The 72,089-nt window shown below is 41.4% G+C and overlaps 1 protein-coding gene across 1 annotated transcript; it reads right to left on the reverse strand.

Moving 5' to 3' along the window:
* Window positions 1-24,680: 24,680 nt before the first annotated feature.
* LOC142141288 (tubulin alpha chain) lies at window positions 24,681-30,588 on the reverse strand. The gene is made up of 4 exons (XM_075199625.1): window positions 30,456-30,588; window positions 26,555-26,777; window positions 26,122-26,270; window positions 24,681-26,017 (listed from the first exon to the last, which is right to left on the reverse strand). Exons 1-4 carry the CDS (start codon window positions 30,456-30,458, stop codon window positions 25,043-25,045), a joined length of 1,350 nt encoding a protein of 449 aa, XP_075055726.1. The 5' UTR covers window positions 30,459-30,588; the 3' UTR covers window positions 24,681-25,042.
* Window positions 30,589-72,089: the final 41,501 nt, after the last annotated feature.

Genomic DNA, 72,089 nt, shown 5'->3' on the forward strand with positions numbered 1-72,089 from the left:
GATTGTAAGCTCTCCTGCATGCTCTTCTCTTATGCACAGCATAACGTTTATGCTTTGTACAGTGTGCTTGCCATTAATCTTTGTCATATTGTGAACTTCAACACTGAACGGCATATTTTCTTGACACCTTCAAAATATATAACATTAATTAACAATTACAGTCATGGAAACCATGGTGTATGGTGTCTGCTGTAGTATAAATGCAGTTTGCTAATTACTTTTGAATTAGCAACAGGTGTCAGATTAACCCCAGATCTCAGACAGGATTTTATCAATGCTTATTATGGCAACTTGCCTTAGACATGAACAAATATTTATGGGTGAAATTTTCACACCTCGCTTTAATCTCACATGGGACATCATTTAACGCGCGATATCACATGAAGTCTGCGGAACTTTATCACTATGGTTAGAAGACCACTAAAACGTGCTTCTATTTGAATTGCTCCCCAAATGTAAAATTCACTGATTTATTAAAACATGTCAAACAAAACAATAGCCTTGGAAAAAAACACTAAGGGGGATTTCAATTGGCTGTGTTACTGTAAAAAGTAACGCGGTCTGTGCACTATTACAGTTATTACGGTAATAAGGCGCTTAAATACCGTTATTACGGTAGTTTCAACACTGGCGTTTTGCTCACAGCTCCCTGAGCTGGGTTAAATTTACCATAATAATGGTAGTAGGATTAACACTCTATAAATCTGGGGGAAATTGAATTCCCCCCTAAGGGTTAACTATTATTTAGGAAGTTGCAACATTGTTGCAAAAAATTTAATATTTTAGCAGTAGTTTTTATGTGAGTAGGGCATGGAGGGGGATGTGAAAGATCAAACTACTATCTTTTGAAACTGAATTGACATGTTAGGCTGCGTACACACTATAGAAAATTTCTCCCGATGCGATATCCATAACAAATTTACCAACGATTAAAAAAAAAAAAAAAGTCCCGATCAGCATGCCGATTCATGTGTACACACTGAACACGTTTTACACAATTTAACCTTAGATCTGTGCTCTTCATCTGTCATCCCCATTGGCTGAAAAGATTGTGATTCTGTAAAACTCTATGGAGATCCCAATCATGAGTGCATACACACTGCAGAATTGGAATAATATTGCTCCATCATTGAACGAGATTTTTAGTTTGGTTTAAAAAGCAAATTAAACTATATAATGTGCTTTGGAATGATAATCGTTTATCGTTATAGCGTACGCACTAATGCAATATCGAGCTGAAAGGTCGCTTATTGTTTCATTGGACTGATAATCGCCTGAAAACACTATAGTGTGTACCCAGCCTTACTTGGAATCACCAGGTCACAAGTGGATAGTTTCCAAACAATGGAGGTAATTTACAAGGTGCAAATAGTCTGCAGCAGAGTGAAAAAACAGCTTTGGATCTGCCCTACTTATTGATTTGCACAAGTGCACCCAGATCCTTGCGGAGCTGCATTGGGTTTACAAAGCAAGGTGGCAGCATTTGCGGAGAAGCAGAAATTTGCATAGCTAGAAGCGAGGAGTCTGGTATAATGAAATCGCCTCTAGTAAAGTACAGGGTTGGTCATGCCTACTCTAGCGGTGTGGCATGGAAACCTTATCTAGAAATCCAGTGTTTGCCTTTGACAATCTATGAACAGTAATTATATGCCCCACAGCACAAAACAATAGCTTTACAATTTTATTTCATACATGGACAAGTAGCCACTAGAGGGCGCACAGGAATATACTGAAAATCTTGTATTCTGCATGGGCGAAACTACAGCTTTGAGAACAGTCTGTGTATATAAGATGCACTCTCTTTTAGAAAATGGTTCTACAAGTTTGAAATGATATAGAAAAATTGTTCAGAAACAAATGCTGGGCTATTACAGATCACTGCGATATTAGCTCTATGTTCCTCCATAGTAAGTACATACTAGTCATCTTACAATATAACATTGCAAAGTGATTATTATTGTCAGTAATGTTCATAAAGGGATAGCAAAAAAAAAAAAGTTATGCAGAGTTTTCTTACTTGTGCATTTGTGCCTAGTTCATATCAGGTTGCAAACCCATTTCTCTACCTTTAAAAAGACCAGTGCTCCCAAAAGGAATTCCAGTTCCCAGTACAGCAACATCTTGGAGCCCATTCCATAGCCAATGAATGAAAAGTTTTCTCTGTACCCTGCTTTAAGGGTATGGCACATTCCTGAGCACCATTATTTCAAATGATTTCCTTAGCACAGTGCTTTCATAAATGTCTGGAAATATGAGCATCATCATTAGAAACATCTGGTAACGATTGAAATCAATCCCAACTACATCACCCATAGTTTCCTGTAGCCTGATATCTGCCTTCTTCTGATCACCTACTATAGACATTTTATTTATGTAGTAACAAGTACAAATAATTACTTTTTAATATCAACCAATGTAACTATTTTATAAACTATATGTTTATCGCATTGAAATCAATTGGCAGATTTTAAAATCTGCAGTAGTCCAAATATATTGTAATAAATCCACTGCAAGAATACATTTCAAAGTTTACTTCTTAGAGGCTGGTTAAGAAGAAACACACGGTCCATCTAGACACACAGAAATTAGAAGGGAAAGATTAAGGGGATAAAGATAGCATTTAGAACATACTTAAACCCATTCACGTGTGATTCTGTGACACCTCCATTCAGCACCAGAGCAGCACCCGTCAGTCATGTGACACTGTGGAGTCAGTCATGTGACACTGTAGTTTTACACCTTCATAATCAGACCAGTTATTACAATTCACCTTTCGTCATAAAAGTTTTAAAAAAATAAGCTGTAATTATTTTTTTCTTGAATTAATGGACACATTTAATGCATGCCTCTGACTCTTCAACTTGTACAAATTAATTTCCTAGCACCAAGAAAACACCTCATATGCATCCTGGGAAAGGTCAATACAATATCCTCACAAACAGAATATAATCATCATTTGCTAGCATCTTTTATACTACCCCACCCACCTGGCATGATAAAACTATACTATACCTACCCATGCGTGATCTGACACTGTTTTATTACAAATGGACCCAACCTGTTTACACAGTAATACTACTCACCAGCTGCATGTGTAGGAACCTCCCATGTGAATTCAGTGTGATTCACCAGGACACCTGCCTGTACATTTATAAGCCGTGGAAAAGGGCAACTGCAGTATCTAAACAGTTTCATACTTCTGCAATGTTTTCTCAGTTTATATGCAAACAGGGTAATGGAAGTAATCTGTGTATGATATGTAGAAAGGGTCTAGGCCCCTCACAACACAGATTACCCACCCTAATTTTCACTTCAATGAGCCTCAGAGGCTCAGTGGGGTCCAGATTCCTAACCATTGGGAGGAAGGTTATCTTCCGGGTTTACCACCAGGCCATAACATCTGTATCTTACTCAGCAGGCCTGATCGCGATGCATACAGCACACATCGCTCTGACAATCAGCCTCATGTGACTGATTCTACAAAATATAATATTAAATATCCCTGTAGCCTACAGAATTAAATCTAAACTCCTCATCCTCACCTACAAAGCTTTAAACCAATCCTCTCCCCTACATCTCCAGCCTCATCTCTACCTACAGTCCTTCCTGCCCCCTTCGCTCTGCCAATGACTACAGCCTCACTTCTTCAGTTATTATCTCTTCCTACTCCTGCCTCCAGGACTTCATCTGGGCTGCTCCCCAGTTGTGGAATGATCTCCAATCAGGTTAGCCTCTACTTTCTAAGGGCCTGATTCATTACTGATCTTATCTGCCGTTTTTTGCGGATAATACTAAAATCGACCAACACCAAAACATATACCAGCGTCCTCTTAGAGTGAACCCACAGAAACATGGGGATATACAAAGTCCACACAGATACGGGCATGATTTAGGATTCGAACTCATGACCCTACTGTTGGCAACCTAAAGTGTTAATGAGCATAATTAAATGAACAATTGCACACACCTTTTTAATTACCGACATGAAAGATCATGTTTCATTTTTAAGAAATTAAAATAAGACTGTCTACGCAAATGCGTCTCAGAATAAATCGCAGTAAGAAATAAACACAAACATATTTTAATCAGCATAAAATTAAACAACAGGGGCCTGATTCATTAATGATCTTATCTGCCGTTTTTTGCTTATCTTAAGCAAATCCACTCTGTGCATGCTCAGAAAAGGGAGATAAGAAGCAAAATCCACTGATTAAGTGAAGAATTTCTTAAGTTAAGATGAACATCCAAATTAACTTCACTCTTATCTCCCCGGTTCTTCTTAAAATAAGCATCTTAACTTTTGCACAAGATAAGATCACTAATGAATCAGGCCCCAGATACCTGTAAACAGCGTAGCCTAGACCCAGCATCAGATCTTTAAATAAGAAGCGGATCTTAAGAAGTGGATCATTTTAAGATGAACTGACTGCTTAAGATCCATTGCATCTCATTTCCATTGTGTAAATGACTTAAGATGGTCGTTTTCTTAACTTCTGTTCCTTGTTGAATCGCTACTTTCTTATCTCTCCCTTTGTTCTTAGAAACGCATCGCAACTTCCACACAAGATAAGATCACTAATGAATTAGGCCCTTCAAGAGTGGCCTTAAGACTGATTTCTTTATTCAAGCCTACAAACCCTCCTCCAGACTCCTTGTCACGGCTATTACCCCCACTTCCCCAATCGATACGACCCTATTTGTATCTTCCCCTTCCCTTTAGCATGTAAGCTCTCATGAGCAGGGTCCTCTTTCCTCGTGTTCTCCTTCTACTATTCCATCACTCTCTGTACTGCTAGGCCTGCTTCACTGTTTTCTTGAGCTCAGGCCTATTTCACGTTGAACATTTCCATCACTCTCTCGATTACCCATAAATAATCTGATCTGCATCATCATGTTATCTGTGCATTTTTTAACCACACTGTGCCATGCCCCCCCCATTTTTTAACCCCACTGTGTCATGCCACCCCCCCGTTTTTAACCCCACTGTGCCATGCTGCCCTGTTTTTTAACACCACAGTGCCATGCTGCCCCCCGTTTTTTAACCCCACTGTGCCATGCTGACCCCTGTTTTTTAACCCCACTGTGCCATGCTGCCCCCCGTTTTTTAACCCCTCTGTGTCATGCTGCCCGCCCCCCACATTTTTTAACCCCTCTGTGCCATGCCCCCCCTCGTTTTTTAACCCCTCCGTGCCATGCTGCCCCCCTCGTTTTTTTAACCCCTCTGAGCCATGCTGCCCTCTCGTTTTTTAACCCCTCTGTGCCATGCCCCCCTCGTTTTTTAACCCCTCTGTGCCATGCTGCCCCCCTTGTTTTTTAACCCCTCTGAGCCATGCTGCCCTCCCATTTTTTAACCCCTCTGTGCCATGCCCCCCTTCGTTTTTTAACCCCTCTGTGCCATTCCCCCCTCATTTTTTAACCCCTCCGTGCCATGCCCCCCCCCTCATTTTTTAACCCCTCCATGTCATGCTGACCCCCCTGTTTTTTAACCCCTCTGTGTCCCCCCTCGTATTTTAACCCCGCTGTGTCATGCTGCCCCCCCCCCGTTTTTTAACCCCTGTGTCCCCCCTCGTTTTTTAACCCCTCTGTGTCATGCAGCCCCCCCACCCCCGTTTTTTAACCCCATGTGCCTCCCTCATTTTTTAACCCCTCTGTTCCCCTTCCCCCATTTTCCTCCCTTCACTTACCTTTTCTTCTCTCTTCTTTCTTGGTCTTCTCTGCTGCTCTGTGCTCCAGGCTGACTGAATGCTGGGCGTGACATGATGACGTCACACCCGGCATTCAGACAGTCTGAATGGAGCAGAGAGCAGCAGAGAGGAGGGACGCCGGCGCCGCGATCACGTGAGTATGTTTTGTGTTTTTTTTTAACTACCCTGCTCCCCCCACCAACGACCGAGCAATCCTCCTGTTCAGCAGACATTAACACCATTCTAATAAATGTATTTTATGGAGAGAAAAAGGGGGACATGTGTGAGCAAAGCATGTGGGCAGAGGGGGACATGTGTGTAAGGCACGTGAGCAGAGGGGGACATGTGTGTAAAGCATGTGAGCAGAGGGGTCATGTGTGAGTAAAGCATCTCTAATGAGGATATATTAAATTATTTCTTGCCTTGTGCTTTTCACCTGCTTAGCACGTTCCCAATGATGCACAACAATGTCCCAATTGTATGGCGACACCCCCTTAGATGGCATCGCAGCACATAAGTTTACATACTAGTCAACTATATGCAGGCCCCATAAAGTTGCGGTACTGGGGCCCAAAATTCCTCTTGGCAGCCTTGCTCAGAATACGAGCCTTGATGAAGCAGGCCCATAAATACTTGTGAGTTCAATATTGTATTCTGAGGCACTTTAGTGGTTTAGGAAGGTTTAAGAACCCCATAGAGGTGCAGTGGCGGATCCAGGGGGGGGGCGATCGGGGCATTCGCCCCCCCCCTAGCAGGGGCTTGCTGCCAGCGGCTGCACACTATGTGCAGGTCCGCTCAGCAGTGACAGTGTGCTGCCCGGCTGCTCTGGTTGTGTTTTAAACACAATCACAGCAGCCAGGCAGCACATTGTCACTGCCGAGCAGACCTGCACATAGTGTGCAGCCGCCAGCAGCCTTAAAAGGCAGGAAGGGGGCGGGGCCTAAATCACCCCCATAAATCGCCCGGAGTAGAAAATCTTTCTAGATCCGCCCCTGTAGAGTTGCAAGCAAAAATGAGCGTTACTTTTTACTGTAGTAACAGTAAAAATGCACAGCCAATTGAATCTGCCTCTAAGGATTAGACCTCCACCCTCGATCCACTGCTAGCAGAGGGGAGAGCTTAGAGGAGCAAAGCATCATGTTGTTACCTCTGCTAGTTAGCTGAGGACAATACAGCTTAGATTCTAGACTGGAAGATCGACAGGGAAACAAGGCTGTCAGAAGCAGGCAGGTGGTTTACTGGGAGTTTTAAAATCAGAATTCCCACTGATCAGGGCTCACAAGTGTTTTGAATTGCAGATGGGTCTTAGCTGAGGAAATGGCTCTAAAGCAATATGGCCAGCTGCCCTGGGTGAAGCAATGCCCACCGAATTGTGGCTGAGACACAGGGAAGAGAAAGTGTGATTTTCAATGACTAGGCGCAGGGGGCGGAAGAGCGTTCACAAAGGTTTATGGATATGGCTGGGGCTGGCTTCCTGCAGTGCTGTTCAAATTTAATACAACTGCTACCTGTGTTGTCATCTGCAAGTCTCCCTCCATTCATTTCTAGGTACAGGGGAGGGCATCAGCCGTTAGGTGGTTTTGTGCTAATGCTAAACACTATCATTATTCATTTCCTAATATCCAATATATCTCACCTTAAAAAGATACTTATCGTAATATATTTTTATTAGGAAGCATTTTTTTCCACATCACTGATATGCATATGGCTAGTACTTGCTTCTTTCTTTCATAGCGATAGATCAAGTGAGTATAACAGTTAAGCTTTTGACAAACAGGTTACTGTTGGGGAATTGGTGCTAAATAGGTCATTGTTGGTGCCTTTTCTCTCCTAAGATCTTGGATTACTCATCCCAGACCTTACAATGCTATGATCCTAAACCTACCCAATTTTCAGAATGGTTTCTAACGAGTTCTGTTTGAACTGCATTGTGAGCAAATTCTTACAATATGGTTTTCTGTATGATTCCTTAAATTTACCTTTACGTTGTAAGTAGTTATGGATCTGTGAAAGTCAAATAATTGGATGAAGTCGTTTCAAATTAATAACGCTCAATTTAATTGGCTTTATCTGAAAGTATGCGAATAGCACGCTACAGCGTGGAAGGACGTATTTCGCAATAACACTTGCATTTACACACACACATTCATTTGTAAATAGTTTACCTTAATAAAGTTCCAGCACATAGTCTTTATAATCAAATGTAATTGATTTAATAGTTTAATATAATAATGTTAAAACCATTGTATTGATATCTAAGGTTCAGGATATAGGAAATGTATCATGTTTAGTGTCATTCTAATCCACTTTTTTACCATCAGACATCCGTAACTATCGGCTAAGCGATGGCACCTTGCACATGCAAGTTATGGATGATGAAGGATTAATGGTCAAAATGATATTGTGTTTATAATACTAAAAGACCTGTTTTAACCAGCATTTCGGTGGGAAGACACATAGTCAGCTGTTGGAGAGTTGACCCTCACCCTTGAAGGGCAACGTTTGAATTGACCTATGACCTGCATTATACTGGACTGTCCTAAATCCTCAGCCAATGGAAAAATGCCATGACATCACCACTGTTTTTTATGTACCACAAACTGTATATAAACCAGGCACTGAGACCATAAATCAGTTTACTTTGACCACAGGCTTCAGGATTAAATGACTGTATGCTGGATTGAGTGTGCTGCATATGTATCGACTGTACTTTATTTTATTTAATTGTTATTTGTTACATCTTGCTATTAAATCTCTTTCGTTGGTGCGTTGGTCACTAAAATCGCAGTGGACAATTTTTATTGATAGCGACTAGACGAACATAACAATTTGGGGGCTCTGAGCGGAACTCACGCCACCGAAAGATTCTCAAAACCTACGGATTTCAGTTTCTCAACAAAGGGTGGAAGACGCGTCATAATCTGGTAAGAACGCAAATAGTTCTGTGCCTTTTTATCACTCTGTGCTGCAAAACCGAATATCCACTTTGTGTAATCTAAGGGGTGCTGGTTAAAACCTAGGGACAAGACAGAACAAAAAACTGTTTCTTTTATTGTCATTGTGCAATAATAATGTGATTTGTTTGCATAGTGTACGCATATATATTTCCCTGTATAACTGTTTAAACAGTTGTATTGATAGATAGTCCCGTTGTATTTTATAGTGAATTGCATTGTTAAAACCTCTGAGAAGTGATTACAACCATTTGGGAAAGTATTTTTCTGCGCAGAAAACAAAGGTGTATATGAATTGTGAAGTGTGTGACTGAAAATACAGGTTAAGATAAAGATTTTGTTGAGGTAGTATACAGTGAATTAAGGTAGTATACGGTGAATAAAAGTAGTATACAAGGTATACGGTGAAAACAGGTAGTCCCAATTGCAATCGTTAAGCCTACACATAGCTTAGTATCTGTAGGCTATGCTATCGGACCGCGCGATTGTGCCAACTGTAGACGGTGAGAAGAAATACGCTGGAAAGGCTGGTATTAGTAAATATTTAGTGCTCCCAGTGGCACAGTACTCAACAGGAACCTCTCTGGAAAGGCGGAATATTGTTTTATGCTGTGAAATTTCTGCCAGTACAGTAGAAAGTTCCTGCGTTAGGGACCTCGCTGGGTACGCTGGCAGTGCCGTGTATTGCTTAGTGGTACGCAGCGGAGAAGAAGTGACTGGACGCAGCTTACGGAATTCGTCCACGGCCAATAAAAATCTTTAGCGAGGGTTTTTGTGCTGCGAAACATTGAGGATTCCGTTTCCATATGGGTGCTAAACAAACGTCTGAGATGGTCAAAGAGCTGCTGGTTAAAGAAGGTCCAATAGGTTCGGCAAGATATATTATGCATAGGAAATATGGTGCATACACAATGGCGTACTGTGATAAGTGGGTCAAGATGACCAATGAGAGTGCGAATCCCAAGGTTGGTAGTTTTGATTCAGAGGTATTAAGTACTGATAGAGATAAACTATGTTTGATTAAATCATTAAAACAGAGAATTAAAAACAATGACTGTTTAAAACTGTGGCTACAGGAAGGTTTGCACATGTGTACCGAAAAGTACAGCCGATACCAAAAATTATAAAAATAAAACAAGCAATTTATATCCTATATTGAGCAATTTTAAAGTTAATGTTTCTGAAGAATGTGATGAACCCACTGTTATTTCAGCCATTGCCCATGCAATTAAGATGCAAGAAGTGCCATGCAGACAAGCAAAAGGAGCGGTCTCACCAGCAGGGACAGCGGCTGAAATTGGTGAGAATAGTGTAGAAATCAATAGGCGGGTTCACATTTATTGTACTGAGACAGTAATTCCAGCACATAGTCCAGAATGAAGTGATTTGGTAGGCTTACATCCTGTCCGTAAAATAGCAGTTCCCAAATGGAAAGCGGACAAAGATAGTGTAGTTTCTATAAAACATGTAGTAATGCATTATCCATGGACTAGATCTGAGCTGTATTTAATTATGTCTGATTTCCCAGATCCTAGGAAAGATTTGGCCAAATGTCAGAAATTTGTTAAAGATTTAGTTAATGCACACGAGCCAACTAATAAGGATTGGCAAGTGGTGTTCAGGGCCTGTCTTCCTCTCAATACTGATATACAAAAGTTTATTAAGGATTGTATATTGGAGGAAGATAGGTCCTTAATAGATTATGATAATCAGGAAAAGTTTAAACGCATAATCTCACAGTTGGCCATATACTTTCCAGTAGTAGTGAACTGGAACAAAATTTTCACTATCCAACAAAAGGATAGTGAAAATGCATCAGATTATTTTGCCAGAGCTCTGACAGCAATGACCCAGTACGCAGGGATATTAGACATAAAGGATGACATGCATCACAGGGAGGTAGCTGTTACAGTACTAATGGATGGTCTCAGGGAAAATTTGAATACTAGGATACAAACCTCTTTCCCTAATTGGAGGGGAATCACGGTAGATGCTCTTACAGAGTCTGCTGTGGAATATGACAAAAATATAGGTAAGAAGAAAGAAGTGCAAAGTGATAGGTTAATGATGATAAGTATCCAGGCACTAGAAGACTTGCACACACAACCACAGTATAATAACACTTATTATGGGGAAAGGAAACAACATGAGTTGGGGAAGCAAGGGACTGTGCAAGAGACTGTGAAGAAAGAACTAGAGAGGACACAAAGAGATCTGGGCCACCTAGGAGGGAATTACATAGATACCCACAAAGAAGGCATACACAAGTTTCAGAGGGTTCCCAACAGTTACCTGCACACATCATAGCAGCAAATGCTTTGCGGGAGGGCAATAGCCAACACTGGGGGTTAGGTCATACGTGGTATTCTACAACCAGTTAGGTTAACTGAAAACCATAGGGAAGACCCCACAGTGGCAGTTGATGTATCTGGTGTAACACAAACTTTTCTTGTAGATACAGGGGCGGCCAGGTCAGTGATAACTTCTCCTTTAAGTCTACAGGTTACTAACAAAACTGTTCCATCTACGGGAGTAGCGGGGAGAGTGCTACATTACCTTTTGACTAAGCCTGCAGAGGTTACTATCAGGCCCTGGCACACCAAGCATTCATTTCTCTTGGCTGCAGCGGCTCCTACTAACTCACTGGGCAGGGATTTATTGTGTAAAATGGGATGTGTCATTTACTGCACCCCTGATGGTGTATTTCAAGCCATACCAGGGAAAGTTGCACATGAGGTACAGGACATATTAGACACTCCACAAATGTTAATGCTGCACTCTACTGTTCTAGAACAAAGTCCATCTCAGGTAGAGGAAATGTTATCACAAATACTGGGTTCCCTATGGACCAAAGATGGACAGGACACTGGATTGATGGCAAATATAGCTCCTGTAATGGTAAATCTGAAAAGTGGTAGGCAAGCTCCAAAAATCCCACAGTACCCATTAAAATCGGAAGTGGAATTAGGGGTGTATCCTGTAATTGAAAGGCTGCAGCAACAAGGGATCTTAATTTGTACATCCAGCACAGCCAATAGTCCAATTTTCCCAGTGAAGAAGAATAGGAAGAGGGGCTACAGATTAGTTCAAGAACTAAGGGGAATTAATAAATTTGTTGAGAGCCAATTCCCTGTAGTGTCCAATCCAGCTGTCCAGATTCCACCATCTGCCAGTCATTGTACTGTCATTCATCTTTGTTATGCTTTTTTCTCTGTCCCTCTTCATCCTGACGGTCAATATTTCTTTGCATTCTCCTATAGGGAGCTGCAATATAAATGGACAAGATTTCCCCAGAGGTTCATTGACAGCCCAAGTATCTTATTTTAGACTTTACATGACTGTTTACAATCCTTCCAACCAAGCAATGGGTCTGTTCTAATTCAATATGTAGACAATTTATTGCTGTGCTCTGATTCGTTTTTGCCATATGTGCATGATACTAAACTGTTGTTGCGCCATCTTTCACAAACAGGACACAAGGTTGCAAAGGATAAATTACAGCCATGTCAAACCAAGGTTAAATACTTGCAACACTGTCTCACCCAGGGGCTAAGACACCTGACAGCGGACAGAATTCAAGCAATACAAAACATGACCCTGCTGCAGAATCAACAGTAGATCCCTACCTTCTTGGAGATGTGTGGATATTGTATATCATGGATTTCAGGTTTTTCTATTCTGGCATTACCACTGCAGGAATTAGTCTCATCCTCAAATCCTGAGCGTGTTACACAGAGGAGTCAGAGCAGGCATTCTTTAACCTTAAAGATATTCTGACTAAAGCACCTGCTTTGGGAATACCTGATTATAAAAAGCCTTTTGAGTTATATTGTAGGAAAGCTGATGTTTGTGCAGCAGGATTCTCGACACAGAAACATGGTGACGCTACCGGTAGCATACTACAGTGCATAATTGGACACTGTGGCAAGATCACTCCCAACGTGTTTAAGAAGTGTAATAGCAACTGCTCTTTTGGTAAATAAAAGCGAGAACATAGTATTAGGACATGATTCAACTGTCTATACACCACATGCAGTATATGCTCTGTTAAATTCAGCTCAAACTAGACATGTCTCCTCAGCAAGGTTCACAGAGTGGGAACTAGCTCTGATGGCACCCACAAACATCACCATCAAACGGTGCAATACTTTACATCCAGCTACATACCTACCATATGTGCCTCGAGATGCACAAAGGATGGAAGGAGAGGAGACTCTGGCTGAAGGTGAATTTTGCAGGTATACTGATACACATGATACACATGATTGTATGGAATATCTGACCCAGACTTTCACTGCGATACCTAACATACGTGACACACCCTTAGAAAATGAAGATTTTACGTTTTAAACGGATGGGAGGATGAGAGTAGACAGACAGACAAAGGAGAATTATGTATCGGTTATGCTGTTGTAGATGATGAGGATGTTATAGAGGCTGAACCCCTTGGCCCACTAAATGGCTGAACTCGTGGCACTAAGAGAGCGTGTGAGTTGGCAGAGGGTAAATCAGCAAATATATACACTGACTCTAGGTATGCTTTTGGGGTAGTGCATGATTTCGGGGCCCTTTGAAACTTTATGACAGCGGCAGGCAGACCAGTAGCACACTCACAGCACATAAAAGGACTCTTGACAGCGATACAGTTACCTAAGGCAGTAGCCATCATCAATTGCACGCTGTCCCTCTGCTCTCTGTCACGCTGTCCCCCTCCTCTGCCCTCTGTCCTCCTCCTCTGCCACGATCCCTCTCACTCTGCCCCGCGCCAGGCAGAGAATACTCTGCTATTTGTAATAACATAGTAGAGTGAATAGTAATGGTGTAAGTGGGCATATTAAATAAAGGGTGCCTATTAATGCATTCACAATAATGTAATTAGCACAGAGGAATATCTGCAGTAAAATAGTCCTGATTGCAGTGAGACATCATCATCATAAAACTAAGTTTTATTAGTTATCAGATCAGGAGGAGACATTTTATGTATTGTGTAATAATAGAGATATTGTTAATGATTTAAAAAAATGTCATGAGCCTGGATGGGAAAAAAAATCCCAAATGGTATATATATAATGTGCAGTAAAAATATTGTCGGGGAAACGGGCAAACTTGATTTAAGTAATGAAATTGGAGAAAATAATGATCTGAGAGGGAAGTTCCACATTCTGCAGTACCTATTGATGAAAAAATACATTTATAGAAAGAAAACAGAAACTTACCAATCCGCCGGGCGCCGGGACCCAGCAGCCTCCTCTCTCCCACAGCAGCTTGTCACTGACGTCGATATTTAGTGACAGCTGCGGGAGAGAAGAGGCTGCTGGGTCCCAGTGCCCGGCGGATTGGTAAGTTTCTGTTTTCCTTCTTTTTTCTATGGCTGGCCCACGGCACCCCAGTGACAGCGCCGCGGCACCCCTGGGAGCCGCGGCGCACAGTTTGGGAACTGCCACCCTAGATGATTATCACTCCCTAGTGGGTAAGGTCTTAAACCAAACCGAGTGCTGGGTGTGCTCTCATGTGCCTCACGGACAACATAATGTAGGACTAGTATCATTCCCATTAAACATCTCTGAGGTCATCGAATTACAGGGAGGGAAATATAATATCACTAGGTCCCTTAGTCTAAATCTTCGCCAATACTCCTTAGATCGGTCGTTGTTATGTCTGAATTTTTCACATGTAAAAAGGCTGGAGAATTGGGAAGCTGACCTACCTGATCAGACAATAGCTCACCACACCGGTATTGATGGGAGACTCTCAAAAATACTAATAACCAGAAATAGTGATGGACATCATAGACGAGGGCATATTAACAAACATAAAAGAGTATTAGTTGAGAAAGTTCCTCTTGGTTATTGTCAGAATGTTATCCATGCCGAAACTTGTATTGAACAGATGGAGACAATAGGCATGGGGAGTTTTGTCAAAACTTTATGTAATATTATCAATGATCATACTGTACTTTATGTCCTCCCAGATGATGTGTATTATGTTTGTGGAAGAAAGGCTTTCTCCTGGTTAACTCAGAGTTCCAAGAGTTTATGTTTTCTAGGTAAATTGGTTCCTGAGGTTATGACCTTTATACACGATGAATTATTGATATCCATAGAACTACATCACCCCCATATGTACACACAGAGTATGAACATCATGGCAAAAGAAATATGATTCCCGGTGAAGAGCCTGTAGCTACAAAGTTAATTAGTGAAACTACAGGATATCAAATTATGGTCGCGTTAGATCCCACCAGGATTGCTAGGGGAGCCCTACATTTTAAGTATATACAAGACCTGGCTAAATTGATAGACAATATCACCGAGATGTATGAAGACACTTTCAGGTATACGGGTAAGGAGCTACAGGCTAATAAAAAGGAGTAAGTGCAACATAGGTTGGTGTTAAATTATCTCACATCTATCACTGGTGGATACTGTGTGACTTTAGTCACCTATTTTGGTGTCAAATGTTGCACATACATCCCCAATAATACAGACGACCACAAAGTAGTTATTGACCGGAAAATGGATGAAATCTTACAATTAAAATGGGAATTTTGGAAGAACCATAAATCTTGGCTGTTTGAAATAGGAGAAAGGGTAGCAGGATGGTTTTCATGGTTGAACCCTGCAAAATCGTTCTCAGCTCTAGGGGAATGGGTACAAGAAATGGCTGCTAGTATAGGTAAGCTCCTTATTCTTATATTTAGTGTCATTTTAGTAACTGGCTTATGTGTCAGAAGTGTTCCTACTGCGTTGAAATGTGGAAAGCGTTATACTGAAATACCGAAAATGACACTGTAATGGTGATGAGAAGTACCATGTATCATAGTAAACGAAGAACTGCATTATAATCCTGGATTACAAAGTATAATTAAGTGATAGTTTTGCGCACTTTTGGCCTGTGAAAGTCAAATAATTGGATGAAGTCGTTTCAAATTAATAACCATTAATTTAATTGGCTTTATCTGAAAAGTATGCGAATAGCACGCTACGGCGTATTTTCGCAATAACACTTGACTACATACATTTACACACACACACACACACACATTCATTTATAAATAGTTCAGCTTTATAGAGTACCAGCACATAGTATTTTATAATCAAATGTAATTGATTTAATAGTTTAATATAAAACTATTTCAATTTAAAACCATTTTATTGATATCTAAGGTTCAGGATATAGGAAATGTATCATGTTTAGTGTCATTCTAATCCACTTTTTACCATCAGTGATTGCACTTTGCATATGCAAGTTATGGATGATAAAGGATTAATGGTCAAAATTATATTGTATTTATAATGCTAATAGACCTGTTTGAACCAGCATTTCAGCGGGAAGACACATACAGGGTCGGACTGTGCCACCAGGGGACCGGTCTATCCCCTGGACCCTGATCGCTCCCCTTTCGTTGGTGGGGGGAGTGAGTAATTTAAAAAAAAAAAATTGTAAAAAATACTCTAGTGACCGCGGCGATCCCCGACTCCTCCCTGTTCTGTTCGCACTGAATGTCGGCCGTGACGTCATCACGCCCGGCGTTCAGTGAGGAGCGCCGCAGAGAGGAGTCGGCAAGAAGAGAGAAGACAGAAGAAGAGAAGAAAAAGCCGATAGAAAAGGTAAGTGCAAGAACAGAAGCAAGGGGGGAGTAAAGGCAGCATGGCAGAGAGTAAAGGGGGAGCACTGACAGCATAACAGCGAGTAAAGGGGCAAAGGCAGCATGGCAGAGTGAGAAGGGGCAAAGGCAGCATGGCAGAGAGTGCGAAGGGACAAAGGCAGCATGGCAGAGAGTGAGAAGGGTCAAAGACAGCATAACAGAGAGTGAGAAGGGGCCAAAGCAGCATGGCAGAGTGTGAAGGGGGGCCAAAGCAGCATGGCAGTGTGAAGGGGGGGCCAAAGCAGCATGGTAGAGTGTGAAGGGGGGCCAAAGCAGCATGGCAGAGTGTGAAGGGGGGCCAAAGCAGCATGGCAGAGTGTGAAGGGGGGCCAAAGCAGCATGGCAGAGTGTGTAGGGGGGCCAAAGCAGCATGGATGGCACAGGGTGATGAAGGGGTGCCCAGAGAAGGGGAAGAGCAAAAGCAACATGGCACAGTGTGAAGCGAGTGAAGGGACAAAGACATCATGGCAGAGTGAGAAGGGGCAAAGGCAGCATGGCAGAGAGTGCAAAGGGGCAAAGGCAGCATGGCAGAGAGTGAGAAGGGGCAAAGACAGCATGACAGTGAGAATGGGCAAAGGCAGCATTGCAGAGAGTGCGAAGGGGCAAAGGCAGCATGACAGAGAGTGAGAAGGGCAAAGGCAGCATGACAGAGAGTGAGAAGGGGCAAAGGCAGCATGGCAGAGAGTGAAAAGGGGCCAAAGCAGCATGGCAGAGAGTGAAGGGGGGCCAAAGCAGCATGGCATAGAGTGAAGGGGGGCCAAAGCAGCATGGCATAGAGTGAAGGGGGGCCAAAGCAGCATGGCAGAGTGTGAAGGGGGACCAAAGCAGCATGGCAGAGTGTGAAGGGGGCCAAAGCAGGATGGCAGAATGTTAAGGGGGGCCAAAGCAGCATGGCAGAATGTGAAGGGGGGCCAAAGCAGCATGGCTGGCACAGGGTGATGAAGGGGTGCCCAGAGAAGGGGAAGAGCAAAAGCAGCATGGCACAGTGTGATAAAGGAGGACCAGGAGAAGAGGAGAGCAAAAGCAGCATGGAGGGCGCCGTGTGATCATAAGGAGGCACAGCATGGTGATGAAGGGGCACAGCATGGTGATGAAGGGGCTCAGTAATGTGTGTGTGATGGCACAGCGGGCTTGTGGCAATGTAATGTGTGTGTGGTATGTGGTGGCTAACTAATGGGTGCTATTTTGTTTATGGGGTAGGGCAATTTAACTTTATAGTGGGGACTTTTAATTTAAGATGGGGTGATTTGGGCGCTATTAATTGAATGCGGGACTGAGTTTGAAGAGCATGAGGTCCATTTATTAAATGTGAATATGAATTGTTTAATGGCAGTGACGGTTGCGGGAAATAGGTATATTTATTATACGTAAATGCTATTAATTTATTGCTGGGGCTGTCTGGAGGGAGGAAAATATGTTTATTTATTAAATGGGAATACTATTACTTTAATGTTGGGGCTGGAGGAAGGCCTAAGTATTAATTGTGTGTCCTATTGATTTAATGCCAGGGCTGGTCGATATTTTCTAAATGTACCCATTTTTTTTTTTCAAATAGGGCCCCCAACATTGCAGGATTCAGACAAGCCGCAACTAAAGAAACCAGCAGCCACAGGTGGTGAAAGTGACAAGAACAGGTCAGACAATATGTCAAATGTTCTGAGTCTAGTGGGACAATCCCGATTTTTGGTGACTGTTCTGCCCAATCTAAGGGACAGGTCAAGACTGTGTACTCTTTATATACACACTGCATTCTTTATATACTACACTATGGTGCTAGCTGTCCTTTGTGGGCTGACCACTCCCCCACTAGTGTTTGGTCTCGCCTCTTTGATGGCTAGCCACACCCCCTTTGGTGGGCCCCCCAGCACTGCAGCCCCCCGGATGGGCCCTTCATGGCCCAGTCCGACTCTGGACACGTAGGCAGCTGTTGAAGAGTTGACCCCCAACCTTGGAGGGCATCGTTTGAACCGACCTATGACCTGCATTATACTGGACTGCTCTAAATCCTCAACCAATGGAATAATGCCATGACATCACTACTGTTTTTTATGTACCACAAACTGTATATAACCAGGCACTGAGACCATCATTCAGTCTACTTTGAGCACGGGCTTCAGATTGCATGACTGTATGCTGGATTCATTGCGCTGCGTATGTATCGGCTGTACTTTATTTTACTTAATAGTTATTTGTTACATCTTGCTATTAAATCTCTCTGTGCATTGGAACTACATTGATCGCAGTGGACAATTTTTATTGATAGCGACTAGACGAACATAACAGACCTGTAGAACATAAACTTCAAAAGAGCTGTATAAAACATCTTAGCTCACGCAATTCTCCTTACCTTTTCAAGAGTTCACTTTTATTGACCTTTCTCTTGACACATATAAGTCAAATTGACAGGCACCAAGCATATGCCAAGAAGTCATTTTCATATGAAGTGACAATCTCCATCTTTCCCAACTGCGAGACCTGTTAATTAAAGAAAGGTCAACCTGTAGTGCAAGTCCAACCTCTGCTATGGGAGACAGCGGAGAATTGAGATAAAGTGAAGCCTATGTCCGAGAACAATCTGCCTCTGAAAGGGCACCTGAAGTTGAAAAATGATTACTAATTCTGTGGAGATTAAATGCTTCTCACTCAGGCCTCAGTGTGATAAAACAGAATAGTTACATTCTGATTAAGATGACTAAATATTGAGACGATAATATGTACCTTCAATAAGTAAGTACTGAAAATACCTCAAAGTAGTTTAACTATAAGTTGATTATGCATTATTTATGTGCTGCTATACAAAATATCATATATACATTGTTATATAATAGTATATATTACATTTTGTTGGAGAGAGGGGGGCATTGCCAGAGAGGGATTTTGCCGGCCTCTGAACAGCAGAATCTCCCTTTTTACAAGTGAGCGGCCGCAGTGCCTGCAGCTCGGGCCTCACACTCTTACAGTGGTGCTCAGAGGGGATGGGGGGCACCCAAACTGAATGGATTACCTACAAAGTGTGAGATGAGAGAGACAGAACTGCCACATTCCATCAGCTCTCCTCCCACTCGCTCTGCTACCTCTCAGTTCCACCCTTAAGAGCTGATTTATATTTATTGATAGAAAATAATTATTATTTTAACAAAACTAGGAAAACTAGCACAACACACACTTATGTGCAGAATAATTAAATAACAATAAGGACAAATAAAAAAAGTTATTCTCTCAGTAAAACCAGAAGATAGTTTCAGGTTAATACCCATTTTATGCCCACAGGGAGATTAGCAAGGGGAAGGTGCTGCAGGAGGGAGAAGAGGTATTAGGGGGAATGGAGGGAAGGTGCAGGAAAAGGGGCGCAATACTTTCTTGCTGCAGCACTGATATGCAGTTGGAAATTAATCCTCCCATCATCCCCTTAATCCTTGAAGCCTGCTCCTGTGCCTCAACTCCTTAAAGCACTTCCTTTTCAATATGACGCCACCATGCAGCTGCCTTTCCTCCCTAACAAAGCACTTCCTCCTTCTACTTGTGATAAACGTTACTCTGCTGGTAGAGTACAGGATAGTCCAATGAGGAAAGGACACCTCTTACCCTGATTGTATGAGGATCTATAGTGTCCTATTGTGTGTGTGTAAATATATATAAATATATATATATATATATATATATATATATATATATGTATATATATATATATTCATTAAGTGAACAATCAAGTCGATGTGTTGGAAGCAGGAGAAATGGACAGGCAGTAGAATCTGAGCAGACAAATTTTGATGACTAGACAAGTGGGTCACAGCCCCTTCAAAACAGCAGGCCTTGTGGAGTGTTCCCTTTATGCAGCGATTATTACCTGCCACAAGTGTCCATAGAAGGACAACTGATGAATCGCTGACAGGGTCATAGGCGCCCATAGGTCATTAATGCATTTGGGGAGAGAAAGCTAGCCCGTCTGGTCAATCCCACCGAAGAGCTACTGTAGCACAAATTGCTGATGAAGTTAATGCTATGATAGAAAGGTGTCAGAACACACAGTGCATTGCAGCTTGCTGCATATGGGCCTGTATAGACGCAGACGGGTCTGAGTGCCCATACTGACCTCTGTTCAGTCGAAAGTGCCTAAAATGGGCACATGAGCACCAGAACTGGACCATGGAAGGTGGCCTGGTCTGATGAATAACATTTTCTTTTACATCATGTGGCTGGACAGGTGCATGTGCTTTGCTTACCTGGGGAAGAGATGGCACCAGGATGCACTAAAGGAAGAAGGCAAGCCAGGGGAGGCAGTGTGATGCTCTGGGCAATGTTCTTCTGGGAAACCTTAGGTCCTGGTATTCATGTGGATGTTACTTTGGCACGTACCACCTGCCAAAACTTTCCTACATATCAAGTACGCCTCTTCATGGGAACGGTATTCACTGATAGCAGTGGCCTCTTTCAGCAAGATAATGCGCCCTGCCACACTGCAAAATTTTTCAGGAATAGATTGAGGAACATGACAAAGAGTTCAAGGTCTTAACTTGGCCTCCAAATTCATCAGTTCTCAATCCGATCGAGCATGTGCTGGAAAAACAAGTCTGAGCCATGGAGGCCCCATCTCGCAACTTACAAGACTTATCTACTGCTATCGTCTTGGTGCCAGATATCACAGGACACCTTCAGAGGTATTGTGAAGTCCGTGTCTCAATGGGTCAGAGCTGTTTTGGCAGCACAAGGGGAACTTCCACAATATTAGGCAGTTTTAATGTTGTGGCTGACTGGGACAGATAGGATAGATAGAATAGATACAAAAATCAAGATGGAGAAAGCACTCAATAGAGCAACATACGACAGAACAAACATTCCACTGTTCAGGGTCCATAATAAAAATCCAGCTTTCATGTTCTTAATTCAACAGACCATCGCCAGTGATTTAGTGTGTAATCGTGTGTGTGTGTGTGTGTGTGTGTGTGTGTGTGTATATATATATATATATTTTTTTTATTGAGCATTAGAGATTGAGACAGACATTCCTTTTAGTCAGAGGTGCTGACTTTCAGCAGGGGCCCCTAAATCGCTGGTTCTGGTTTGTTCTATATAGACGATATTCAATCTATACTTGTATATCTTCACCGTAGGAAGGTGGCACTAAGGGATTTAAATGTAAGAAAAGTTCAGAGAAGTAGACAATACAATGTTTCAGGTTTTAATAAACTGGAGTGTGTGCTGTCCAACCCCGGTGAGCCCGATATTCCTGTGACGTCAAGAATGATGAGGCCTGCACATCAATGGCAAACAAATAAATAGGAAGACACCAAGTAAACCGCCTTGATTAAAAACAGTGTGAATGAACCATATCCAAGAGGAAAAGTAAACATCAAGGAATCAAAGGATACACATGAATAAACCTACAGAAAAGAATAAAGAAAGCTTCAGGGAATATGCATGCAATCACATGGTGTGTATAGAGCAGAAATCTACAAATATATGCAGATCATGGGATAAATTTAAATTAATTCTTTATAATGACATAGGAAGCAGTTCAGCCCAAAGTCTCCTTTAATTCCATTGTAGCTACAGCATTCAATTCATGGATCCATGTGGCTTCCGATTTCGGTAACAAATTTGCCCAGTCTCCAACTTGCCCGAGTATGTGGATATGAAACATGATCTAAAATGCTGACGTAGAGGCTGTGTCATCACAAAATGCCTTGTCACAGGTTGATCGCAAGGTTTTCCCTCAAAGGCGGCTCAAATACCCAATCGGTGAAGTGCTGTTCTTATAACTTGAGAAGTCGTCTTTCCCACATAATAGGAATCCGAGGAGGCAGATTATAATGTAAATAACAAACTTATAGTACAAGTCAATGGATAGTTAAAAATATTTTGCCTAAATGAGTTTGTTTAGATGTGGTGCAGCTTACTGTATAAATATATGTATTTGATACAGTTGGCACCTATAGTAAACCTCTTAATCATGACAAGAAATGAGATGTCTTTGTGATGTTAGAATCGGCGATACCTATACATACACGTATGTCATTAAAAGCTTATACCACGTCTATAGTGGGGCATAAGTATATAAATTCTTAAAGCATCAGTGGTAACTGGGCTTTATTTGCCCGTTAAATAAAACTGTTTGTTGTGGAGAAGCCACTGATATATATGTATCTATATTACTCAGTTTCAGATTATGGAATGGATAATACCCATTTTTAGTACCAATAAGAATTTAATGGGGATAACACTGCCCAGGAATTTTTTTTTAATCATTATATTAATTTGGTATTCCATCTCCTTCAGATCACTGGTAATTCTGCATACTTACAACATCTATGTAAAGTGTAAAGCTTTACTCAAAACAGTTGGATGATTTGCTTTGACTAGCAGATTTCTATCTGGGGCAAGTGTTGTAAATTTAGTAAAAGGACACAAGAGGAATAATTAGGACATAAACTAAAGCAGAGATAGACTTACAAACTACATAAAAAGGGACTATTTTCATACTGTATGTTATTGAGAAATATTCAGCTTTGATATGAAGATTTATTTCTATTCATAGCGTCTAAGGTCAGCTATAAATGAACCCTTTAATTACTGAATCTCCAGTCCTCATGTAGATAAGTTACATGACATAGTGCTTGAAATCATAAAGGAATTTTGGATGATAGAAGAATGTAGGATAAATAGGCAAGTGTATGTTGACCACATTTTACTGCAATCTATGTAAAGTACATCCTGTTAGATACTAACTTCAGATAACTATGAGTGTCAAGAGTTGTTTTAAAGCCATAATTTACAAGTTATCCTCCATATGTTTTTAGAATTTCAATGTAGAGGATACCTGCTGCTTAAACATGTCTTTCTCCCACTATGTAATGCGGTCATCTTATTAGTCTTTCCTAGAAGGCTGTTTTATTACATTGTGACTGAACTTGCCCCTTGTTTATACTTTGCATTCCCATGTATGACATTGTTCATCCACATTTATATGGTAACTGTGACAAGTTATGACAATACATTATATGGAGGCTGTGTTGGCTGTGGCATTTCATTAATAAGTGTCATTCATTTATTTACTATTATACTGAAAGCTAATTTTCAAACAGGACCATCAAAACAAGTAGGTGCAGAGTACCCCCAAGGTCTTCAAAACACATTGGTGGAAATACTGATCCATCTTTAAACTTCTGTAGTCCCAATTGTGTTAGGATGAACTAAACTGGTAAAGAATGTGTGATTTTTTTTGGTAAATGCACCAGTTTGATATATTTCCTTTAAGCATGTATGTACTGTATTTGTTTATGGAGCTTTTTATCCTTTTAATAAATTGTAATATGTTAGAATCATTTAGAAATATATTTTTAAAAATATCATTAAATGGACATCTTCAGCAGCTGCATTCTTAACATCTTGATCTGGTAGCGGAGCCATCCAGAGACCCTTTAATCGCCAAAGAAAAAAGTTAAATGTTTATGCACATACTTCTAGTAAATGCAACCACAGTGCTCACATGGTGGGCACCATCTCTCTCTGCAAGGAATTCCTTGTATTCAGTTTACATGACCCTCGTTGTTGAAGCACTCACAATTTCACATACTGGATGGGTGTTCTGTAAAAGTGATTACTTATTCAAAGTTCTGTTGTCAACAAGACTTCTACACTATTACTTTGTGTTTATTGTTTGATGAATGCATAAGAGGAATACAAATGTGGAGCACAAATTGGATAAAATAAAACCAACCCATTTAAAGATCTATAACTTTATTTTCACTTTGTATGTATTGTTGCAGTATAAGGGAGTGCCATTGTTTATATTGGTTTGATTTGTATTATGTAGGGTGTGGTGGCAGCTTTAATATAAATAATGCAGAACTTTTTTCAAGCACTTGAAAAGTTATTGTCTATTGTGTTAATTTACAACATACCACAAGCATTTGGTTGCAGTTCCTCAGGTCAAGGATCCAGCACCAATGGTTAGCCTGACTGTTGCTTCCATTTTCAGACATTTCACCTGGAGTGTATGTGATCTCACTGATCAATTTTAACCACTACACAATGTGTTTCCTATTTTACTCCAACAAGCATCAGCCTATTTATTCTATGTCACTATAGATTCTAAATCAGTTTTATCACATTGCATTAATATCAAATATTTGTTTGATATTCTATTAACAAATGCAGGCTACACCCCACCAAACAAATGTATCCATAATGCTTTGTTAAAGTCCACCTACCCACCAGTTTACAGCTTTAGCAGTGCTTACTGTAAACCATCTTATGGAATAGTTTCCTTTAGTTATAGCAAACTGAAGCTAGTTTTTCCCCAAGCCATATGGAGTATGTGATAAATATAACTACAGTTAATGTAACTGCTCACAGGTGTAATTTAAAAATGCATCCAATATGACACATTTCAGAAACTGGTAGAATTGCTAAATTTAATACAGTAAAAGCATCAAGTCCCCAAATTGCTCAGTACTGTATACATGCTTATTTGAAACATTTGGTCACTACAGTGCTATCCTTTTGCACTGCATTGTCAAGCATAGCTAACAGCATAAATTAAACACTTTGAAAATGGTAACAGACTTAAGCAAACCAACGCCATTTACATTTTAATTCAAATTTTTTATGCTTACTTCATAAAGTCTCACTTGTAACTTGCAGAAATTAAACAGTCTTCACTTATTAGGAACCATATTTAAAATGGCACTTTAAAAAAAATACTAGATGGAAAGTTAGCTAAAGAAAAGCACATTTCAAGTGAGTAGAAATGGTTTTTAATACTCTTCACCTTCATCCTCTGCATCAGCACTATCAGCCCCAACCTCCTCATAATCCTTCTCCAGGGCAGCCATGTCCTCACGGGCCTCGGAGAACTCTCCCTCCTCCATACCCTCACCCACATACCAGTGCACAAAGGCACGCTTAGCATACATAAGGTCAAACTTATGGTCCAGTCGAGCCCAGGCTTCTGCAATGGCAGTGGTGTTGCTTAGCATACACACTGCACGCTGTACCTTGGCCAGATCCCCACCTGGAACCACCGTTGGTGGCTGATAGTTAATGCCAACCTTGAAACCAGTAGGACACCAGTCTACAAACTGGATACTACGCTTGGTCTTGATGGTCGCAATAGCTGCATTAACATCTTTGGGCACCACATCACCACGGTACAACAGGCAGCAAGCCATATATTTACCGTGGCGTGGGTCACATTTCACCATCTGGTTAGCTGGCTCAAAGCAAGCATTTGTAATATCAGCTACTGTCAGCTGTTCATGGTAGGCTTTCTCTGCTGAGATAACTGGGGCGTAGGTGGCAAGAGGGAAGTGAATACGAGGATAGGGCACCAAATTGGTCTGGAACTCTGTCAGATCTACATTCAAGGCTCCATCAAATCTGAGGGAAGCTGTGATAGAAGATACTATCTGACTAATAAGGCGATTCAGGTTAGTGTAGGTTGGGCGCTCAATATCTAGATTTCTACGACAGATATCATAGATTGCCTCATTGTCCACCATGAAAGCGCAATCAGAGTGCTCCAGGGTGGTGTGAGTGGTCAGAATGGAGTTGTAGGGCTCAACAACAGCAGTGGACACTTGGGGAGCTGGGTAAATGGCAAACTCCAGCTTTGACTTCTTTCCATAATCAACAGAGAGACGTTCCATCAACAGAGAGGTGAAACCAGAGCCAGTACCGCCGCCAAAGCTGTGGAAGACCAGGAAACCCTGAAGACCTGTGCACTGGTCAGCCTGTTGAAAAAAAATGACAATTACATTCCATACCTCCACAAAGAGCTATGTGTAGTGTGCTGTTCACTTTGGGCATCTCCCTATCTGAAAAAAAATTAACCTACCAGTTTCCGAATCCTGTCAAGCACTAGATCAATAATTTCCTTGCCAATTGTGTAGTGACCACGGGCGTAGTTGTTGGCAGCATCTTCTTTTCCGGTGATTAGTTGCTCTGGGTGGAATAGCTGACGATATGTACCTGTGCGCACCTCATCTGCAAAATAAAATTAATTTGATTAAAGCTTTTGATGCTTACAAGTCCTCAAGGATAACTATTGTTTATAGCGATCCCAAAAAGAATTCCCTACTATACATCAACTATGGATGTTTTTTCTGTACAGGACAAGAGTAACAAGAACCAGCAGGTACCATAACCTTCTTGTTCCAAAATTATTCATTCGTTCTAAATAAAACAATCCGTAAGCCAGTAGACCAGCAATATAAATAAAAATAGTTTAGGAATTATTTGTAATGATTTTCAGGCTGCTTAGAACTTACCAATGACTGTTGGCTCCAGGTCCACAAACACAGCTCTGGGGACATGTTTGCCAGCCCCAGTCTCGCTGAAGAAGGTGTTGAAGGAATCATCCCCTCCTCCAATGGTTTTGTCACTGGGCATCTGCCCATCAGGCTGGATGCCATGTTCCAGGCAGTACAGCTCCCAGCAGGCATTACCAATCTGCACACCAGCCTGACCAACGTGGATAGAGATACACTCACGCTGAAAAGAGAAAATAAACAGCTTAATACATGTCCTACAGTGCACCTGAAACAGCAATTGATGAAGTGAGAAATTATATGAATTACAAAGAATTTATGTGTTGTATGGTGATCATTGAACCAGTTTCCCAACTTGTACTCAAACATCACATTTCATATACCTGTAAAAATTAATCTTTTCCTCCTACCTACAGAAACAGACTTATCCAGTTTGACAGGCAATACAATATAACAGCAGATTAAACCACTCGCCTACATAGATATTAGTTGTGGTAAAATTACACAGGAATAGAGCTTGTAACAGAACAGTCTGTTTTGCTGAGGTGCAAATAATGGGTGATCTAATTTGAGTTCCATTTTTGCTGTTCCATTCTGCAGTATATCTATCATCCCACACTATTTTTAAATCAACTTTTCGCTAAATGCATAATCTATCAATTCATTCTGCTGTGTGGTTAGAGTCCAGGAACAATTAAGGCCAAATTACACCAGGGTAAAATGCAATCCATGCTATTAAATCCCCAGGAAGACAGGCCTTACAAGTGAAGTCATTGGTTAGTAGCAAATTAATAGTCTGCATAACTGTTCAACACACAAAATTGACACCTCTACGGTTATGGTGACAGGTCAACTTTATCAACAATGCTGAGAACACTCATCAAAAGCGAAACGCTCTTTTGTATGCACTAATGCATTTAAAGGGGATTGTCACCATTTATTGTGATTGGGAGGGTCTGCCAGCAACAAGGGAATATCTGGCAAAAAAGGGGATAAATGGATGTGAACTAACCACAGGCCATTCACAAGGCCCATTCAGACACAGCCCACTACAGCCAAGCCTCCCTGCCAATCACATCAATGCAGTCTAGAACAAACAGCGCATGGATAAATGGTGATTAAACATTTATATTGCCATTAACTTGTTACAAAGTATCTTCTGCTACAAAATGTTTCTGCAACTTCCCAAAACCATTCCCAGTATCATATAAAAAGCTCTATTGATTAATGTTCTGCTCCCGTGTCCCCCTGGCACTCCCAAGCTTGCCTGTCCCTATTGTTCTATGAAGCAGATGCTTAATCATATGCTTCACATACTAATTTGTGTTCCACTCTATAAACCGGCTGAAACCAGCAAATTTCTCTCGACTGACTCACTGAGGAATGCCAGACCGGCAGCAACAGGATTAACCACGCTTTAGTGTAGAGAATGCTTAAGTTATAGCACGTGTCTGAAGTAAGCTTATGACACATCTTTACAATACAATTACATCCCACACACATTGAAATGTATGTTACAGGATATGACTGGTACAGAGATAAAGCAAAGATCTAAATTTAATTTTTAAGAATACAATACACCATCAAATGAGTGAAGCTGGAAAAGGCAAGTCTATTAGAGAACACAACCTGCAAGGCACAGTTCCCCCCCAATACACCTCTGTAGCAGAACCATGAGGGCCCCATGTGGTGCTGAAGGTGCTTTCATATTGGTGCCTGAACAGTCACTTCTCAGTTTAACAGCTGGGAAAAAATGTGAACATGAACTGCAGGCACCAAATGGCTGTCACATAGCTGGTTGATGTGACTTATCCAGTCAGCTTCATCAACAACCTACCATTACCTAGTTTAAATTCAGATCCCCACCATCATTTATCTATATAGCGCCACTAATTCCGTTGCGCTGTACAGAGAACTCATTCACACATCAGTCCTTGCCCCATTGGAGCTTAGTCTAAATTCTCTAACACAAGGGGGAGAGAGACTAGGGTCAATTTAATAGCAGCCAATTAACCTACTAGTATGTTTTTAGAGTGTGGGAGGAAATCTGAGTACCCGGAGGAGACCCACACAAACACAGGGAGAACATACAAATGCCACACAGATAAGGCCATGGTTGGGAATTGAACTCATGACCCCAGTGCTGTGAAGCAGAAGTGCTAACCACTGTGCTGATCTTTGACAGCTGCAGGTGAGCATCTCTTAAACCATAGAAACCAGATTTTATCACAAGTTATTTTTAATAACCTTAAAGTAGTGGGTCCACATGTCTTTACCGGGCCTCAATCTTCTATTCTCACCAAACTACACATAATTGCTGCATCTACTGTGGTGTTTATATCTATATCTCCATATATATATCTCCATATGGAAATGCATCAAGCTTTAAATTCTAAAAAAATATTCTACCTCATAAAACAAAACATCTACAAATTTGAATGGGCTTTCCTCCTTGGAGGGAGCAGTTTACATCTACACACATGTAGATAATGATTATATTTTAATTAGGATAACCACTCCTAAATCTTATTAAGAACTACAACTGAACAGTGCACCAAGGTCAATATGCAGTACTGCGGTTTTATTTTTATACTATAACTAAGGGTGTCAATCGGCTCAGAGTCTGATCAAACCCCATGGGCATTCACCACTCCCAGTTTATCTGCATTATACATGCTCCCAGAGTGAACCAGGAAATGCTGCGGTCTCTGCTCATACACATTGAGTCAGCAGATGATACGTCATGGCCAGTGATCGGGAAACAATGACTTCATCCCAGTGTCCACCACACCTACCATGTGCAGGCAGCATCAATCTGAACCGCTACCCATTATCCTGTACTAGCATCCACCCGATGATCCTGCACTAGCATCCACCCGATGATCCTGCACTAGCATCCACCCGATGATCCTGCACTAGCATCCACCCGATGATCCTGCACTAGCATCCACCCGATGATCCTGCACTAGCATCCACCTGATGTATGTACATCAATCACTGTAAAAAAAAATGGCGACTATATCCAGCATATTTTATGTTATTTGTAACAATGTGTATATACCTCTGCCGTAGAATTTACACTCTAATCCAACAACACCCAATGTCTATAATACATCTGTGGAACAGACCTACCCAAGAACTAAGTAAACGCAGACGCCGGAACTACTTCCAGGCGTTGCGGGTCCAGGACTAGGACCAGTAAATGTACTGCGTCAGAGGACAGGCAGTCCCAGGGATGGGGCGGTGGGGAGGGTCGGGCTGCGGAAGATTCGTCGTTCTTGCAGCAGGGGGAGTGTGAGGGCGGCGGTGCCCACCAGTAGAGGGAGGGGTGGGGAAGGGCTCTCCTTTCCTGTATGACTGTGCGCATTTATCTGTGCAGCGCGGTCACACTGCACATTAATCCTGTATAGAAGTGTTATATGCTACATCTGCCTGTTGGAGCTCCAGCACGGGGCCGTTATATTAGTCTACAGCAATCATCCCGATTCCGGCATTGTTCCGTTGTCTCCCTCACACCCGGAAACCGGTCCACCCATGTGACATCATACTGAGGCCATAAAACTCATCCCTTGCGGCTATGGATTCATCAAATAAAATGATGGTTACAACGCACCAGCACATATGCCGCTCATTGGGGAGCGCCCTGTCTAAACCCCGGGATATCGCCGAAAAATCGGGAGCTCGGGCGTGTGACGCATAAATGGGCTGCATGTGGCGCCCTAGCAGGTGCGGGACTACAGCTCGCTTACTGGAGAATTAGGGAGCTCCGGACAAGCACATGGTGCCTGAGCATCTATGATAGAATGAAAGGCGGCTCCTCTTCCCATACAATGGATGCTCCTCACTGCCCAGCGTTGCTTTGTGACAGATACGTGGTGCGCTCTCCGCTCACATTACTCACCATGATTGCTCGTCTTAAAAGTTCCGCAACAACAAAGGTAAGAAAATAACGTTCGGGGAAGTCTGGATTCTCACCGGTCGACAGCAAGGAGTCTCGGTAAGAACTGCCTTGGAATGCGCGCCGGGCGGGGCCTTTTAACAACTTTGTCCGTGTGACGTCACGCGGGCGGGTCCTCCACACTGGGGGCGGTCGCTCGGTCTGGGTGGGGAGAGGTGATTGGCTTTTTCGAATATTCGAAAGACAACGTAGAACGCCGAGCTGGGCGCAGTGGCGGGCGGAAGTGATGGCTGTAGTGTACGGATCTGCGGCATCACGTGGGCTGGTGGTGGTGTGTGTATGTGTGGCAAGAGGGCGGCTTATCAGTGTTACACAGCTTGCACAGGTCTGGCCTCTTAGTAACTCCAAACATGGTAATGGCGTGATATATCCCTTGTCCTCCGAGTCACTCGCATACAGTGCTGGTCTCTTCTTTACATTATATAATGTATGTATATTAATATGTCACTTTACAGAGAGGCATTGTGTGTGCAACAAGACATCAGGTTATGTTACAGGCTACGTCATGGAGTGCAGTCTAGCTTGACGCAGCTTGTAATTCAAGAAGTGATTATTCGACCATGAATTTCAGTGCTGCATGAAAAACGAGCGCCAAGCAAGCCGCCCATAGGGCTATAGTAGAGTGTTATACAAGTGCTTCTATGCAGTTCTATCGTGTGTTATGGATGGAGTTAGTTTGCTGTTGTGCAGAGAAAGACAATTAGTTTAAGGCTGGTTACCCATTGTCATTAGAAAAAGTGATCTATAATATAAAGTGGTTTGAGCATTAAGAAGCAGGACTAGATCAATTATTTGTAGGAAACCCCTTACTGGAACTTTTAATAATGGGGCTTATTACCAATGGGGCTGATGCAGCTACAGCTCCAGACAACCTCTCACAAATAGGAGCCAAGTGCACACTGGTAGTTTCCAGATGCTCCATTTCACAAACCTTTCTAACATTTTGCTCAAAAAATAAATATATTTCTCCTGTCTATTTTGATTCCAGTTTTATATGCAGACTGCGGTCTATATTGATTGATACCATTTTTATAAGCAGTTTCCTGTGACAGGAGACTGCATGTAATGCTATCCACCTAGTGGTGCATCATCTAATGGAAGAAGAAAGGGGGATGCTATCCATGATGCTGGTTCCACACCCTCTGGCAGTACTGAGCTGCTCACAATAGGGCCTTAAGAATTTTCAGCTATAGGCCCTTTTGACCCCGATAATGTGCTAGTTTTAAAGACCAGTGTAACTAGCACACAGTATTTGATTATTTTGAAACAATATTAACACAGTGGCTAAGTGGTTATCACTTCTGCCTCACAACGCTGTGGTCATGAGTTCAATTCCCAACCATGGCCTTATCTGTGTAGAGTTTGTATGTTCTCCCCGTGTTTGCATGGGTTTCCTCCCACACTCCAAAAACATACTAGTAGGTTAATTGGCTGCTATCAGAATTGACCCTAGTCTTTCTCTATCTGTGTGTGTATGTTACGGAATTTAGACTGTAAGCTCCAATGGGGCAGGGACTGATGTGAATGAGTTCTCTGTACAGTGTTGCGGAATCAGTGGCACTATATAAATAAATGGTGATTGTGATAAGGTTAATATGGATGATTTTGGCAAGGTGGAGAATTTGTATTTTGTATACTGCAACTTGACATTTCTTCTACTGCAATATAACTCTGAAGTGCAAATTATGACCAAAGAGTTGTGATGCATTTTCTTTAACACATTAAAACGTGGGGTTTTTGAGTGTGTTTACATGTATTTACAATGGCAGAATATTAAATAAAAGAATTGCCATTTTGCTTTTACTTTGCTTCAGGGTTGTTGTTCTTCATACTCCATATTCTATATGGTTAAGGTTTTAGTTAAAACAGCAATACAATGTCACTTTTATAGACTACATGTATTTGTGATTATTTTATATGCATTTTTGTAGCTGAATTACACTCCACTTTATAAAACATAGGAAATAATTCTGTCTGAAAAGAATAGAGTTGCTATGAAAAATATTCTCTTTAAAAAGCCAAAAGCACACTTTTTTAAGGGAAAAAAAGGATTTTTTTACATACTACATGAAGTCTTTATTAGACTATAATGTGAAATTTTATCATCGTCCTTTTTGACCTTTTTAAGACCATTTTAAGATTCTTCCACTTTTTATAGAATACAGAATGAAAACTATCCAAAAGGTGATCAATGCAATCAACAATATGTACTGACACGTTTATTATGATTGCAACATTTTTTTTTTCAGGTTACATTGCTTAGAAGTGTTTGTACCATTATTGTGGCTATAACTGTTGCAGTGTGTATGTACCTTTATTGTGGCTATGCTATGCAAAGGTAGTGCATCTAGGGCCCTACGATTTGTGATGGTGACATACATAGATAAATACCTGCTTATGTAACAAGAAATAGTTCAGTATGATTTGGTCTTACTTTGAAACATCACAGTTGGGATCTCCTCAGAGATATCAGCTATATAGGGGAAGACTCATGTAAGCCAAATCATAGTTTTGCCTGTGGATACATCTTCATTGTCTTATCTTTACTCCTCTTGTTCTATATATATATATATATATGTCCGTTCTAGCATGCCTCCATAGGTTGTACAATCTAAGAATTCTTTCAAAACCTTAGCTTAATGACATCATATGTAATTTCACTAAAGTTTCAATGAAAACAGCACTACCACCTACATAAAATATATATTTTTTAAGATGCCCTTCCCCCTAACTGGATCCCCAGGGGCTGCTATGTGCTACTTATCTCAGGGCTCTGCTGGTTCTCTAATATAGAACTGTCAAATCAATATTATCCACCAGCCAATGGGGGTGGGAGTTGTGCAAGATGACCATCACAATCTCATGACACAACCTTATGCTATTGTTGTTATTAACCTTTAATTATAGGGTGCCACATTTTGTCCGCAGCGCCGTACAGGTGGCATACAACAAGACCGTGCATGGTATAACAGTACCATACAGTAAACAAATAACACTGCAACCCTCAGCACAGCTACTGATAGCCTGGATGGGTAATGGGGTGCAAGGGGTATATTCAGTGCAAGCTGAAACCTGTGCCCATTAGTGTGGGCGCAACTAACAGGTTTAGATCCATTGAAAAAAGGTGCAAAGACAATGGAGGAGTGGAGTCAATGGACAGAGAGCCCAAGGAGGAGGTGCACAGTGTGTCTGGTGAGCAACAGTTATAGGTAATGAGAACAGGAGGGAAAAGGGCCCTACTCACTAGAGGTTACAATCTACAGGGAAAGGGGCAGACAAGCAGTTGACGCATGGGGGTGAGCCAGTGTAGGGATATGAGGGCAAGCAGCAAGAATGAGAGAGATGGAGGATGAAAAATGCTACATGGTTAAGCGGAGGACTGGTAGGTGTTTATGAACAGGTGGGTTTTCACTGATCATTTGAAGCTATAAAGACTAGGGGATAGTCTGATAGAACAAGGGAAATCGTTCCAGTGGTGGAGGGCAGCACGGGAGAAATCTTGGATTCGGCAATGAGATGTGGTTACTAGAAGGTAGGAAAGGCAACGGTTATTGGCCAACTTAGGAGGGAGGGAGGGAGTATGTGTAGAGATAGAGAACAAGTTTAAATTGCAAAATAGTGATTCGTTATGTAGCTCTAGCAGGCAGAGCTAAAAGACGCTTGTAGGACTTCATGAGTCAGATGTACTGAGTATGATCTGTATCTCCAGGTTATACTGATGGCTGTATCATGTGACTGAAAAAGGAATTGTGATCCACATAATAGTGTGTTGTATGTCATACAACGAATGTGTACAAATTAATAGATATAATCGTGTCTTGTGCAGTGGGCTAATCCAGTGATCTCTTATCAAAAATTCTGGATTAAAAAATTAATTATTGTCTATAAAAACATTTTATCCCTATATGTACACTATAGGTGATTTCAAAAATAATTTAAGACCAAAATTAATTCGGATTAATGGTTTGGTGAAGTGAGTTTTGATATTTTCTTTTCTTTTTATTTTTTTGCTTTATATATGAATTAATGGTTATACAAAAACATTTTATTATATATTTTAAATCTACGGTGATATTTATTAGATAGGATCTATTTGCGCTTGTTTTTGTTTTTTTGTATAGGGATGAGGTTGGAGATGTAGGGAGAAGTGGAATTAGAAAGGGCCTTGTACATGAGGAGGAGTTTGAAGATGATTCTGTAGTGGAAGGGAAGCCAGTGTAAGTCTTGGCAGACAGGGGAAGCAGGTGTGGAGCAGCAAGAGAGGAAGATAAGTCTAGCTGCAACATTAAGTATAGATTGAAGATGAGTGAGATATCGGAGCAGGGGAGGCCAGTAGGGAGAAGGTTGAGATGAGAAATGACCAGTGAGTGGACAAGTATTTTGGTGGCATCCTGGGAGAGGAAGGATGTGATACGTGCAATGTTGCGGAGCTGGAAGCAACAGGATTGAGCAAGAGATGCATGTGTGTGTGTGTGTATATATATATATATATATATATATATATATCCACCCTCTGGGCTAATTGGAACAGAAGGTCTCGAGATGAGGGATCGTCCTGTCCACTCATATTGCCAAAGTATACTGTCACGGAATTTCAGAGATGGCCGCTAACCGGTATTAGCGCAACCGAACAGGGAGGCGGGGAGTCAAACGTACTCCAGGTATTCACCAGAGAGCCCTGCAAGGGAGTTTGGGCTTAGCTGCAGAGAGGGTACGCAGGTCGCGGTTCTCCAAGACAGTCACCAGTGTAGTGACGGTAGTAGACAGGCGTAGTCAGGCAGTCCAGGTCAAAGCCAAATGAGTGGTGCGGTACACAGAGGTTCCAGAGAGAAGTCAGGTCAAGCCAAATAGTCAAACCAGCCGGGCAGCGAGGTATCAAAACGAAAAACAGGAGAATAGTTACAGGAAGCCGAGTCAGAATCGAAGAACACTGGATCAGAAGTTCAGGAAGCGCTGGAGCAGGTGTGAACCAATACTCTGGCACCCAACATGTGTCAGAGGGTGCTCTATAAACCATAAGGTGCGTCCTGATAGGGTGATAGAGATTTGGTGGTCAGACACGCTGACTGCCGACAAGTGAGCAGAGATAGCTTTCTGCTGCCTAGCAACGGGACGAGACTGAACAGTGCAAGCGTACGAATTGCGTGCAAGGAACAAGGAGCATCCTGCTGCTAGGCAACTGGGCACGGCTGCCGAGAAGGTGCAGGCATCCGTCTCCTGCACCAAGTGTCAGTGCAGAGATGGCCCCCTCCCCTGAAGAAGAAGCGTTGGAAATCTGATTCTTCAAAAACTTTGACAGCAGATGGGGGGCAAGTAGGTCTTTCTTATCCACCTAGGAGCTTTCTTCAGGGCCATAAACCTTCCAGTGGACGAGGAACTGATTCTTACCACAAATGGATCAAGATTTCAAGATGCATTCAATCTCATATTTGTCGTCCAAGGTCGTTTCCATTGGTTAAGACGGAGACTTAAGGAAATATGAAATTAATTATGCACACGGCGTGAAGGAGGTAGATGGAGCTTACAGGTAACCGCATTAATAATATGAGAAATGTGGAAGGGACCAATATATCGGGGAGCGAGTTTCATTGAAGGTAGCTTGAGCCTGAAATTACGCGTGGACAGCCACACCTTGTCCCCAACGTGAAGAATTGAAATCTTTCTACAGTGACGATCAGCAAGTGTTTATGCTGTTCCGAGGACTGTAAGAGTTTAGACCGTACCCGAGTTCAAATCTTCGAAAAGTCACCGACCATCTCTTGAGCTGCAGGTATTGATGCACAGGGAACTTCTGAAAAGGTGGGAAGTATGGGATGTCTGCCAAAGATGGTAAAGAAGGAAGATGTTCCAGATGATTCATGTTGATGGATATTATGTGAAAACTCTGCACAAGGTAGGTTATCAGAGCAATAACAACGGAGGAACGTCTTCAAATCCTGGTTGACCCGCTCAGTTTGACCGTTGGTCTGGGGATGGTATCCCGAGGAGAATTTTAGCTTAATTCTTAGGTTGTTGCAAAAGAATCTTGAAGTTAATTGTACACCTCTGATTAGTGTATTAAGAGTTGTTAATCTATTTAATATATATTTTTTTGTTTTGGCATGCATTCTGAGGGGTCTTTAAATTGCAAATCTGCATGTGCATATCCTGCAGTCTGTTCTGTCTGCCTATATATGGATAGTAAAAGAGCCATAGAGTACTTATACCCATATTCAAATGGATACATTTCTTGAGATCCGCTTGTAATTGAATACCGGTATAAATGCGTGCAAGTTACATGCAATTTATTTTAAGTGCAAGTTACTTTCACATTGTGTTATAAGATGAATCATGCCCTTTATCATCTTATATGATATGCCAGCAAAAATAGTTGACTTCCCAAACCATAGTATCCAATTCTAGCCACATAAGAGTCATTCATAATATGTGTTCACTGTATTGCTGTAGGGTGTTTTCTGTCTCACTGCCCATTATTGGGTCATTTGGTATTGCTGCTTGTTTCCATAGAATGTAGTAACTATTGATTAATTTTTCTCCTAGAGCATCATGTCTGCTCTTGTCAGGCAGCTGTGACCCAGCTAAGAATGTACACTGATCTAAATTAATAAATGTTTTTGGCGTCTACCTTTCGGCCACTAACGGAACAGTAAAACCAATAATGGCTAATTTCTGTTGTTGTTTTTTGCAGTATACCTCATATTGGACAAATAGTATTATTTGAATTAAAACCAATTCTCTTGTTTCAGACAAGAGTCTGTGTTTGTTTTCATCAATTGATCACTGTAAATTAATGATATTAGTCCACAGAGCTGCATGCTCACTGATTGATAAACAGCAAGTGTAGTGCATATTTTGTGAGGTTGGTACACTGTCAGGTTATTGATGAGTTGTACACACATACATGCTGTGTACAGCTCCGGGGATGAAACAAAGAAAAAGCTACTAAATTCAAGCTTTCCAACATTCAAGCCGCGTGGTATTCCCTACCATTAGCAGGCCTAAGAGTTATTTGAAATACATGTACCAGTTGGTCAGTGAAGAGGTGTCCATGGTGAAATCCTGTCCTTTGAGTACTTAATCACTAGTGGGTAAAGAAATTAATTTAATAGTGCAAAAAATAATCAAAATGTATGATATCCGTAAACTTTCTACTGCTTCTGATATAGTTGACGACCCTCTTCTAGACGTACGTCACTCCCTTAGCCTTTGCAACACTTTTCTGTCTTGGTTTACCTCTTGCCTTTCTAAATGCTCTTTCAGTCTCTACTTTTGGTACATCCTCCTCTGGATATAAAGTCTATGTTGCTTATATTAAACATCCATATTTGATGTAATTATGTATTCCTTCCAGAACACAATTCAAGTTGTTTACCCTCAATTATAATGCCTCTTCCTTATACCTTCGGACCTTGTCAAGAAATACCCCCTACCACCACCTCACACTCCGTCTTCAGGACTTTGCATCCGCTGATCCTTACATTTGGAACTCCCTGCTCTGCCCAATCAGACTCTCCCCCAACCTCAAATCTTTCTAACACTCCCTTTTCACACTTCCATCCCAATCCTAAAACCATTCCCTGCTCATGCTTCACCTGCCCTTTTCACTCCACCTCTATCGTCTCTATTTACTACCCTAATCCTATTAATGTTAACTCTCAACAAGTTGGGCACCCTCTGCCTTCTATCTCCACATCCTTTTTGTAACATCTCCTTTGTTCTAGTTGTGTCTTCTTGTAAGTATGCAGTGTCTTGTAATTTTAATGATTCTATTGTTTCTCTTGTCCTTTACTTATCTGTATTTTTTGTGGATTGGGCGGTGCTGCAGATTTTGTGACGTCATATAAATAAATTATGATGATGAAGTATTAGGTTGTATGCTCATCATCATCATCATTTATTTATTTATATAGCGCCACTAATTCCTCAACGCTGTACAGAGATCTCACTCACATCAGTCCCTGCCCCATTGCAACTTACAGTCTAAATTCCCTAACATACACACACACAGACTAGAGTCAATTTGATAGCAGCCAATTAACCTACTAGGATGTTTTTAGAGTGTGGGAGGAAACCAGATCACCCAGAGGAAACCCACGCAAACACAGGGAGACATGCAAACTTCACACAGTTAAGGCCATGGTCAGGAATTGAACTCATGACCCCAGTGCTGTGAGGCAGTAGTGCTAACCACTAAGCCAAGGTGCTGCCCACTGTACACTGCCAGACTATGCCCCTTTCTCACTCTGATTGTCACCAAAGCCCTTGTTCAATCTCATCTCTGGCCTTGATTACTACAACCTCCTCCAATCTGGCATTTATCCCACCCATATATCCCCACTACAATCCATCCAATGCAACAGAAGACTGATCTCCTCTCGCCACTCCTTATTTGCTGCACCACTCTACAAATCCTTTTTACCAACTCACCATAACCTCCATAATCCAATTCAAGCTACTCATACCACTTTCATACTGCCGCCCCTGCAATATCCCGGGTTTTTGAAGCTGGGTTTTTGCAGGGGCTCGGAGCGTCCCAGCTCAGAAACACCATTCATACTGCACCTTGGACCCGGGAATTTCCTGGGTTGACCCCATTCATACTGCACAAGTCTGTGCCCTGGCAATTTGTGGGAGTCATCACCAGAGCACTTTTCATTGGCTGAAAGCTGGAATATGGAAAAAAAGAAGAAAAAAAATCTCAATCTCTCTTTCTGTGTGTCTGTGTGTCTCTCACTGTGTGTCTCTCTCTGTGTCTCTCTCTGTGTCTCTCTCTGTGTCTCTGTGTGTCTCTCTCTCTGTGTCTCTCACTGTGTGTCTCTCTCTGTGTCTCTCACTGTATGTCTCTCACTGTGTGTCTCTCTCTGTGTCTCTCTCTGTGTCTCTCTCTCTGTGTCTCTCTCTCTCTGTCTCTCACTGTGTGTCTCTCTGTCTCTCTCTCTCTCTCTCTGTCTCTCTCTCCCCCTCCCCCCCTCCCCTATGCAAAAACCCTCTCTCCCCTATGCAACTATGCAAAAACCCGGGTTTTTTCCATTCATAGTGCAGGCAACCCGGGTCCGACCCGGGAATTACCCCTCGATATATCCCGGGTTGAAGACCCGGGTTTTTAGACCCGGGATTTTTCACTTGTACCATTCATACTGCACCAAGACCCGGGTCGTTTGAGCTCGACCCAGGAAAAACCCGGGATTTTGGCGCAGTATGAATGGGGTATCACATGCAAAGCCCTCACCAATACTTCCCTGGCTGACATTGTCACATAATATACTCCCCCATGCCCCCTTAGATCTGTTTCTGACATGCACATTGCCTCTTCTATTATAAACACCTCTCGCTCCTGCCCCCAAGGCTTTTCCTAGGCTGCTCTCCATTTATGGAACTCACTATCCCCCCTGACCAGACTTTCCCCCAATCTTCAATATTTTAAATGCTCTCTGCAAACCCACCTCTTTACTATAGTCTATCTGATACTACTCCCTCAGGGTGTTATGCCAGCTACAGTCAAATTAGCTCCTATTGTCTCATCTTTGCCCTCTCTCTCTCTCTCTCTCTCTCTCTCTCTCTCTCTCTCTCTCTCTCTCTCTCTCTCTCTCTCTAGAGCAGTGGTAGGCAACCTGATATACTTCAGGGGCTGTATTGGTGCTTTCTAACCTTCAAAAGGGCCACACATTCCTCTTGAAACAAAACATTTAATCACAGAAAGAGATACCTATCTGTAATAACATATCAGCAGGCAATTTAAACAAGTGTTAAAAGCTTTAACAACAAATCTAACAATATAGCAGGAAGCTAGCGGCTCGAGGTGAAGGCTCAAAGGGCCTCCTGTTGCCCACCACTGCTCTGTACTGTAGGCTTTCACTTACAATGAAAGCTGTAAAAATGTGCTTACTTTGTATTCTTCATCTAGTGTTTACTTTGTGTGTGTGAATCCTCTGTGTTACCACCACAAGAGAGATGTTACCATATGCATCCTGTATGTGTACTTGTCCAAAAGAATATGCCCATTGTTTCCCTGTACCATCTTCTGTGGAACATACAGCACCAGACTGCACTATGCTCTCAACTTCCCATTTTAAACAAAGCTTCATTTTACTGCAAATTTGCATGTTTCATGACCTCTCATGTGTGTTGTAAAAAAAACAAAATCCCAGCATTAAATTTGGTTTCTCATTAAAATGTATCCGTCATCTTAACGTTTAAGGTGGAAAAGGTCTAAATTTCTTTTACCTATGCATTCCCCCTGCCCTGGTTTCCAGCCAGACTTATCTGGCCTGGCAGCACTAGCTGCTGACCTACACACATTACGCTGCCAGTCTAGGGGCTTGATTTACCAGACTGCGGGTTTAAAGAAGTGGAGATGTTGTCTATAGCAAACAATAAGATTCTAGCTTTCATTTATTTAGTGCATTCTACAAAATGACAGCTAAAATCTGATTGGTTGCTAGAGGCTACATCTCCACTTTTTCAAACCCGCAGTATAGTAAATATACCCCTAAGATCCAATAAGGCTGATACAGTCTGGCCAATGCATAATTCCTTTTATTTACAGTGACCATTCTTCTTACCTATCTACTAACATGGACACTGAGTATATTCTTTCCTCTCATTTGTGTAGAATGCATATGGTCAACACAACGATGTGAGGTGACACATGAAAGGTAATAACATAATAGAACAACAGGAAGTTTGAGGAGCCATTGATATCCAAAATATTACAGCTTTGGGGCATATCCCTTTAAAGAGCATGGCCACATCTTCAAACAAAATTATCTTTTCAAGTTTTGATCAGGGCAATTGGATCTTGCATGAATTCCGGTATACAACATTTAAGAATATGGTTCGTGCAATGCATCAAACTGCAAACTGCATCACAAGCTAAATAGAAATTAGTGGACTGGTGGAAATAAATAGTTTTAGGTTATAGTTTTATCTGTCTTATTGTGATTCAGATTTATAAAATGTATATGATTATTTATGGATAACATCAGGAGTACTCACATGGGTAACGGCAAAATAGTTGAGATATGCTTTTTCTGTGTTTGTAATATGACCTGCATGCTAGGCTATATAATTACATCATTTATAATTATCATGATTCAATAATGAGTCATATCATATTCTTTGGTTGTTTGTTTATTTGTGTACACATCCTCAAGTTACAAGTTATATTCATGAACCACATCTACAATAATTGTTGATTTTACTTTTGGTAATTACATGTATAATAAATACATTTAGGGTTTTATCAGCATGAGTTATCATCGGTAATAATTGTGGAATACAGGTTTAGATGACGGAACTTTTCTCACCATTATTGACAAAAAGCTGCAGCCGGCCCCACACACACCATGATGCTGCAGCCTACATTGAGCAATTGTCCCAATATCTCAGCCTGCATGGCCCAAAAGGAACTGCAGTGCTACATACTTTTCCTATTGAAATCAGTAGAATCATTAGGAATGGTGAAAACTGTGATCCAAAAATCAGCCTCTGTGTGCTGCCATCTATTACTTACTCTACCAACAACCCAGCAAAGTCACTTATTAGGTCCCAAGTACCAAGATACATCACAGTGTATACAATTTAGTTTATTTTTTTTATTTTTATTTCACAAGTACCATTGTCTGAATAATTTAAGGTATCAGCAGAGTCCATTCACCCAGGTGCTGCAAACCTGTAACATGGACCTGCACATTTGTGATTTCTTCAAGTATATGGTCACCACAGAAGTAGGCCTAGCATCTAGGAAGAAACCAAAGTTTAACATGGTGCAAGCTTTGAATATTTCAAGGCTCAACTTTGAGAGCAAGAGGTCAATTTGCACAACACTAATTCATTGGGATAAAGGTATTTCCAGCTTAGTTGATATGAAATAATCTTGGGATAATCAATGCCTTTTAAATGATATGTACTAATCCTCCCTGGACAAAGTTGGAGAGACCTATTTGTTGCATTTAAATTTTACTTAGAAGCAGTTGCAAACTGTTAGAGATCACTCTGATTTCCAGCCTCTTCCAGAGCATCAGGTACTGTGAGGTTTGTTTCCAGCACCACCAGAAGAGCCCATGCAGACAACTTTTCAACAATTGCAGATACTAGAATCGTACCCCAACATGCATATGCACACATCCTTCATAGTATCACTCTGACGGACTATTAATCAGGGGGAGGCTCAAAAGGGAAGGTGGCTTACACTCAAACTAGCCCTTAATGTGGCATGATAATGTACAACATATCACTGGGGAAAAAAGTAAGTTATTAGTTATTGTTTTACATAAACATATTCTTAGAAATTCTTAAACTAAATAATTAGTAAAAAGCAGCAACTCTGGTATTCGCAGCACACGTTCCCACCTTGTTTAACAGCATAACCCCTGTCAGCTGGGCCCCCCATATGAAGTGCAGCTTTCACCTTACATACATAAACACAGGCAGTTGAAACTGGCTGAACTGATGGAATGTAGAAAGGTTACCTAATGAATAATGTTACTTTGTTTCAGGAGCATAGAAGATATTATATATTCACACTGCGGCACTACAGTTATTTAACAGTGTGGGTTGCTGTGTTTTTATCCCACTGACTACTTGTAGGTGTTATGATTTCAGTTACCCTCAGTTTTAAGGGATACACTTTAAATGGGGCCTGGAAATCTCACCCCAGGGCACATCCAGTTTGTCAGACATCTGTAACTATGGGTGTCCTATGCAATTTAATATCAATTGAAATTACTGCGGGAGGTTAGGCAACAGCAGTCACTTTTAGACAAATTGAATACCTTGCTTCTGCACATTGTGCAGCCTGATCTAAGGGGTTTGTGTACAAAGCCCAGACAAAGTTTGAAAATGCTGGTAATCATCAGTTTGATTTTCTTGCAGTAAAACAGGACACACACTGATCCCTTGGTTTGGCACAATCACTAGCCAAGCCAGCCACCACTATTACTCAATGACCGTACACACAGCCCAATGGAGTTATAAGCTGGTAAAGTTTACCACTTGGCAGAATCAAAATTATGTCTGGTCCAATCAGATTGTGCAGAAATATTTTTTGGAGTCCACTCACTGGCCAGTTTTAGGTCAGTTCAACCTTGTTTTGGGTATTGCTTAGATTAAGGTTGTACAAAAATATGTAGAATTCAGGAGCCAAATATAGAAGCCAGCAGTAACATTAAAGGAGCCAGGAAAGATGTGCATATATTGACAGCAATAGAAATGGCTCCTGAAAGCTTGGCACAGCAGTAATATGTTTGGCATGCTGGCTATTGTATACAGTAACAATTTTATATATCTAGCTATTTACAGCCTGGCATTAACTGAAACATACTGATTCAGCTACTCGATAACAGATATCTGTAAACTTAATACTACTGCTTCCTTTATCCCTGTTTTCTTCAACAGATGATTATTTATTCCTCCACTTATAATAGCTGCTTTATATAGCATGTGTGACTTTGTGTCTGATTATTCAAGGATGTTCTCCTTTGACACACTCTTCTTTTTGCATAATCTCTGTGTGTGGGAGACTTATTTGACTGCAGAGTCTCTCAGTTTGGGCACATTTGAATTTAGCACTCTGGCTCGTTCCTGAGGAAAGATGGTTAACTGATCTCTGCGCCCTCACTCCATGTATGCATTCGTGCTGTGAAAGAGCATGCTGAGATATCTGAGTGGTGGTAACTTCTAAGTGCTTTGTTTGACTGTCATTTTTGCTTATATATATAAATAGGCCAAAGTCACGCTAGCTTATACTTACCTACTTTCTCCTTCCTTTGTCTGGGAGAGGGGCGTTCCTGGAGGGCGGGATGGGGCGGGGCGCGGCAAATTGCGTCATTTTGGCCCCGCCTCCGCTACAGGAATGCCGTTTTGTTGCAGGGGCGAGGCCAAAAATACACGATTCACTGCGAATCGCGTCATTTTGGGGTGCGGGATGCGGGAGATTTGCCAGCTCTCCTGGGAGTCCGTGAGACTGACCCGAATTTCAGGAGTCTCCTGGAAATCCTGGGAGAGTTGGCAAGTATGCGCTAGCTGCAAACATTTTGTTTGCAACTAGCGAGGATCAGGGTGCAGAACCTCTGCTCTATACTATTACTGCTGAAGAAATACAACTATATACTTTACATGCCTTTTTTTAAAGTTTGTGAAAAATTCTGGTAGAGGAAAATAGCAATAAACTCAAAAAACAAACCACTCTTCTAAAACTGCAATAGGTGCATATGATAAGGACGAATGAGTAATAAATAGTTAACTACAGATTGGAATCTTCAATTATGTTCCAAACAAAGTGGTACTAAGCCAGCTTTGCATGCTGCAGGCATACACCGCATAAGAAAATGTTTTGCTCTAACTAGTTTTGTAATGGTTTTTTTTTTAAATTTAGCATTAAGTAAAGTGTCCCCTCACATTCCATTGCAGCTCTTCTAACCTGCTAAATATACTGCAAGCTGGACTGGGCTCTGGTCCTAGCCATTGTAGATGTATATGTATATGGCAGCTGCAAGTTCTTGAATGCATTTGTTGTTAATATGGAGCGTTGCACTCTGTCTCCCATCTCAGTAGTGGTGTCCCCTGTGGTCTAGTGAACACAGGAAGTGGGGCAGCCTCCAGCCATCTGCATCACTCTACTGAGCATGCACAGACAGTAAGTTGGGCTCTCAAAGTTCTTCCAGTGACAGTTGAACTATAAAAAACGTGATATAACTGGAGCTGCATCCTTTTTGTGTTCGCTTACTTAAATATATACATATTTATTTTTTTTGAGCCTCTAGTCACTTTATGTATGAGTGTCCTGTTGTCTGACATTGCCCACAATATAAGCTTACTAACATCTGCATATATGAATGTACTATAATAGTGTTAAGTACATTAACTGCATAAGCTTGTCATGTTACCTGTCTGTTACAGTATCAACTGTGAGCAACTGTCTATATGTTTATATCATCTGTTACAACAAGTTTTGAAATAAAACCAACAAATTAAGTCTAAAAGCTTCTTGTGGTTTAACACCTACCACCAAAGCCGCTGACCCACGTAACATATAACAGCACAAGTGCCCTGATAATAGGTTTTCTCAATAGTTGTATCTATGTTGCTGGGCTGGCATTTAAAGTCTGGGACTCTGAAGAACAGTTACTGGCCACAAAGTCTGTGCTGCATTGTGTTTAGTAAACTTCTGTATGTACCCAGTATGAGTCACTTCCCTATCTGAGAATTGCATGAAAAATAGGGTACTTTTTGCAGAAGTGAGAGCTGCATTAGTTCTCACTAGTTAATAAAAATGGCATGCTTTATATAAAATATAATAGTTACAAACACACGCTTTAAAGTACAATATAGACAGTGCACACAAAGATCTATTCTGGCCTAATGGGGATTACACACTAAAAAAACAGCCAACTTTTCTTAAACTATTTTAATCTACACTAATAGGAGAGATGATGGAACTGGTTGTAGTTCTATCCCGCCCACATGAAGCAGGATAGATATAGGGGAAACTGGGATTTGTCTATTTTAACTTTTTTGCTGTTTGGTCATTTTTTAATCCCGTTATATCAGAAACCCACGGCTTTAATCTAACTGGAAAGATTAGTGCCTTAGTGACTGATTATTATCATCATAATCACCATTTACATAGCGCCACCAATTTCGCAGCGCTGTACAGAGAATATTTGTCATTCACATCAGTCCCTGCCCCATTGAATCTTACAGCCTAAATCCCCCAGCGCACACACACAGAGACCCACACACACATTAGTGTTAAACTTGGCAGCAGCAAATTAAACCAGTATGTTTTTGGAGTGTTGGAAGAAACCAGCGCACTTGGAGGATACTCAAATATGGGGAGAACATACAAACTCCCATTTATACCAGTAATGCAGAACACAGACCTGACAGACACTCTTGAAGAATGTACCGAGCTAGCAGAGAACTAGGGCATATGAGTGAGTTCCATAAAGCTCGGTGCTCTTTTCCAACATGAGATGTTCCGCTGGCAGCAGCCTTTCAGGGATGCAGGTGAGAGTGTGTCCGCTTTAATAAAACCCCTAGAACCACTTCACAAGGTCTTTGCCTATAGCAGCCTCCTTTCCAAGGAAAACAGGTGATGGCTATAGGAATCTGAGAAATAGGCAGGTGACAGTCCAGGGCAATGTCCAATAATCAGGCCGAGATCAAGGAAGGCAGAGGTCAATAGATAGTCCAGTAAGCAAATCGAGGTCAGGACAAGAGGAATGGATGTAAGGTGCCTGCAATTTTAAATGCACATTCTACAAGGGTGGTGACAACTATTTGGGCACACAAAGCTCAGGCCTTTTTGCCCAGAAGAAGCTATTAGCGAAAAGCGCATTGGCGTTCGGCCATGCACACCACTTGTTTCTTACTATATTATAATGAAACTCTTTTGAATGGTCTCAGTTTAGAGCTAGCCAATATCTATTGGTGCAATCTGAAATTAGTCTACCCTACGCCTGCATGATCAAAATCATTTAGTAGTGTAGGTCCAGCATGCTTAGCTATAAAGGTAGAAGGGTGAATGCATCTCTATGTAATGTGCATGGTTGGGTTACACTAACAAATGTATGATAGCAGTGTATGAATGCCATTTCTGGCTAATGAGGGTCTGCCCAGGCATTTTATAAGTGATGCAGTATTATTTTAAGATTGCTTATTAGGGCAACTTATCTAGTAGTACAGATTCAGCAGCACCGCATATGGTCTATAGTACTGCTTTGTATTGATCCAATGAGTACTACAATTTTTAGTCAGTGATCTAATACTCTATATCTGAATGAGGAAATAATACAGTAATACAATTACAGACTCCAACAAGTGGTACAGTTTGAGCAGTGTTTTATGTGTATCGTGGCACTACTATGAATTGGTTTATTTGGGATTACCCACACAAATATATAATTACATTGTAGGAATGGTGAAGTGACTGAAATCCCATTTATAGTCTATCAATGCTTTATTGAGATCAATTGTCTGGAGTGACTAACCTGGGATAACATTTTGCCAGGATAATTTGCTAGTGTAATTTATCACATTTGAGACCAGGTGAACTATATCAAAATTACCAAGGTGTAATTAAGTATTGAACTTTTATGAGTACCTCTGTTCATTTTAATATTATAAATATAGTTATATAGCAGCAGCATGGCACAGCAGTGGCTCACTGCGGTCTTAACAGTTATCCATACCCATGGTAGTTCATTATTACACACATTTTTTAATCATTTCACTAATAGAATTAAATTGGATTAAAATTATTATAATTTGTATTGCAGTAGTGAATGTACACATATTTTTTAATGTATAATAGTAAAGGTTATATGTCAATTTTAAGACATTTCAACTTTTTGAGTGCCCCAATTGACACATTTCTGGTCCACCTTTATTCCCATTCAATTGTAATATTCGTGTGGGAGCACCGTCCCTGGGATGCTCATGATAATCAGAATTAGACTCCAACATTGTAAAGTATTATAATAACTGGTCATCAAAGGGATATTTGGTTTACTTGGTGCGGTGTACTTTTCTTCTTAAAAGCTCAGGCCTCAGCAGATGATCTATGTACAGCAGCTTGATTGTCATCTCCTCACCCCTTTACCAGACATTATCTTATGGATCTCACATTCTCTGAGATCCAGAAGGTAACTCAAAAGGTTGTTCAATAAAAATTAAATTATGCATTATTGGTATTGTGCTTAAGCCCACCCTATTTGATAATACTTGAGTAGGTCCCATTGTAACAGCTGTCATGGAGTATACTCCATTGCATCCCAATATTTCCTGTTCATGTTTTCATAGGACAGGATGGGAAGTTTCTCAAATACACCAGGAGGAAGGAGGTGCCATCTTATATATCTTCCAGGGGTCTTTCTTCTCCCCTCTCTACTCAGCTGACCAAGGAGTTAACCCATTGTAATGACTGCAATGGAGTATTTCAAGGGAATGATATTAACAGCAATTATGATTCTCATATTTTTTTCCTAAACACAATGGTAATAATGAGTCTTCGTATTATTCACCCATATATTAGTTTTTAAAATCATTAATGTTACATGGAGTTTTAATATAAGTGTTTCTTTCTATTAAATAGTCCCAGATTCCACTGGTTCTTGTTGAACTAATCGGCTGCGTTCTTATGAATATCGCTTCCATAGTAATTACTATAAACATTTATTTATATAGCTCCAGAATACTCATACTCTCTACTCAAATTGAGCTGGCCTTATAATTATTGAAAAAGGGGCCAGATCAGTTCTACAATACTGGGAGTGCCAAATTATAATAATGAATTTTTTGTGCAGATACAGCCCGGGCAAAAATACCCTGTAGCTTATTTGAGCTGAAAGCATTCAGTCTGGCCAGTAGGGGTAATGTCACAATATAAAAAGAGTGCTAGGTCATTAGTGCGCTGTGAATAAACCACCAATGTTGGGTGGCTGGCACTTCACATTGTGAAATGTCTGATTGTTACACCTATTGCTTCATACTTATGACATTCATATTATCCACTTGCAATAAAACGTCCAGCAGGGAGAGCTGATTGGGTTCCTGGCGGACCAGGAACCCAATCATGGGGCTGTGGTGCAATGGTGATCTACATGAACAATGGGGGGAGGAATGTGACTGGGTCCACCCATTCCCATACCCACACAATTTGGTAAACTACATATGTATCTGTGGCACTACTTTCATACATTATTGCATGGTTTCCCACTGTGTGCACTCACCCAGTGTTTTGGGAGGCAGTGGTTTTAGGAAGTAACTCCTCTGGTCCCGGGTCAGAGGGGTTATATTTGTCACTCTTGGAGACTTCTAGTAAAGAGCTTAGTGAACATCAACAGATTGGGCTGAATCTCCAGGATCTAGCTTCCAACTTACTGGAACTAAAGCTTAAATCTTCTTGGAAAAAATGGCAAGTGATTCCTTGTCTTTAGTAAATTAACAAACTTTGTCCCAATAGTCTTGAATTGTGAGATTGAAGCTTTGGACACTGAGGGGTATATTTACTAAAGTGCGGGTTTGAAAAAGTAGAGAAGTTGCCTATAGCAGCCAATCAGATAATGGTTATCATTTATTTAGTACAGGGGTGGCCAACCAGTCAGAGACCAAGAGTCAAAAAATATCTATAGGTACTGCAAAGATCCAACTTTACTTTTTATATGTGTGTGCATATACATATACTCAGTATAAACACACACATACATACCATACACACATACATTGAAGATATAACAATTTACAATATCTTGCTAAGCAAAAAAGAAAATATTCAACAGTACCAAAATGTTCAGAATAATCGTAAGATCAGCACAGCTCTGCTGTTGTGTCCAGCGGAGGAGAGTGCAAGGCAGTGTTCTCCCCAGAAAATGTTGCCAGCCAGGTGGCATTAAGAAGCAGCTGGGTGGGGGCAGTTATAATATTTTGCAATAATAATGAAAAATGTTGGAGGTCATTGCCGACACCTGCCACTACTGGTCAGACTGGTTGTCAGTGGTCTAACACACACTGCTGGCTGTAGTGCTCACATAGTGCCTGGTCTAATAAGAGAAACAATGGTTTATTCTGTTATAATAGGAATCTTTTGGGCTCCAAGAGCCGGGTGGAGCACTCGGGAGATAGGTGCTGGGGAGAACACTGCAAGGGTACTTATAGTTTCTTCACAGCAGCTCATACTGCCTCTGTATCCACAATCCCTCAGACCTCATAACGTGCGATCCTGACCTCTTTACATGCCCACCAGAGCTCCCTACATACCCCTTTCATGCACATCAGCCTCCCCACATGCCATCAGACCACTCCACATGCCATCAAATCTACCCACATGCCCCAGAAATGCCCATAAGATATTCCCACATGCCCATTAGACCTCCCCAATTGCCATCAGACCTCTGCACATGCCCCTTACATGCCGGTCAGACCTCCACACATGCCCCTTACATGGTTTCAGACTTCCCCACATGCCCATCAGACCTCCCCACTTGCCATCAGATCTACCCAAATTCCCCATACATGCCATCAGACCTCCCCACATATCCCATATATGCCAATCAAACCTCCCCACATGCCAAAAGACTTACACACATTCCATCGGATTTCTCCAAATGCCATCACATCTCCTTACATGCCCCTTACTTGCCCGCACAGAGGAAGCAGGAAGAGCACACTACACTCTCCCCTGCTCCTTCCCTGATTAGAGTGTCTGTTACACCGTGAGCTCCCTGCATTGTTCAGCGGAAGTCACACAACGCAGCTGCGCTCTTTCTTGGGAGCAGCATAATGATCTCCAATCTGCCCCTGCTGGTGCCTGGACAACTATACTTCATTGATGCTCCCAGCCAGGAGCCACAGTTCAAAGCTCAAAGAGCCACATGTGGCTCTAGAGCCACAGGTTGGCCACCGCTGCTCTATCATGTTATTTCTAGTCGGGGTAGGGAGTAGGTTGCATTTTGCTTTTCAGTATATTCATATCATACATTACAAGGTGCTGTTTCCTATAAGATCAATGATTATCAACTCATTTAAAAAAAAAAAAAAAAAAAAAGCTGCATAAGAAAGATCATGCTTTTCTCTAGTGACCAGTTTGTTGTCGGGTTATTATGGGGGTAGACTAAAGGTGTAAATAGATCAGGAAGCTGTTGCATGAAGCTGTCCAAAGTTTATTTGATCTCTGTTAAATGTTTACATTCTTCCTGCGTGTTTGGAAATGAAGTTGTCCTGGAAAGTTTGCAGTTTACTGACCAGCTATTATTAGCAACAATGCTGTAATTTGTAGCTATTCCATGGAACCAGTTTACATATTGGAAGTGTCTGCCCAGTGGTAAATATCTACGATTAAATCATCTGCCTTTGCAGTACATGGTGATATAACAGACCTGTCAGACAGGACAGGCTTTAAAAGTAACATAGGATTAAAATTTATTACACCTCCTCTGTTCAGTCTATCTAAACTGGATTATAGAATTCCATTTGAGCAGAATTCACCCCTCATTGTACAAGGTTATTGGCTTCAGGTTCAAGAATGAAGGGAGCATGTTTTGGCCAGGTCATGTCTATGTAACTTATGCCTTAATCAGCCTCAATTCTCTGCCCTCGTCCATACTGCCTGTGATCGGTGCTCCTCAAAGTGATGCAGGGACAATAATATGGTTACTGAACAGTAAATCATTCAATCATTGCAAGATTCTTCCTGCCAATGTATTTGGGACGTACTAAAGGGGGAGACTCTATCAACCCAGCTAAAACGTACAATAGGTTGGGTTTTGTTTTTTTCTTTGATATCAGAGGGGCACATGTGGGCTTGGGTGGCACATGGGCCTGTTATCCTACATTAGTAACTTGAACAGTTTCAAACTGCAAGTAAAGTTTTACCTACATAGTCCATTACATATAGCTGCAACTAAAAATATTCATAGCAAGAGTTGTATATTTGGTTATGTAGAGTACAACCAGGCATCAGTTGGAGGAAACGTAGGAAGAGAATTTGTACAATTATCTTTTTTTTTGGCTCAGGAAGGGTATTTATATCCTCTCTGTGAGACTAGAGATTTTGCTTTGATTTCCACTGGATCACCACAGTTAGAAATTATGAAGGGTTGGACTTTTACAACCAGCCTATAGTAACTAACGCCTCCCACATCCTGGTGCAGGTGAAAAAGCTGATTCTGCAGGAATCTGAGTTGCTGTAACATCATTGTTCCTGCCCCTGTGTATGAATCAATCAATCCAAGCAATGTATCTCTGCAAAGAAAGTTTGCCATTAGTCACTGCATGTTTAATTAGAGAAGTTATAAAATACATTCAATAAATACATATATAACTTGTAATAAATTAAAAACACAATAAAAGAGCAGACCATAATACACAAACATTAATATACCTATACATTATAATGACCTATTAAGTAAGGGGATAAGATCATCATTTGTATTAAATCCTGAAGACTTTCAAGCTGAAAAATCCAAAATGTGTCTTTTTTCCCCCTAAAATGGGAGACCTGATCACCACATCTAAAGTTAATATTAACCCCTTCAATTATTTTTTTAATTAAAATCATACAATGTCACTGTATTGACAAAAGGAGATTTCTTGATTGATGTAGTACATTTTGGAGAGGGTGTGGGGGAGGGCAGAGAAGTAAGTTGTGAAGAGGCATTAAGGGTTGTTGGACATCAGGATTGCTGTCATGGTAAATATGAAGATGTCTGTAGAGCCCACACAACAGGTTACACATACTCTGCATGTTCTACCACTTCCATATCCACTAGATCTTATTGCTCAGCATTGACCTCTCCCTTTACACTAGAAGCTCTCACGATCAGGACACTTTCTGCTCTCTGTACTTGTTCTGATTTACAAACGATGATGATAATTATCTCACTAATATGCTGAAAGGACACACAATTGTCCTCAATAGACTGATAGCCGGGAACATGCTCTATAACCATTACCATAACCAAGCTCACTATCTCCTTTAACCAAACCATGTTGTTATGAAGGTCTATTGAAATACCATCTCCATTCGGCCACTGGGCAGCACGGTGGCCTAGTGAGAAGCACTTCTGCCTCACAGCACAGGGGTCATGAGTTCAATTCCCGACCATGGCCTGTGTGGAGTTTGTATGTTCTCCCCGTGTTTGTGTAGGTTTTCCTCCGGGTGCTCCGGTTTCCTCCCACACTCCAAAAACATACTAGTAGGTTAATTGGTTGCTATCAAAATTGACCCTAGTCTCTCTGTCTGTGTATGTATGTTAGGGAATTTAGACTGTAAGCTCCAATGGGGCAGGGACTGATGTGAGTTCTCTGTACAGCGCTGCGGAATCAGTGGCGCTATATAAATAAATGGTGATGATGATGAACCCACAGAGTTAAGCATCCTGTTGCCATCTCCATTCCTCCTATGGTAATCCCCACGGCCTCCTTGGTGATCTCAGCTGCCGCCACAACTTCTGTGGACATGTGGGAAAAGTGCATTAATACTGACTTGTAATGCTTCTGCCTCACAGTAGCCACAACCATCTCTCCCCACCACCAGCTATAATTGTCTATCTTATGTATTAATTGTTCCCAAGACCTCTTACATTGTAAGCTCACTCAGGCAGGGCCATCTATATTTGTTGTCTCATGTCATTGTCTGTTATTTATTTGTATCCTGATCCCCTCAATCTACAGCACGATTTAATATGTTATTGCTTTATAAAGGATAATAATTGATAGCTAGGAGTTGGGAGCCTTTTGAAAAGCTCCATATATGCTCCAGTCCAAACTACTAATATAACAATATGGTACATGGACCCATCTATGTGCTGAGAAAACTATATCCTTATATTTGAGATGTTTCATTGAGGTAGATTTAGTTTTGCACAAATGTAATGATTGCAAAATAAAGGCATATTGTGCTTATGGTAGTTACAATCCAAGGGGCCAATTGTATTCGGCCACGTTATTGTAGGAATAACGCGCCTGCGCACTATTACCGTTAGTACGGTAATTTTAATGCTGATTTTTGCTTGCGCCTCTCCAGGTTAAAATTACCGTATTAAAGGTAATATTACTAACGCTGTGTTAATCCTAGACTAACGGGGCCGAATTGAATCGGCCCCCAAAAATATAACCCCCATTCACGAAAATAAAACACATGACACAGGTGAGGTGCAAATAGTGGTCTTCTGTCCATGCTGTACTCAAATTACCTAGGCCACATGTGTGCTGCCTAGTTACCAAGTGAGTTCTAACCTGTGAGGAACTTACATGCTGCATCTCCCCTTCCTCTCATTTTCCTCCCCACATTGGCACTTTTGATGGTTTGTTTCTTGCTGCCAGCTGGGCAGTATGTACAGTATATGCTCCTACTTTCCAGGTGTGACCTGTATGTCTGCTGCTTTAGCACTCTGTATATCCGTCTATACCCTCTGTCAAACTTCTGTAATCTTTCTGTGACCTCTGGGTGAAGAACAGTTTATCCATCACTGATCCTCTGGGGTTGATGGAAAACAGAATAACAGCAATTTAAGTTTTAGGCATATCCCAAAGCCCCAGCTTTTAAACCTACTCTTCCAACTTTTGTCTTGTATAGGCTTCTGCCTAAACTGGGCCATTAACTCTTTTGCCCAGCTCAAACCCTCCACTAATTGCTGCTAACACCCCAGGCAGTCACCCTCTCATTGTACATGCTTTCAGTTTCAAGAAAACACTTCTCCTACACATGTATTTATCTTTCTCCACATCCAATCCCTTCTATTAAGCTGGGTACACACTACACAGTTTTCATCCAATAATCGGCTAAATCAGCCGACATACGACCGCTCGTACAAAAGTCGGGTCAGTGTGTGCAGTGACACGATGGTCGAAAGTCTGCCCAAATGGACGATTGTCGCCTCATTTGGTTGGTCGTACCGTTTAATATTTTCGTTCCAATCTCGTTTCCGCTGTGTAGTGTGTATAAACTTCCGACCGATCCACAACAGTGAGTACGAAATTACAGTCATTGCTCACGACAACATGGCTGTAAAAAGTTGCTAAAGGGACGTCCGCTCTTCCCTTTATCGTCCTAAACAAGGCTAGTGTGTATGCAGTCCATGGACCGAGCGATCGGACCATCGATCACATGTAAAATCGCTCGGCATAAAAAGTTGGTTGAAATTTCTGTAGTGTGTACCCAGCTTTAGTAAATGATCAGTTCCCACTACGTCTCCTCCTTATTGCTAGAAAGGCACACATTTCTCTCCACTGAATCAGTAAAGTTCATGAATTGGTAAGTAACTCATATGCAATGCCATATACTGCTTGCTGTGGTTACAACTCAACACTTTCTGTATACTGGGGAAACATTCTCACCCTGTTTAAATAGAAAAGCTCTTTACAGAAAAGCCTTAAACTTGTTGGTCATTGTTCATACAAACCGTTTTAATTACAGCGGTTCAGACTTCCTTTCCCAGGCTTTATCCTGCATTATAAACAAGGTCTCCTGCACTTGCCTCTTACCACCTCCTTGTGCACTTTATTTTCATTACTCTTCTCCCCTTTATTTCCTCACCTTCCCATTCCTTTCACAATGTACAGGCTATCACCTTCCCAGGGGAACTGAAACCAACGGCTTTTGTTGATATTAAACAATGATATCCCTTTTTCCATTCATTCTGCAAGGTGTGTTTATTCAAAGTGTAATTAAAGGCTTATTCCACTTTGGAAAACAACAATGTGTTTTTTAAAATGTGTTCTCTTAAATGGGTGAGGGTCCTAGAATCCCCTTCCACTGCTCTAGTGGGGTCATCTGAGGAAAATGGGGCGCCCCAAAGAAACACCTGGGTTGAGACCAGGTCGCAGCTTTTGATTGTAAAGATACACTTTAAATATTCTAGGGCTGCTGTATTACCTTCAGAGAGCATAGAAAATAACTGTCCTCTGCTTTTATATTCTTACAATTAGTGGGGAATTTAATTAGCTGCAATATTCTTCAGAACATTTCGGCCGCGCGATTTTTACAGAAATATCCACTGATTTTTCCTCGCACCCCAGAGAGGTGTGAGGAAATTGTGCAGAAATGTTACCGTAGTAATAGTAAAAATGTGCAGCCGCGATGTTCTGAGGAATTGAATCCTCCCCTTAGGCTGGTTCTATTTCTGGCAGGTACACTTGGAGGTGCTAGCAGTTAACTAAATATCCTATTGTGTTACAATTTCTGAATATGGTGTTGCACCCACTGTGTAATATATGCTGTAAAGCAACATGTACATTGTGTGGTGCCACATAAATAAACATGTATATTGTAGTTTTTTATTATTATTATTATTGTTATTATTATTATTATTATTATTATTATTATTATTATTATTATTGTATATTGACTCATTTTTGCTATAGTGACAAAATAGAGGATAACTATTTATAAACACACACATTGGAAATGGTCCCATGATTACACTTTCCTGAGATCATTAGACAGTACTGGACATTTTATAGTTTCCCCAACATTTGTTTTTTATGTACACAGCAAAGTTACTCCAAAGCATAAGGACAATTCATGCCTTGCTTCAGTGCCTCAAGGTTTGTCTGTGAAAGAGTTACTTACATTGCTATTTATTATGTCCTGCTATATTTAGGGACATTTTTATTGCTGCACGGGTATATACTACACTTGGCAACTTTGTAAGTTTGGCGTCAGGGAGATCCTGAGGGACATGCGCGTGTGGGGGCGGGACTATGCTAATCGTACCATTTTGGCCCCGTCCCCACGACACAATGATGCAGATGCGTCATTTTACCGCGGGGGGTGGGCCAAAATGACGCTGTGAATCACGTCATGGAGGCTGAAAATCCTTGCCGCTTCATTAGGAAGTGGGCAGGATGCGGGACAATGTCCTATTCTCCCAGAATTTGGGAGTCTCCAGACATTCAGGGAGAGTGGGCAAGTATGGTATATACCTCCTTTCATGATGTCACTACTTCAGTCTTATCATTTTCCCCACCACGCCCCATCGCTGAGCACCGACCACTAACATGTAGGCAGCAGTTTCTCCTCCATGTCAGTGATGGTCTGGGAGTGTGACACTGTCCAGCATCACATTCCCAGTCCGACAGGGGAAGAAAATGACTCTGCCGCACCCCTCCGCTACTGTGAGATGCAGGGAAGTAGATACCACAGACCTTCCACCGGACCTGGGTATAGGCAGCCCTCAGGGTGGGGATATTATGAAGGTACAGTTTAGGGAGATATGTATTATAGTCAGGCTTAGCAAACTCATTGTTACATCAGTCCTACATAAAACTTTCTTCTGTGCAGATTGTGCATTAAGAATATTATAAAAATTAAGCAAAACTATTAGTGATGAAAGTCACAAGGCGAGGACTGACAGTGCCTTGAGCAAAGGTATGTCATGGAAAATAGTAAAACTAAAACAAATAACTTTAGAAATTGTACCATATAGTTGTCTATGGGGCCAATTTATTAACCTCCTAGAGGGTCATGTCACAGTAAATCCCCTGATAACTGCAGTTTTGGGGGGATTACAGCATTTTAAAGTACAGAGGCTATTTATTATTAGAGGATCGCAGCAGATGCGGTCTCATCCTCTTCAATGCAATCCCCATAGGTGACTATATGGACTGAAAATACCCTATTTATCAATCTGAAGAGAATTTCAAGAGATCGATCCTCAGACCCCTCCCCGGCTGCTTTTATACTCGTCCCCATCACAAATTTGCAAAAGGCCATTAGAACCTGTAAGCATACTTACCTACTTTCTTCAGCTCCCTTCCGGGAGCCAGCCAGTGGAGGGGGGCGTGAGGGGGCGGGGCAGCCAAAAGCGCGTCATTTCATCATGAATCGCGGCGTACGGGATCTATTTCTGCCCACTTCACTAGGAAATGGGCACTTCCTGGGAGTCCGGGAGACTCGCCCGGGAGTCCGGGAGACTCTCGCAAAATGCGGGAGTCTCCCGGACATTCCGGGAGAGTTGGCAAGTATGCCTGTAAGTAAAGTGACTGCAATTGTGATCACTTTACTATAAACTATTTGCCAGGAGAGGCTCCTATCGGATAATTCATATGTTATCACTGCGATAAGAAATGATAAATAATCTAAAGAAAATTCGAGGAGTCATAAATAAGTGAATATTATAAGTGAATGCACCTTGTGGCTGTCAGTGTTTAGAGATATCTATAAGCAGGATGTGGTTCATATATCACTCATATACTAGGTTCTATTTGACTACTTTTATGACTTCCACTAAGTACAAAATGCTCTGCGCCCAAACCTCCATATTTACTTCAGAAATTACATTTGTTATATTAAATTTATGCGCAGGTTGTTGTTTTTTTACAGATGAATTTATTCATTAATTCAGAACAGATATTTGCAATAGTAAGGTGTGTTAGAAATGTGGGAGCAGAACATTCTGCACCATGTGCAAGGGTTCATGTTAGCGGGTCAGATATTTGTGTTATATCACGGGGCAAAGAAAATAAATAACTCAACCTCATTATAGATGAATACATGGTTGAAATGCACAGCAGGAAGCTAGAAAGAAAACAAAAACATATAGGGAATGCATAAACCAATACATGTAACATCATCTAAAGCTGGAAACTCCCTTTAAAAAAAAAAAACATGGTGAAGTAAGATGAGTGTACTTCATTGCAAGCATGCTAATGGTCTTCATCAATATGCATTGGGAACAACAGGGTGTCTCTGGAAATTACCTACAGCCAGCATGGGTAAGTTTCCATACAAAAGCAGGAGGTGTGGAAGCTGCCCTCACCTGAGTACAAAAATATATTATATAATATATTATAATATTTATTTCCAAAAAAAAGCAACTCTACCACTGTGCCACCATGGTTAGCATTGCTGCCTCACAGCACTGGGGTCATGGGTTCAATTCCAGCAAGGGTCCTATCTGTGTGGGGTTTGCATATTCTCCCCATGTCACTGGCAGACCCAGAGGGTGGTGATCAGGGCTATCGTCCCCACAGCAGTATATACATACTTGCCTACTCTCCCGGAATTCTCTGGAGGCTCCTGAATTTCGGGAAGTCCAACCTCCCGGATTCGCCGAAATTCACGGCATTGAATGGCGAGGCTTAATCGCGTCATTAAGCCCCGCCCCTGCTATTCAATGTCGTGAATTTTGGCATTTTATAGTGAGGGGCGGGTCTATGGTGACCGACGACATCACCATGCCCCCTCCTACCCCTTGTTTTGAAGGTTGGCACGTATGAGAATATACATGTGCTTGTTGGCTGAGAAGCAGACAGACAATCCTGCCCGGCCGGGGCAGCATCCTCTGCCAAGAGGCACATATACATAGTGGGCTGGCGCAGGCCTGCCCCTGCTAAAAGTGAAAACAGGGACAGGACACTAAATAATACCCCTTAAACGAGCAAAAAATAATCTAGGTCCACCTCTGCCCCATGTTTGGTAAGTTATATCAATTGTAAGCTCCATTGGGGTAGGAACTGATGTGAATGATTAAATATTCCCCATAAAAAACTGCATAATATGTCATAGTTGCCTACTCTCCCGGAATGTCCGGGAGACTCCTGAATTTCTAGGAGTCCTCCCGGACTCCCGGGAGAGCAGGCAATTCTCCCGGATCCCGGCCAGCTTTGTTAATTTAATCGGAGGGGTGGGGCTTAGTGATGTCATGCATGTGCCATCGTGGCCCCATCCCGTTTTTATCGGCTCAAAATACTGCCGACAGTTTGGGGGTGGGGCTAATTATGTAATTCTTTAATCCCCACCTCCACACACCCACCTGCCTCCCAGGAAACTACTTGCGAATGTTGGCAAGTATATAATATGTACATAAATAAATGTTAATAAATAATTAAATAAAACAAAGTTCTGTTATCTTTACATGAAATGTTTTATTACTTAATATCGTGTAGTAAATGTCTCACTGGGAGCTGTATGTGGAAGAAATAGACCAAATCCTAATTGTTTTAAAATCCAGACTTTCTCACTCCTTCTCTGGGATACAATCCTGAACACCATGGCTTTGGATCCTGAACACCATGGCTTTGGATCCTGAACACAATGGCTTTGAATCCTGAACACCATGGCTTTGAATCCTGAACACCATGGCTTTGAATCCTGAACACCATGGCTTTGAATCCTGAACACCATGGCTTTGGATCCTGAACACCATGGCTTTGGATCCTGAACACCATGGCTTTGGATCCTGAACACCATGGCTTTGAATCCTGAACACCTTGGCTTTGAATCCTGAACACCATGGCTTTGAATCCTGAACACCATGGCTTTGGATCCTGAACACCATGGCTTTGAATCCTGAACACCATGGCTTTGAATCCTAAACTCCATGGCTTTGAATCCTGAACACCATGGCTTTGGATCCTGAACACCATGGCTTTGGATCCTGAACACCATGGCTTTGGATCCCTAACACCATGGCTTTGGATCCCTAACACCATGGCTTTGAGTCTTCATTTGGCAGTTGCTGTATCTGGTATTTTCATCATCATTAACAAGATGTTTGGCTGACAAAATGGACACATAAAATAATTTTTGTTAGCATTAAACAGAATTGTACATTCATGTCACTTTTATTTTTTAAGAATTTGAGGGCAAAAGTAGATGCTTTTTACTGAGTCAAAGGGATGTGGGCCTCTGACTATAGCTATATCCTGCACTTGACAGGCAGTGAGTCTGCCTATTCCTCTACTTCTGCTTCCATGTTTAGGATAACAAAAACAAAATGCCGGACACAAGTATGTGCTGCAGCCTCAACATCACAATCATAGACCTCTGCATGTGCTGCTAGCACCCTCTGTGTCTCCTACTGGGATCACTTCCTGGTTTTCCCCTTGCTGCCACTAGAGGGAGCAGAGTGTACCTTGATGATGCAAGATAGATGCTGAACAATAGAGTCTTGTTTTTCCCCACATTGCTGCTGTTCAGCTATTGTGTAATGCAGACAGCCTACGCCCTAAGTGGGGCCCTGCTTTATGCAGCTTAGAAGTCATTATTAGTTTAAATTTTATGATGCCAAGCTATAAATGTGTAAGATGATACTATAGGATAGGCCTCTATTAATCAGGGTTTTCTCACATAGGAACATTTTTACACATTGGAAATTAATATTACTAATTTATCTCTAAAATGACTGCAACACATACAATTATCAGTCTCTGCAATTCAATATTATAAAATGAACCAGTTAAGAAAACAATGCAGCTATGAGCAAATGTATTTTAATTGTGGCTGGTGTAAAATGGAAGATCTGAAAACCAAGCTTAGTGGTAACCAGTGCTGAGTGTTATAAAATATGTCTGTGCTGTAATAGAAAAGGTGGATGTTTTCTGTGCTTATTTTTGTGTTTTGTTTTGTTTTGTTTTTTGTTGTTTTTAAGATTATGTGTCATGTAACATGCATCATATTCCCCTACTTTCACCACCTGCTTTCCTAGGACAAACTAAACAATCCCAGCATATGGGGTCTATTTAGAGATGGGCCCCAGGGAAGCCTATTTAACAAAGACAGTCGTGACGATTGCCTGGGTTAAACCATGGAAAAGATGCTTTATTATTAATATAAAGCATGTTTTTTCTTTTTTATTTAAAAAGCTATTTATTTGTTTATATTTAAAATAAAATGTAACTTTATTTTTATATTTAATCTGGAACTGGAATCCAGTGCTCATGTATGCACAGATTGAGTCCTGCAAGCTGCCAGCCATGGCACCCCTTTATTGGTAAATTGTGCAACCCCAAGATTTTCTATAGCTGTGATAGGCAGTCACTGAAACAGTGGACAGACAAAACTGTTTTGAAAGTAATAGCATGTTTAAAAAGCAGCACTAGTAAACTACAGTTTCCTACTAGGGGTAGTATGGTCTCCATGTAATGTTTACAATGAATATTGCTCCTAAGTAGTATTTTTAAGTGAAAGATTAGCAAGGTATATGGTCGTAGTGCCACACACACCAACCCTTGTGGTCACTGCATTTAATACTACAATCTTCCATTATATGTGTCAGATGCCGACCCCGATGCTTCCCTGCTGTGCAGGGACGGACAGCCTGTTAGATCTCGGCCGGGGCGCCCTGTTGCCTAGCAACAGGCACGTCGCGTCTCTGGCCGTCTCTCCACTGTCGGGCGAATGCGTGCTCTGGCTCGTCCCTTTGCTAAGCAACGGGACGCTTCTGTCGGCGGTCATCGTGTCTGGCCGTCCCTCCTCCTGCTTCCTCCAATCCCTGGCCTCCTCTTACTATTTAAACCTGGCTCTGGCGCCATTAGGGTCCTGGCGAATACCAGGGGCACGTTAGACTCCGCACCTGTTAGTTCAGTAGCACTAATACCGGTTAGTGGCCTCTGCTCTCTAGTCTACGGCTGAAGCCTGACAATATGGAGGGTCACTCTACTACTTTGTGCTGTTCCATGCTCCATCCATTAAGGCTATTGGCATACTGGCGCTTTGAGCCCCCACAAGAACCCACACATATTGCCTCCATACCTGGCACTCTAATGCTGGTATATTCTATGAAATCTGCAGATAGAGCGTATCAACACTAGTATGACAGGAATTCAGCTATCTGCAGGCTAATGCAGAGAATAAGCGCTGTGGCTGAGATACGCTGATGTTAAAGAAAGCACCCGTGTGTCATTTGCCTAACTCTAAATTTCCCTTCTTACATCATGAGCGGCAGATGAAGACAAAGGGCAATCAGACCCTAGTGAAATGCACCTAAAGAAGTGATGGCTTTCCTGATTTGTATACTAGTCAAATCAATAACTTACTTTGCATCACCCTTTTTTGATGACTTCACAGGAAGAGTAATAAAGATGTGCAAGTCTCTTAGCTCAGGACGTGGTATTGATGTTATTATTTTTATTGTTTATATAGTGCCAACATATTACACTGCACTTTACAGACAATCAGCTCCCGTTCCACTAGAGCTCACAGTCTAAATTCTCTATCACACACACAGTAGGCTCAGTTTTGTGAACATACAACTGTCAGTATATCGATAGCTTTACCGGAAACATATTTATTTATGTTTAAATAAATATCACATAAAAACCTATTTAGGTCTATGGTAGATTGTCCTTCTATATGTTTACTTGCCAATTTGTGTTGTCCAATATTGGGCAACCCCTTCTAAATTAAACCTTGCCTTCTATGTATATTACATTTTGGATCCAGCCCATGAGGAACCCATTGTTTACATGAAGGGAAAACTTAGCTAATACTGCATGTCAATCATTTACAGGGCTATGGATGGACTAAGCCTGGGTACGCACTACAGAAAATTTCTCAGGATGCAATATCATTAACGATTGTTCCAACGACTGAAAGTCCAGATCATCATGTTGATTCATGTGTACACACTATACACGTTTTACAAGATTTACCCTCAGACCTGTGCTCTTCATCTGTCATAACCATCGGCTGAAAAGATTGTGACTCTGTAAACTCTATGGAGATCTGCCTACACTGCCGGTTGTGTATGCATACACACTGCAGAATTGGAACGACATTGTTACATCATTGAACAAGATTTTTAGTCCACTTACAAAATCAAATCAAATTATATGAAGTGCTTTGGAACGATAATAATTCATCACTGGAGTGGACATACATATGACATATCAGTCCAAATGGTCGTTTATCATGTGATTGCCCCGATATTGGGTGAAAAACCTGTAGTGTGTACCAAGCCTTACTATGCCAGTGCTGAGGGTAAGTCACCTGTTTGCTATTGGGAATATTTAGTTAAGAATGGGTTGTCCAAAGATGGCCAACCCTTCAAACAGAACATAGATTCGCAGGAAGTTAACTTGATGTCGCTTATTGACAGTTATTTTACAACTACAAACTATATAACACAGTGCTTTGGTTAGATATTGATGTTAAGCTAGTGATCAGAAATGTTGACATTGACTACGTTCCTGCAGACATAAACCTTCTACTATAACATTTTAAAATGTTGCATGTTTTCATTTTTTTACTCTATTTATTTTAATGACTGTATTTTGTGAGCACCATTCGTTACAAGTAGTAAGTTTTATGAATGCACCTTATTTTATGAAATGTGAGCATTGCTGGAGGAAGGTTTTGCATGTCATGTAAATACGCAGGAATACTAGAATAGATTTACAGAAACAAAATGACAATATCTCTGGTTGTTAAGACATGAAATTGTATCTTCAATACAGGTATTACTTTCCATGTGACTGGTAAACTGATAACAAATTATGATTATGAGCTGTCAATGCATACTATGCTATCTCATTCCATGACTAGACATTATATGACATAGAGCTGGATGTTCACACTGCTCTTTACATACCAGACACATGACAGCTTTATTTTACATGTACTTTCTGTAATTGGTCGGTAAAAAATAGCAAACTTGTTATTCTAATAATACAATGAATAGCATTTGATGCATTTTAAATTTGGGAATATGTGAAAGCCAGTAAAGCTATATTGGGGTCTATTTATTATGCTATTTTTTGCTTAAAATCCCCTGAAAACAGCAGTTTTGGGTGGCTAATCGCATTTTAAGTATCCTATTGATTTATAACTAGGTGATCGCAGCAGATATTGGAGATATCCCAACCATGGCCTTATCTGTGTGGAGTTTGTATGTTCTCCCCGTGTTTGCGTGGGTTTCCTCCGGGTGCTCCGTTTTCCTCCTACACTCCAAAAACATGCTGGAAGGTTAATCAAATAGACCCTAGTAGTCTCTCTCTCTGTCTGTCTGTGTGTATGTTAGGTTATTTAGACTAAGTTCCAATAGGACAGGGACTGATGTGAGTGAGTTCACTTGTCGAGTTCTGCGGAATTAGTGGCGCTATATAAATTGCTGCTGCTGATGATGATGTCTGCTGCGGTCCCACTGTTCTCGGACTCAATAGCAATCTCCATAGCTTTCTATGGGCACTGCTATTTTTAGTGATTTCACAAATTCTGAAAATCAAAGCTTTTTGGAACTTGTGCCCAATGGCTACTGCCAAGCTATTGAGTCCTTTTGGGAGAGCACTGCGGTAGAGGGATTGTCAGGCGCCGTCTCCGCACCTCCGCTGGGTGCCAGAGACAGACGCCCTCTGGCCGCAACTCACGTAATCACATGATCGCGGCGCTCGCGCATGCACGATGCGCCGCTTTTGTTGCCTAGTAACATAGACGCTACCCGGCGATCAGCTGAGACTGATCGCCAGAAATCCTCTGGGACATGATTTCCTGTTTGCCTCTATTTAAACTCCACTCTGGCACCATTAGGGTACCAGAGTATTGGTTCATCCAGCTCCAGCATTGTTGTTCCTGTATATCTCCTGTGTACTGACTCCTTGGCTTGTTTGACTTCTCTCCCGGATCTCCCTTGGTACTTCGCTGCTCGCACTGGTATTGACCCTTGGACCGTTTCGGATTACTCTTTGCCTTCTCTCCGTTGTACTGCACTTCTCTGGTTTCGACTCAGCCTGTCTGACTACCCTCCATTCACTGCTCTGGTAACTATCTGGGAGAACCGCGACCTGCGCATCACACGCAGTAAAGCCCAAACCTACTTGTGGGGGTCCCTGGTGAACATCAGTGGTGCATTAGACTCCGCGCCTCCCAGTTTAGTAGCGCCAATACCAGTCAGAGATATTTCTAGTGAAAGACGTGACAGGGATCTTCGGATCCCTCACTGCATTCTTACCTGCTCTCCCCTCTGGTCACTACCGCAAAGGTGTCTTTGCGCATGTGTGACCTTAGTTTTTCGGACGGAACATGCACAGATCTATTTCACAACAGTTTTCTGTATCCCGACTGAAGAAAACGATCGTTTATTAGGTAAGTTGTGTTCGCCGGGATGGGCACTTATCGGAAGTGCTGTATAGCAGAACATTTTTAATAATTGCTCACATTCCTTATCAGTGCGATAAGGAATGAAAATGATCATGTCAAAAATGTGCCAGTTAATAAATATGCCCCACTGCCTGTTAAAATAACGAAATAGCATACAAAGTAGCAATAGAGAGTACCAATTAGTGGCCATATTATCATGAAGCATGACAGAATATTGACTGATATTCCACTGACAGATATGACAGGATACTGACTAGTGGTGATAGAACACTGATAAATATGGCAGAATACTGACTGATATGCTACTGACAGATATGACAGGATACCGACAAAACATTCTACGGACAGACATAACCAAATGCTTGCTAAAGATCTACTGACAGATATGACCAAATTCTGACTGATATTCTACTGACAGAACAGACAGAACACTTCTAGATAGGTAAAAGATTAATGAGCTTTATGTGTGGCGCTTTCTGTATTAAGGTATTGTGTTTCAGTTTCTGTTACAGTTTGTATACTGTTTTTTCAGTATTTTGTTTGCTCTCCATGGTGTTTGTCTTCTGCTTGGATTTTGTGTAAGAGAACAATTGTTCTGTATTTAATAATTTAAAAGGAATGTATGCCATTTTATATTCCATTGATATACTGAGGATTGTATTTGCCTAAGATGATTGGTGACAAAGAACTAGTTCAGCATAGTCCATTTCATCTTACTGTCTGTGGGTGTATCTGGATTTGCTATGGCAACAATTGCCGTAAGCCAGGATTATAAAGTTAGTTACGTGGTTGCTGAGAGTTTTCCGGCGGGTTTGAAATGTGGAGATGTTGCCTATAGCAACCAATCGGATTCTAACTATCATTTTGTAGAATGTACTAAATAAATGATAGCTACAATCTGATTGGTTTTTCAAACCTGCTGGAAAACTCTCAGCTTGATACATTTACTCCCTGGACACTGCATACAAAAAAATATTTTGCTTTGCATATTTGTATTGTTTAATGCATACCTCTTCTCTTCTAAGCTGAAACTAAATATCATCAGTTGGCTTCAACAGAACAGAGCTTATGGGAGACCAGGCCATGCTGTATAGGTCCTACCTCCCTCACTTGCTAACCTGCAGAGAAATATCAACCTGTACCAGGACACCACTGTGAGATCTCCTCACCTGTAAAGAGAATTATAGAAGACAATCTGGAATAGCCTGACTGAGTGTGTTTAGGACGTTTAGCTGGGATAAGGCACCTCTGCCACACCCCGTTACTACAATCCTGGTTACTCTTGTTTGGGTACAGGGGACTACAGGTATCTGCTGTGGAAACATATCCTGCATGGACACCTTACTTGCATGGGTGCGAGGGCAAGCCGGAAGCGTTGCAATATGGATTCTACTCACTAGGGATTGCACCTGCTCCCCTTGATCACAGATCATGCTTCTATACTGTTACACCTGCCATATAGTACAAATCCATCCACAGTCTGCTAAACTACGAACCCCAGTAGAGTATGCCACCCACACTAGTCAAAACAAAGCACAATAACCCTAACAACAATTATGTGGTCACTGAAGCGCAACTACTAACTAGACTAGGTGTGGTGTCCTGACTAAATCTAACACACACAAGAAAAACAGGCAACACAATGCACAAGAATAATGCAATACAATACAATGCAGACAAAGGAGTATCTCATACAGTGTTGGAAGGCAGTGAGAAGCAATAGACAGTCAAGGGTTACTCACCTCAGCTTACCTTAAGTGGGGGCTGTACTGAGGTTCCTATGAAACAGACTGTACACCAGCAGCCTATCTTTAATTGCAGGGTACAGAAACACTGGATACCGAATAGAAAATCTACAAAAAATCGTCCGCCGGGGGATTTTGGTGGGTAAATGGAGTCCAAAATAGTGGAGATAGACCCGACACGGTCTCTAAATGGACTGAGGCTGATCCTATCTGATAGCAGCCCTAGCAGAACTCTCTGACTTCCTTCTCGGCTCTGAGCCTAGATACACTGTGCCCCACAGGCTCTAAGCTTCAGTTATAAATAGGGAGCAGGCTTAAGGCCTGAATGTACCCAACGACAGAGGTGTACTATAAAACTAAAGGAGCCCCGGCCTTGAGCCTGACTAACTGTGCCACGGCCTACGCTAAAATATGCCCATGGCCTTGTGTCCGAATGAGAGTAAAAGTGAGTGGAGGTGTTATGAGCCGCCGCACCAGCCACAACGGCTTGTGTCTTACCTGAAGCCACCTTGCTTTGGTCCTGGCTGTTCACTAGGCAGCTAGGACACTGCTTCCTCCCTTTCACATCCTGACCTTTGCCTAGGCAACAAGTACACACCCGCTACTTCCGCCCAGCTGTTTGACAGACATTGGGGGGCGCAATTGAGGCTGCAATCACATGATATATTTTCATGGCTGTGTGCCACTTTTTCCCTCTTCTGATTGGCCCTCCAATGTTTAAAAGGCAGGGAGGGCTTAGCCCATACCATAATGTCCGGGAGACTCCAAAACTTCTGGGAGTTCTCCCAGACTCCCGGGAGAGCAGGCAATTCTCCCAGATCCCGGACAGTTTTGTAAATTAATTGGAGAGGGTGGGGCTTAGTGACGTGGTGCACACGTCATTGTGGCTCCGCACCCTGTTTTTATTGGACAAAAATAGCGATGACAGTTTATCAAGTGGGGCTAATGATGTGATTCTCCGAGCCCCGCCCCCACACACCACCTGAATGTGAGCTAGTTTAAAGGATAAATTTCAGACTTGGGTATAATATCCAAAATACAATGCATTATCAAAAACTATTCACTGGGGATGTGGTGAACATGCTATCCAGCCAGTACACCCCCTCCCCCCTAGGTTTTAAAATGCCCCAGCGGCTCGTGCATGGTATCTGACAGGAAAAAATAAACCAGCTCAGAAGAGGAGAGTGCTAGACTCTACTCGCTAATGCCAACCCAGTCTTTTTTTGGTGGAATTATCCTTTAAGGTTATAATTAGGCAGCAGTGGGGTCTTTTAGGTCTAACCTGTGGGAAAAATTAGGTTGCACAGGAATGGAGTTTTTTTTAATGGCTGAATTATAAACCCTATATTTTTATTTTCTTTAAATAACATGCTTTATAACAAGAAATTATTTCACCTGGTATTGGTGAAGTTGAAAAGAGTATTGTTTTTTTCTCCAATTGGTGGCACGATGTTCCTTTTTTCCTGAATCTATCATCTATCTAACATTATACTGCAGCACCCTGCAATGTACCATAGCAGCATAACCACAATAAAACAGCATCATGCTTTGCCAATTCCACCCATTATTTGTCTAACCCCACCATTGATTTCACTCATCAATTTTTAATTATAAACATAAATTATTATACATATTATAAGTGTAACAAATCTGAGGGGTGTGCGAAAGGCAGAAGTTAATATGGAAAAACTGCATTGTCATAAGTTTTTCCACTATGGCAGCCGTCAGTTTCATTTTTACTGCAGACTTCTGCCGCATTGCAGTCTGTCTCCCTCCCCCCTCCCTCTAATTACACATCCTTGTGCTCACTCCCTGTGTCTGCAGAAAGCCAGACACCACCCTTTGTGTGAGCAAGCAGACACTGCAGATGCTTTCCTTTCTACACTGAATGGGCAAGGCCAGTGATAGTATGACAATAGGCACCCTGTCGCCAATGAAAAACAATAAACTGAAGGAGGTGGAACCACAGCACTGACAATGCCTCTGGTGTTATTCATTTTCTATACTGTATACTACAATATACTCTACTATGGAGAGTGTATGCTGGGAAATACTGCATGTAAATCCTGATATGGTGGATTACCAGGTTTTAGAACCTACCTAGAGTACAATATAATATATTTAATAAGTTACATGACAATAATCATGACACTATTCTTCATTTTGAAGAATATACTAGTAATATACACCAAGACCACAGATTTCAGGTTCCTATATTGCTAGACTTCTGCTGAGTTGCTATGGTAACACTAGGTGGTGAATAATGAATAAGTAGGTGGTGAATAATGAATAAGTGATTATGGATGGACCAGTCAATATTGTGTTGCTCTGGCTGCAGTTGCCATGACGACAGAATCATGACTGAGATTTCACATATGTGCTTTTACAGTGCTGTACTCACTGTGATTGCGGGGAGAACCCTTACATTCAAAGATTACTCTGCATTCACAGCAAGTGCCTGTGCCAACAGACAAACATTAGCCAAAGGGCTCAATGTACCCTAAATGTCTGAGCACTTAAAGTGCGCTAAGTTTGAAGCACAGTTCATGCCTTATTGCCACCCATATGTATAAGGCCTTATGAGATGTAGATGTTCTGTAACTCTGCTAATTAGACTTAAAGGGCCTGATTCATCAAGGCACGGATCTGCCAATTTTGAGCGCATTGTACACAAAATCTTTCTGCGCATGCCTAGAACCAGGACATACGCCAGTAAATGCAGCCCTATCTGCTGCGTCTTTAGATGCAAAGGACACTTACTACAGCTTATGATTTTGGGGAGGAGAAGGGAAGTTTGGCCGTAATCAATTTGCAGTAAAGGCGTGCCAGACTCAAGCGTACGTCCAAATCAAACTCTAGGCACAGCAGAGTTACTTGTTGTTCTGTCGTATCTCTTGCTCCAGCTACAGGGCTAGTGATGACAGTGATGACTAGTGATGACAGTCTCGTGTGCATGCTATAATGTGCTCACAAACAGGAGCAACTGTAAAAATCGATTTTATCTTCATTAGACATTAACATCCTAATAAATGTATTTAATTGGAAAAAAACAAAATTAACCCCTTCTTTTTTACTGTTTTATTATTAATGCCTTTACTGTTAACTGTTGGCAATAATTCTATATATTTTTTTTTCTTTTTACGAATTTATAATCCAGATTGGTCTTGGACGTATCCTGCAGTGTTGTGTTGTAGAGCACAGCACATCTACAGCTGAAGTCAACAGCGCACGTATTTTGAGATCAGTGTCTTAATGAATTCTGGAGCACACGGAGCCTATTTATATGCATAGCGCTCTATATTCGTGCCTTGATGTATCACGCCCAATATGTCTGTACAGAGCTTTTGGGTTTATTCATCTTATTGGTTTAATTTCCATATTTTACAGTCAATAGTTTATACTTGTATATTTCTAGACCTATAAATGTTTTATTATATGATTTATGTTATTTATTATATGTTATTCCTTTACTAACAATAAAAAAGTCAAGTTTAAAAATCTCACCTATACATTGATGAGGCATTATTATTATTATTATTATTATTATTATTATTATTATTATTATCACAGGGCTGTGCAGTAGGAAATAGAGCACAGTCCAACAAGCAAAACACAGAACATGAAGCATAAATACCACAATAACAAATTAAGCATAATATATAAGACATAATTACCAAGGTACAGAACAAAAATAAAGTGTTGTACAGGATGTGTATGAGGTGTAATTTAAGGACATACCACTGGACGAGGAATGTGTATTTAATGTGGGTGCAGTTTAAATGGTTGAACTGCCAACTAATACTGTAATATCCACTTTTCATCAGTAGTTGCAATTTAATTTTACTGTAGACCAGATAATGCAGATCTTTGGGAAGCAGAGAAACCTATGCAACTGTTATCACAATTATTCTGCTTTATAAAGTAATACCATCTATATTTAGTGTTCCTCCCCCACAATAATCCAGATGACTGATCTGCCACAGTACTGAAGAGAATGTCAGCATTTGGACAGCAGCTCCACCCAGAGACAGCTGGCATCCCCCAGAGGACAGAGCTAAGAGCCCAGCAGCTGAGTCAGTGATGTGCTTCCTGCCTAAAGGACCAGCTGAAGAGATTCATTTCCATTCTTACTAGTAATCGTGGCCTGCTGTTCTGAGTTATATATGTGCAGCGTCCTTTTTTAATATTGCTTAATATTTCAATAATAAAAATGCAACACATGAAATGACACAAACTTTAGAACATAAATAGTGTGACATTAAGGCTCCTTTACATATCAGGGCTGAAGTGTGCTGTTTAATCAGCTGATCACGCGCACAGAGCACAGACGATGCTGGTCCAAGCGCACGTACTCCGAACAAACTGTAAGACATGTTAGTGCAACATCAAAGCGTGCCACATGCACATTACACTTTAGCGTTTTTTTAACTTAAGGTCACTAACCCAGGTTTTCTTAAGCTGGACCCCTCCTCCGCCACCGTCATCAGCATCACCATTTATTTATATAGCACCACT

Source organism: Mixophyes fleayi, chromosome 2 (genome assembly GCF_038048845.1).
Source record: "Mixophyes fleayi isolate aMixFle1 chromosome 2, aMixFle1.hap1, whole genome shotgun sequence".
In the NCBI taxonomy this organism is placed as follows: Eukaryota; Metazoa; Chordata; class Amphibia; order Anura; family Limnodynastidae; genus Mixophyes; species Mixophyes fleayi.

Bases quoted from the DNA above. Each gene is read 5' to 3' on its own strand.
- LOC142141288 (XM_075199625.1), bottom strand. The intron at 26,271-26,554 runs GTAAGTTCTAAG...TTTATTTTGCAG, and splicing joins CCTGGAGCCAACAGTCATTG to ATGAGGTGCGCACAGGTACA. The intron at 26,018-26,121 runs GTAGGTTAATTT...TTTTTTCAACAG, and splicing joins TTGACAGGATTCGGAAACTG to GCTGACCAGTGCACAGGTCT.